Source organism: Dromiciops gliroides, chromosome 2 (genome assembly GCF_019393635.1).
Source record: "Dromiciops gliroides isolate mDroGli1 chromosome 2, mDroGli1.pri, whole genome shotgun sequence".
In the NCBI taxonomy this organism is placed as follows: domain Eukaryota; kingdom Metazoa; phylum Chordata; class Mammalia; order Microbiotheria; family Microbiotheriidae; genus Dromiciops; species Dromiciops gliroides.
Genome location: NC_057862.1, coordinates 488,616,097 through 488,688,185, shown reverse-complemented (window position 1 = coordinate 488,688,185; position 72,089 = coordinate 488,616,097). Strand labels below are relative to the sequence as shown.

The 72,089-nt window shown below is 37.9% G+C and overlaps 1 protein-coding gene across 1 annotated transcript; it reads left to right on the top strand.

Moving 5' to 3' along the window:
- The first annotated feature begins 42,374 nt into the window (after positions 1 to 42,374).
- Positions 42,375 to 53,952, top strand: LOC122739171 (ubiquitin-conjugating enzyme E2 S-like). Its single transcript, XM_043981010.1, is given in 6 exon segments — positions 42,375 to 42,485; positions 52,735 to 52,885; positions 52,951 to 53,190; positions 53,193 to 53,321; positions 53,324 to 53,440; positions 53,897 to 53,952. Coding segments are annotated over 6 exon segments (804 nt in total).
- Positions 53,953 to 72,089: the final 18,137 nt, after the last annotated feature.

The window sequence follows — 72,089 nt, the reverse complement described above, 5'->3', positions numbered from 1 at the left end:
AAAACAGATAGCCTAATAAAAAATCTTTCTGATAATAGCAAAGCCTGATAAATGAAATGATTAACTCTTACACATGTGGTAAAATAATGGAATTTGGCAGACTGATTGGGATGGGCCACACCTGGCCTGTTCTGAGTGACATAGGCTGCTGATGTCAGCAAGAGAAAACACTCTCCACAGGCAGTTTGAAGGACCTCCCCTTTTGGGGGAGGGAGAGTAAATGCTTGCTATGGGGAGCTCAGTCTCTTTCTGGTGATCCAAGTTGCAGGAGCAGGCAGAAAGAGGTTTTTTCCTGGCAGTTCGTCCTGTGGGCCCTGACAACAAAGCTGTTTCCCATTGAAGCTACGGACCCCAGGTGGTGAGTTAACATACAAGCCCTGCTCTTTTGAATTAGCTGAACTGGAAGCGAGTTTGGGGATTGTATAGACTTAGGGGGATTATCCATTTTTCTTTTTCCCTATTGCCTTGTCTTTGACTTTATTAATTTCACCTTTGCTTTTTATTTTATTACCATTAATAAAACCTGATTCATTTGTGGAAAAGAGGCTATTAGGCTCCTTATTGGCCTGGGAGAAATATCTAAAAAGGCAGTTCTGAGGGGAGGGAGCTTTGGGACTAAAGGTCCCTCATTATTTTTGGGACCCCAATATTACATCGAGCCACTCAATTAACTCTCACTATATCAAATTTGACCTCAACACACAGAAGTTAAAATGTATTGCCTACAAGTATAAGAAAGTTGTAAAGTCAACAGAAAAACAATGTAAACAATGCAATTATGTTTTTCTGCTGTCCCAAATTCCTCAAAAGTATTATGTTGATTTATTCAGTGAATATTAGCTTAGTATGTATTATATGCAAGACTATTAACTAGGCATCAAGGGAATACAAAAATGACTGAGATATGCTTCCTCACAGAATTGCACTGCACCTGGAGAATTACTCCCTTTCATAGTAAACCCTTGCAGATCATCCAGTTTGGGCTTTCAATCTGAAATCTATCATAAAGTCCTGGAACATTGGATCCTTCTTAATGCTATTAGGAAAGACTGATGGTCTTCCAGCTAAAGCTCCCCTGCATCATGAGGATCCTCACAGATTTCCATTGGCCACTGCTCTGTAAAGTCCATGAGGAACTTTGCCTCTACTCACAGACCCCCTGAACTTCTCCAGGAATGACCAATGGTTGAGGGGCATCAACTGATGGTAAAAGAGGAAACAGACTCATAGACCTTTGTGTTCTGAAAAGAATCTTGGATTTGTATTCCAAGGACCTGACAGTTACTGACTTTATGACCTGGACAATCACATAATCTCTCTGGGCTTCAGTTTCCTGGTCTATAAAATGAAGTGATTGGATTTAGTGGCTTCTAAAGTCCCAGCTAGATCTATTCTATGGTGCCAGATCCTATGAATTCAAGTGCCTCAATGACTGCTAAGTCTATGGAGCAGAGAAGCATAAATGGAAATTGTCCAGGAATCTTCACATTTCTTAACTGGTAAGTTCTTTTTAAATTCCACAAGCCTTAGTGCTATAGTCCTGGGAAATTCTGTAGAAAAGAGGATGTTTTTGTACTTGTATCTAAAGAGTGGCAAAGGAGCTACTGGTGACCGGAATAACACATTTAGTGTGCCCCTTTCAGGCTTGGGCAAATTTATAAGATATGTCAGGGCTTGTGAGCTACAATTTTAGGAGTGTATACTCATAGAATACCTATGAACCTGAAAATATTGGGTCCCCCTAGGAAACAACTTATTCCCTGGAAATGCTGAGTTTAGGTATAGCTAGCCCAAAGGTCACTACCATTGTAATACAGGGTTCACATTGATATTTTAAGTTTGAAAAGTACTTTACCTGTATTTTGTTACTTGAGATCTCCACAACAACCTTGTGAGATAGGTGCTAATGTTATCTACATTTTCCAGATGAGGCAACTGAGTCTCAGAAAGGACGTGATTTGCCTTGTTTACACAACTAATAAGAGTCTGAGGCAGGTTTTGATCTGGGCAATTTATTGCTCTAAGTCCAACATTCTCCCCACTATACCATACTGCCTCATAAAATGATGTATTTACCTAGAGATTATAGAAAATATTTCAAGCATTAAATATTGGATTGTAATTAGGAGCCTAATGTAGCCATACAGTTTCAATGCTTGGCACACACAATTAATACTTTTAAAAAATATTTCAATATTTAGAATTTTATTTTCCCAAATTACATGTAAAATACAAATTTTGACATCAATTTTTTAAAACTCTGTGTTCCAAATTCTCTTCCTTTATCCCTCCCCTCCAAGAACTTAAGCGATTCAATATAAGCTATACATGAGCAGTCATGCAAAACATTTCCACATTAGGCAGGTTGTGAAAGAAAACAGACAAAAACAAAACTTCAGATAAAGGAAATAACAAAAAATTATGCTTCAGTCTGTATTCAGATACCATCAGTTCTCTCTCTCTAGACGGATAGCATTTTTCATAAGACCTTCATAGTTGTCTTGGATCATTGCATTGCTGAAAATAACCAAGCCATTCACAGCAGATCATTTTATAATATTGCCGTTATTTTGTTTACAGTACATTTTACTTTGTATCAGCTCATGTAGGTCTTTCCAGGTTTTTCTGATAGCATCCTGCTCATCATTTTTTTTTCTTTTTTGCTTGTATTTTTTAAAATAAATTATTTTTTCCTGGTTACATTTAAAGACAGTTCTCAACTTTTGTTATTTTTTCTCCCTCCCTCCCCCTTCCCCATGGCAGTTAATCTGATATAGGTTTATATATATATATATATATATATATATATATATATATATATATATACACACACACACACACATATATATATATATATATATATAACATTACACATATTTCTGCATTACTCATGTTATAAGAGAAAAATCAGAGCAATGAGGAAAAACTTCAAAATAGAAAAACAACAGCACCAAAAACAAAAGAAATAGTATGGTTCATTCAGCATCTATACTCTACAGTTCTTTTTTTCTCTGGATTTGGAGATCCTCTTCCATCATGAGTTCCCTGGAACTCTTCTGTACCCTTGCATTGGTGAGAAGAATATAGTCCATCACAGTAGATCAACACACAATGTTGATAGTACTGTGTACAATGTTCTTCTGGTTCTGCTCATCTCACTCATCATCAGCCCATGCAAGACTCTCCAGGTTTCTCTGACCTCCTCCTGCTCATTGTTTCTTACAGTACAATAGTATTCCATCACATTCATATACCACAACTTGTCCAGCCATTCCCCAATTGATGGGCATCCCCTCAACTTCCAATTCCTTGCCACCACATAAAGCCTGCTCATCATTTTTAAAAAATAGTACCAAATTACATTTATATAGTACTTTAAAGAGAGATTTCCTTACAATAAACCCATGAGGTTGGTTATTGCAACAACAGTAATAGATAACATTCATATAGTACCTTATACCTGACAAAGAATTTTCTTCACAATAGCCCAGCAAAGTAAGCACCATGTGTTTTGTTATCATCATTATCACCATCATTCATCAATCCTCCTCCTCCTCAATCAGTCCTCATCATTAATCAGTCCTCATCTTCATCAATCAGTCACCATCATCTTATATTTACTCTTGTCTCTGCTTCAAAATTTTTTGAGTTACTATTGTTAACTATTTCCCTCCATCCTATTCTCTCCCCATGATATTTATTCTATATCTTCTTCCACCCTATCTATCCCTCCTCAAAAGTATTTTGCTTTCTGCTGCCCCCTCCCCCAATTTGCCCTCTCTTCCTTAGTCCCTTCCCCCTTATCCCCTTCCCATCCCACTTTCACTGTACCACTCCTTCCCAATCTCTGCCCCCACTCCATAAGCCCTTTCCTGCTTCTTTCATGTGAGATTTCACCCCATACTACCTCTCCCCTTCCCCCTCCCCCAGTGCAATCCTCTCCCTCCTCAATTATACGCTAAAGATGTCATCATGGGGCAGCTAAGTGACACAGTGTACTGTGAGGGCCCTGATACATGGAGCATTATTTGGGTGACTCGCCAGAATATTGGGGTACTGGAAATATGAGGGACCTTTTAGGTCCCCCTCCCCTCTGAACTGCCCTTTTAGATATTTCTCCCAGGCCAATAAGAAAGGAGCCTTTAAGCTTTAATTCACAAAAGGATCAGATTTTATTAATTGGGAATTAATTAAACAACAAAGATGAAACTAATAAAAATCAAAGATAAGGAGATAGGAAAATAGAAATACAGATAAATACTCTTAACTCTAAACTTAACCTATTCAATCCTCAGACCATTTACAATTAAGCTAGTTCAAAGGAATTTAGGGTTTTCCATAATTAACTCACCAACACCTAGACAGTCTACAGTTGCTGGAACCACCAAGTGAAGCAGGCACCCAAGACAGAGCGAACTCGTGCCACCGCCAGGGGAGAAGACTGAGAGACCACATTCTGGAAGACACCTCGTGTTCAGGAAGTGTCCTCTGCCTCCCTTCAAAAACTGCCTATGGAGAGTTCTCCTTCTGACTTCAGTAATATATGTAACCTCAGGGTGGGCCAGTTATGGCCTCTCCCAAATGAGTCAGCTAAAAACTGCAATATTAATCTTTACCACAAATAATTTTTACCACAGTACAAAGTACCCATCCTGGACCCAGGGAGTTAGACATATTATCTTCCCATGTAGGAATGGAAACAGTTAAACCTTTTAACATCCCACATGATTTCTTTTTCTGTTTACCTTTTTATGCTTCTCTAGGGTTTTGTATTTGAAAGTCAAATTTTCTATTCAGTTCAGCTCTTTTCATCATGAATATCTGAAAGTCCTCTTTTACACTGAAGTCTCATTTTTTCCTCAGAAAGATTATATTCAGTTTTTCTGGGTAGGTGATTCTTGGTTGTAATCCTAATTCATTTGTACTATGGAATATCATATTCCATTCCTCCAATGCTTTAATGTAGAAGCTGCTAGATCTTGTGCTATCCTGACTGAGGCTCCACAGTACCCGAATTGTTTCTTTCTGGCTGCTTGCAATATTTTCTCTTTGATGTGGGAGTCCTGGAATTTGGCTATAATATTCCTGGAAGTTTTCATTTTGGGATCTCTTTCAGGAGGTTATTGGTGGGTTCTTTCAATTTCTATTTTACCTTCTGTTTCTAGAATATCAGGGCAATTTTACCTGACAATCTCTTGGAAGTTGATGTCTAAGCTCTTGTTTTGATCATGGTTTTCAGGTAGTCCAATAATTTTCAAATTATCTTTCCTGGATCTATTTTCCAGGTCAGCTGTTTTTTCCAAGAAGATATTTCACATTGCCCTCTTTTTTTTTAAATTCATTTGGATTTGCTTTATTGTGTTTTGGTTTTTCATAAAGTCACTAACTTCCATTTGTTTAATCCTAATTCTTAGGCAATTATTTTCTTCAGAGGGCTTTTCCATTTGGTTTGTCAAGCTGTTGACTTTCTTTTTCATGACTTTCCTGCATCACTCTCATTATTTCCTCTACCTCTCTTATTTTATCTTCAAAGTCCTTTTTGAGCACCTCTATTATGAATGAAATTTTCCCAAATCCTTAGAGTTAAGGTATTCAACTTCAAACAAATCAGTTCTTTGACTAAAAGGTGATTTAATGTGCTTTACTTATTTCTTTAGTAGCTGAAATTAATAGTAATGCAACAAATAGGAGTACTTGTCCCTTGATCAACATAACAAGTCCATTTGTAATATGATTAAAATGGTCAATGAAGTAATAAAAATAGTATCTTCTAAGCTGAAGGAACCAATCAGCATAGAAGGCTGTTTGATTTTAGGAATTTGCCCTAAATATTGTACATTTGGCTGACTGCCAGATGTGATGGGGCACCCCATGCTCATATTCATGATTTTTTTTTACGACTATTTGTAAATGCACATATTCTGTAACATTTGAAATAGCCTTAGAAGATAATATGGGTAGAGTTGTGTCTAAAATTAGGAGGGTATATAAGCATTTAAACCTTGCTGGGGTATAAAAACCACCAGATCCCTAGGCTAGGGGTCTTTTGGCAGGCTTACCCCTGCTGAAGGCTGGCTTTATTGTGAGATAGGCCCTCTCTCAATAAACTTATTTTCTTTATGCTTGGAGACTTTGCTGTTTATTTTTTTTGTTGGACTTAGAAATTTTTGCGATACTATGGCCTGAGACCAATTCATGTTCTTCCTGGAAGCTTTGGATGTAGGAGCCCTGATGTTGCTATTCTCTTTTGAGGGTACATCTCTATCTTCCTTGTCACTAAAGAAACTTTCTAAGGTCTGCATCTTTCTCTGTCTGCTCATTTTGCCTGCCTATTTCTTGACTTTTCACTGCTTCTTAAAGTGGGGCACTGATTTCAGGATGCACTGTCCCAAGCTTCAGTGGGTCCAAGTTGGTACAATTTAGAGAGGGGCAGGTTATTCACTCACCTGGCCTATGCTCTGGTCTGTAAATAACCCCAAGCCTACTTGCTATTCAACCAGGCAACAAAATTTTGTTTGCTGTGGTTGATAGCTCTGGTGAGCCTGGGCCCCTCCCTCACCTGGGCCACTGCCACTCAAGATTGCTTCCTGGTTTTCAGCTAGGGTAGAACAACTGAATTCCGCTTGAGCTCCAGTTCTGCTCCAATTAATACTTTTAAAAATTAAAAAAATATATTAGACCTAAACTTTCAGGAAGAAGAGAAAGCCTGATATTAAGTCCAGGTATAACCCAAGGTAAAATTGTAAAATTGTTCAAGTTTTTCTAGGTTTTAAACAATTTTTTTCCCCTGCAGCATTTTACCCACCATTTATGGTAGGCAAAAGTATGCTTTAGGAACAATAATACTGGATCCTTCACTGCCTGAATTGGTGTCCTTTTGGTTTATTCACACTCTGGAGCAAGGTTTTCTTAGACCAGGGTTCATGATGGGTAGATCTCAGCGGGCCTGTCAACTTCAATGTTTAAAAAAATGACATTTTAATTTTTGCTAACCTCTAATTGAAATTTAGCCTTTCATCTAATTACAAATGTAGGCAACAAACAGTATTCTAAAAAGGGGCCCATAAAGTTCCAAAGGGATCCATGATACAGAAAAGATAGAAAGCCTCTGATTTAGAATATGTATAAATGAATATAGTAATATATGAATATATACATATATACATAGAAACACACACATACACACATATATAAGGTATTTGTATCTTATATATATGAGCCAATTCTTGCAGGTCATATAAAGATACATAACAAATATTAAACTTTATAAATGCCAATTTATGCTGACCAGGAATTATTGTAATTACTGCAAATAAGCATTGAATACCAACAGAGATAGGGCATCTAGGTGGTGGAGTGGATAGTACCCAAGGTCCAGAGTCAGAAAGACCTGAGTTCAAGTCCAGCCTTAGACACTTACTAGCTTTTTGACTCTGGGCAAATCACTTAACCCTGTGTGGACCCTCAGTTCCTCCTCTGTAAAAAAAAAAAAGCTGGAGAAGGAAATGGCAAACTAATACCTTTGACAAGAAAACCCTAAATGGGGTCACAGAGGGTTAGGCATGACTGAAACAACTGAAAAACTACCACAAAAAAAGAGCTAGGCAGAATAGAAGATGCAGTATTGGGCTTATTTCCTGATCACGCATTTTGAGAACTAAAGCAATAAGCAAAAATTCAAATAGGCTAGGTATACTGGGACCAAGGGTAGAATGTGCATGACTGCATCTAACCCCTATCTTTCTACCACTGAATATCACTATGGGATCCACCCAGGATTTTAGAGCAGTAAAATCACTTTCTTCCTTACTGAAGAGCCCATCTGCTCTGGATTTGTGTACTTGGCCCAGACAGGGTTCAGTCCTCAGGGATCCCGAACATCTAGACCAGGGGTTTTGGTATCATGCCCCTTGGATAGTCTGATAAAACCTATAAACCCCTTCTCAGAATGAGGCTTTAAAATGCATAATAAAATACATATAATTACAAGGAAAACCAATTATACTTAATAGTTATCAAAATATTAAACGAAAAAGTTCACTGTCTAAAGGTTAAAAACCCAAGATCTAGAAGAAGGTAAGTAAGACTCCTTTTTATCAAACTTCTTGGTTTTTTACACTCACATCTCAGCATGGGAAAATTGCTTTAATATTTAAGTGTCAACTCATGTCTAGGACTTCCCCAAACAGGGGAGTGAAGTAAAAAGGTATTCAATATATAATATAAATCAGGGATGGGGAAGGGATTTATTTTCTACACACACACACACACACACACACACACACACACACACACACACACACACCCTGAATTTCTAAACACAAAACATTCAAAAGTGCATATTTGACTGTGCTATTGTTATTTTCTACTGAGAGGCTGATGTTTAAACATCAGAGTATGAAGCAATTTACATAACTGCCAAATAGACCATAATTCACCTTATATCAAAGGTATCTTGAAAGGTGTGTATAGGGGCAGCTGGATGGTGCAGTGGTTAAAGCACCAGCCCTGGATTCAGGACTACCTGAGTTCAAATCTGGCCTCAGACACTTGACACTTACTATCTGTGTGACCCTGGGCAAGTCACTTAACCCCCCCATTGCCTGTTAAAAAAAAAAAAGTTGACTACTGAAAGGTGTGTATATGTGTGTGTGTGGGGGGGAGGAGGTAGAAGGATTAAAAAGATACAATGTACAATGCAGATCAGTGATGGGGCAAATATTTATTGTCCACACATAAAAGAAATGCTAAGAGACAGAAAAGACCCACAATGCACACTGACAAGAATGAAGCAAACACAAACCTATAACAACATTTGTTATCTTCTGCCTGGATATTGAATCACAAAAGTCAGAAGATGAAGCAGTTTGTGGGACCGCTGACTAGGCATGGCCACATTTCAGCTTGATTGTATACTAGCCAAACTATTCCCATATAAGCCTTCTGTTGGTGATCTCCAGAGAAGACTTTTTCCTTGCTACCAATCAGCTACATTTAGTAGAGAGAGGACCTCTCTCACCTGTAAGGTCACCTCTAAGTCTGCTTATGCCCATCTCAGGAATGATTGTTACCTACTCAGGAAAAGAAACACAATAGAGAAAAGTCAGCTGGGGAACCCAGTTCAACCAGTGAAGTCCATATTCCATATGGGAGCAGATGGAGGGTTGAGCCTCCTTCCTCTTGTGTAAAGTTTAATGACAGAGAGAATGGCTGACACATGAGAGCTGAAGGCAGAAAGTGATCCAGGAGTAGTGATAGCTACCCAATATCCTGCTGTCATGAGGTGGGAGGAGGATCAGAAGAACACTCGGGGTTTTCTGCATCACATCAAACCACAAAGTCCTTTTAGTGCTAAAGGAAAAAAAAAATGAAAACTTGAGTTTTTCAATAGACAAGCATCTATTTTTTCCCCTCCCAACTCTACACCTCTCCCCACCCCCCAACAAATCCCTGGAAAAAAGAAAAAGAAAACTCTTATAATAAATATTCATTGTAAAAAAATTCTAATTTATTTGGGAAAAATAAAAATAAAAAAATATATCCCCCAAAGTAATGTTTTGTTTTAAATTTTCTGTTCTTTTGTAAAGGATCCTATCACTTTAAACTCTTGGATACAGCTTCTAAGGAAGTCAGTTGCTAAGATAATAAAATCTATTATACATAGATGAATGTCTCAGTTCCAACTAGAGAGCTAAGGGGAGGGTGGGGGAGAACAAACATTTACTAAATGCTATGTGCCTAATCTCCGCTAGTCATTCTACTGAATACTTTACAAATATATCACTTGAAGCTCACAACAATCCTGGGAGGTAGATGCCAGTATGATTGCAATTTTACAGTTGGAGAAACTGAGGCAGACAGTGAAATGCTTTGCCCAGGGTTACACTGCTAGTAAATATCTGAGGCTGGATTTGAACTTATCTTCCTAACTCCAGGTCCAGTGTTTTATCTACTGCATCACCTAGTTGAGGGAAGAATTTGAAATGGTTTTTCTTAAAAGTAAAAAACACCCAATAACCTTAAGTTATGTTTGGACATGGCCAATATGGGAATTTATTTTGCCTGACCATGAATATTTATTACAAGTTCCCTCCTTGTCCCCCAAGGGTGGGAGAGAAAATAAAAGCTTGTCAATTGAAAAAAAATTAAACTAAAAAACCCAAAATGCATTTTAAAGAGTTATGTTTTGGAATAAGTTGAGATTTTTATAACTCCAAGTCTTTTAACAGAGTGAATGTGAATCTGCTAGGCTGTTACTATGGGAACAATAATATTTAAATTAGAAATAATGCAAGCTTTAACTTCAAAGGGCAAATAGCTATGGTTTAAAGAGAATTTGAATTTCTCTGTTTTTGAGAGTGTAAACCTCTTCTAAAAAAAAAAAGAACCCCACCCCATCCTGTTTTACAAATGTTTTTTATATTTACACAGGACACTCTACTAGATAGATTATAAGTTTCATTAGGGTGAGAACTGTGTCTTACTCATTTCTATATATCTAGTCCCCAGTGTATCCCGGGCCTTGTATATAAAAGGTGTTTAATTGAGTATTAATTCAGTATGCTGAATTGAATTGAGCTGAATTCCACTGTACAATATTGAATTAAATTAAACCAAATTAGAATGAATTTGCTAATTGTTCTTATACCAGTGAAGGTACTGACTTCTCATACATATAGAGAATTTACTTAAATTAGGTTGGGTTTTAGAATCAAATATGCTAGAATAAATTCTACTTCTACGAATAGGAAAATTGAATAACACTTAAACATTTATTAAGTGCCTACTATGTATGAAATATTGTTTTGAATTCCCAGTTGTGTGAGGAAGGGAGGGAGACTAGGAAGATGAATGGTCTCTGCCCTCAAGGAATTCACAGCGTAGTGGGTATGATCAAGCATGTACACAAACAACTTAGTTTGGTATGTCATGGACCTATTACTTGTGTCAGCATCATAACTACCTCCGTTAATGCAAATTGTATCCCTTTTACATCTTAGTAGATGCTCTTTGGGACTTCTTGCACTGGAAAATTTACCATGCTGTAGTCAAGCTGGTAATGAATTTTTCAGGGCAATCTGATAGTAGACATACATTCCTTACCAGGCCAGTATTTGAAGATTTTGGAACTTGGGAAAGCCCTCCAAAGCTTGCCTTCTGCTGGTACAGCCTTTGAGAGCCCAGGATAACCAGGAAGTAACCAAAGAACACTATCCCGGAGGACATCTAAATTAATATCATGCAAAAAATAAAAAAGTGTATTGGAGAAATATGGAGGGTTATAGAATCATACAACTGTTTGTTACAGTCTTAGAGAGTTTCCCACCACACAAGGAAGTTGTGTTTTGCCCATAGTCGCAGAGTTCATAGATTTCAGAGGCAGAATTTGAATCCAGGTCTTCCCATTCCCAAATATAGTACCCCTAGCACCATAGCACATAGTATCTTTAGATAAACCAACAAATCAATCAATTAATAAAGTCAATTCAGGGAAATAGGACTGTCAAACTTGTAAAAGTAATTGTATATTCTTTTTCTTTCTTTCTTTGTTTCTCTCTCTTTTTCCTCCCTCCCTTCTTTCTTTCTTTCCTCCCTTCCTTCTTTACTTCCTTCTTTCCTTCTTTCCTTCCTTCCTTCCTTCCTTCCTTCCTTCCTTCCTTCCTTCCTTCCTTCCTTCCTTCCTTCCTTCCTTCCTTCCTTCCTTCCTCCTTTTTTCTTTTTCTTTTTGACTAATGTGTGCTTTGGTTACTACTCATTTTCATTCCAGTGAAGGGAACAAGAACCACTCACCCTCATCACTTAAAGGTTTAGACATTCTATTTTCTTATACATTTCTGGACTCCCCCCCCCATTTATTTCATTCTGACCATGAGTATAAAACAATAAAAGACTTAAGGTATCATAGGTAAAAATCACTAAGGTTTTGCTCTTTATTGGAGCATAGCTTTGAAGAAGGCTGTATGGTACAGTTGAAAGAATCAGGAGACCTGAATTCTGGTTCTGAATTGCCATTGATTAGGTGTATAACCTTCAGAAATTTATTTAGTTTCTCTGGGCCTTAGTGTCCTCATCTGTAAAACATGCACATTGGCTGAGATGATCTCTAAGTCTTTTCCAGTACGTTATGAAATCCTATGATTCTATGAGATGAGATGATCTGAATACACTTTGAAAAGCAGAAATAAACAAATAAGTATAAGGGGTTATTTCACTTGAATTGTTCACAGAAAAGCCATTCAGAACTCATGGGGTTAGGATTAAAGTTTAAACTGGCCAGCTAAACTAAAGGATAAAGAAAGGTCTGAGGTAACTCTCCTGGAGAAGTGTTGAAAATGAAATATAGTTTTTATCTGTCTGTCTCCTATAAAATAATAAATAGGTCACAGAAATTAATTTTATAATATCTACTACAAAATTAATAATAAGAATAATAAACAGAGACATCTTCCACAGAACAAAACCAGATCAGAGAACATAATGTCTCCTACAGAATAAACCAGATCAGAGACAGGCAGAAAAAAACATAATACTAGTTTATTTTGTCTGAAGAAGAAATATAATATGATCATACTGAAGACCCCACCTACAAAGGGAGCTCAGAGATTCCCTCTTTCTGAGGGTATATAAGGATTTTTTGTCCACTGGTTACAGGGTTATCAGTTTCAATAGTATGATAAATTCAACCCAGAAGCAAAAGCAGTTTAACAATTTCAATTATAACAAGTATGGAGGAGATACAGAAGCATCATGATAAGATTACAGGATTCCAAAGAAAGGGTTTGGCAAGGATGACAGTACTCAGATACTCCCTTAAGATAGGGACTTACTATCCTGAGGAAAGAAGTCACCAGGTAGGGACTTTTATCTGGTAGCTACCTGGGTTCAGTTTGGAGTTCAGTTGAAGGACATTTTGCTCCTATTAGCCTAGGGTTTCATGAAAAATACTTTTGGATAAGAAGGCACCTCCATCAAATCCAGTTGATCTATACATTCATATTAACAGAAGGTAACTCAAGGATAAAGACACCTTGAAAGGCAAGAGAGATAAGTCCATTAGGGTGGCTGTTTCCTTAGTGGTGCCAGGGAATGGAGATGGCTCGAGAGATTGGAGCAGTGCACCCTTTGCCAGATTTCTCCAAGCCCACTCCCAATAAGGGCTCAGGTGATCACACCATGACCATCTATAAAATCTATGGCTTTTCTCCTGTTTGAAGAGATAGATATTCTCATAGAATTGTCTCTGTGCAATCTCCCCTCTAGACTCCTCTTGAGGAATCCTTTATCTAGTGCTTAAATAAAAGACTATTTTATTCTAATTGGATTTGTGTGCAAGAAGGTGTAATTCTTTAAAGAGGAATACCTAAGCCCCCCACCCCATTTCCTAGTGATACTTTCACAGTCAAAGAAGGTCTTATACTTCACCTCTCCATGAACCACCTCTCATTGGACCCAGACGACATCTACACATACGCCATATCACATACATATACCACACACTACAAACACACAATGTACATATAACATACATACTATACACTATATATGCATGTATATATGTGTGGATATACCGCATACCCAATGCCCACATTACATATACCATACCCCTCCATGCACAATTTATGTGCCACACATATACCATGAATATAACACAGACATACCACACTGGACACATAGGAATCCCACATATCACATGCCTATACACACTGTATTACACATATAATACATATACTACATATGGCATACTGTTAAATAAAAAAAGCAGTGAAATTATTCCCAAGTAAACTTCCAAGTATTTGAAATGGAAATAAGAAATCTCCACTCCAACTTCCCCTTCAGATTAAGGTTAAAGTCATTATTTGGATAGTTCAAAAATGAAAGCTGAGGCAATTTCTCAGCCTGAACAAATGGATTTATTGCTTGAGCATGTGACTCAGGGTGATTTGGGGGACCTTGCCTTAGGGTCTTTTTTTGGAAATGATTAGGAAAAGGAAGGGCAAATAGCCTGAAAAAATAGAATACAGAAGAAACCAGTAGCAAGCTCTTCCCTAGGTTTTGAAAACACTGATAAGGACCCAACAATTGCCTCAAGTGAAAAAATCCATTTGCTGTTGGACAATTAGCCCTGCAAGGAACTCATCCATCTGTGTTGCCATGGAGACCACTGGATGTGTAATTTCTTGGTTAATCTCAAGATCTAGCAGCCACTCCTGGAGGAAACTGAAAAATGAGTGGCTTTGTGTTAGTTACTCTTGAAAGGTGTTTTATTTTTTTTTTAAACAAAAACCTAACTTGCTGACTTACCTACCAGCCTTCCAATCTGCCAGTTTGGTAGCAGTAAAAAAGATAGTTAAATGGACAGAAATGAGCTGTGCTATTAACCAGCAATGGATTTGATTAAATAATTTCCTTCCCTGGACCTTAGTTTACTGGTCCTTTAAATAAGGAATTTGGGCTAAATGACCTCTAAGTTCCCTTCAAGCCCCTGACATTCCACAGTGGGGTTAACATCCTTACTCCCCACCACACAGGTTGGTTGTAAAGAAAGCACTTTGAGCATTGAAGCTGTATAGAATTGAAAGGTGTGCACTTAGCACATAGTAGATCACTTAATCAATGCTTGTTGATTTCCTATCAACATTTTCCAACGCTTGGCCTTGGGCTGGTTGTATCCCCTAATTACCAGGAAGGTTTGCTTTCTTGATAAACTAGTTTCTTGTGCCTTTTCTCTCCTCACTGACAACTTTCTAATTCAAATCCTGATTCTTTTTACATGTCTGACCTTGGGCAAATCACTTAACCTCTCTGGGTCTCAGTTTTCTGATCTGTAAAATGAAGGGATTGTATTGAATAACCTTTAAGGGGCCCAACAGCTCTAGTGGTCTATTGTAAAGTTCCTTCCAACTTTAAATCTTAGGATTTTATGTCTTAAAAATCACCACCAGTGATGTCATCCTCATCAGCTTAAGCAATGGAGCCATGCCAGTCTGTTTCTCTATGACAAGTCCAGTGACAAATGATTATTATTAAAGAGTACAGACCAGCTCATTTGTCATTTTAGACATTAAAGGGATGGAAAGTCTCATCATCCAGTGAAATCCCTCCTTACGGGTTATTATCCACTATTATAAAAGCAATCACCACAGTCTTTAGTGGTAGGGAAATTTAGAGGAATTGAGCACAGATTGGTGTCCTTAAGTAGCATAATTTTATCATTTAATTATTTTGCCTCATTATTTGGAAAACAGCTGCAGCCTTTGTAATTTGTTATTTGATCAGGACATCAATATTGTCAAGTGTCAAACAGGTCAATGTGGGTCACCAAGGCTCTAACCAACCCCCTCTTAACCAAACACACTGAACAAGTATTTACTGCCAACCACGGCAAAAACACAAGCCTGGCAATTGGAAAGTCCCAGCTTTGTCATACACTGCTGTGACCATCATTTCTCTCAGCCTCAGTTTGCCTGTATGTAAAATGAGGGGATTGGATTAGATGATCTCCTAAGGTCCCTTCCAGAACTAGTTCTATGTCTTTGTTAAGTACCTACCATTCAATGGAGGGCATTAGTTGCTTACCTGTTGTCTCCTCCATTAGACTGTGAGCTCCTTAAGGGCAGGGACTATTTTTTGCCTCTCTTTGTTTCACCAATGCTTAGCATTGTGACTGGAACATAGCAGGCACTTAATAAGTGGTTTTTGATTGATTGATATGGAAGAATAAGCATGGGTTCAAACTCAGAAGGTGGAATCCATTTGAGGAGAGTGGAAGGGACAAAAGAAGCTCTCAGGGATGTCAGAAGGTGGCTGTGGAAATCTCATAGTGTTGACCTGAACTTGTTCTGATAGTATCATATCTTAGATAATGGTTGGAATATAATATGCAGATTGGTTGATTTATTGAATTTTTGCTCCTTCTCACTCTGTAGTCAGTTCTTAAACTTTCCCTTCTTGGATCTGTCCCTCAATTTGGTAAACTTCAAGCCTTCTTCCTCTACCTTCTTTCTTCCTTGACCTCAGTAGCTGGCTGCCTAACACAACATGATGTCTGTCTTGGCACTAGTATCTGAACTTTTCATTCTGACAATTGTCCACTGAAGAAAGTAAGATTATTGGTCTCTCCCAGCTTAATAATACCCTCCCTCCATTTACATTTTTCCTGACTGGGTCTTATCTGCTGGGGTTTTTTCCTAGTAGCATCTTTTGGTCCATACTATAACTCTTCATATCTTAGACTCCTTCCCTAAAAGAAGAGACTTAGAGCATATATGATATCTGTCTTCAAATGTTTGAAGGGTTGTCATGTAGCATTCACCTTGTTATGTTCAGCCCCAAAGGCAGAATAAGGACAGATGGGAAGAAGTTACAGAGGTGGGCTTAGACTCTGTTCAGGAAAAATATTCTAACAATTAAAAACATTGAAATATGGAATAGACTGACTTGGGAGGTACTAAGTTGTCCCTCCCTGAAGGTTTTTAAATAGAGGCTAGAGGACTACATGTTGGGCATATTGGAGAAACATTCTTGTTCAGTTCCTAGCTAAACTAGACTACTTCTGTGATCCCTTCTAATTGAAATTCTGCCCTCTAGGTAATACAAGAGTATCCCATGAAGCAAAATCAAAGAAGACAAGGTTGTAATTGGATGCTAAATCTTGTGGCACACACTGTACATATAGGCTGAGGGCTGGAGTAGTCAAGGGGGCTCTCTGAAGGAAATGGGACTTAAACTAGTCTCAAAGGACTTGTCTAGAAGAAGAAGACACAAAGGCACTCCAGGGGAACATCAGGAAAGAAGACAATGATCATTGTATGTTCTGGAAATCAATGAGGATGCAAATATAATTAGAGTGAAGGGTTTATGTTTTGAGATTGTGAGACATCAGGTTGAATATGTGCAATGTAGGCCAGTATATGAAGGATGTTGAAATGCAGGAAGAAGACCTTGGACTTTTTGAGGAAGGAAATAATGAGTCAATGGAAGCTTTTGAATTCCACTCCAAGTTAATGTAGAAAAGAAATTACACGGATTATCTAAAATAGCACAATAGAGGATCCAAAATTCAATCAAATAGTTTCTTATACACACCCTTATCTTATTCAGCTCCTCCATTTCCTCCCACTTAAAGGTACATGTACTTGGAAGAAGAAGCTTCAGTTCAGGTGAATGGTAGAGAGGACAGAATGGGACCAAGTTGAGTAGGGACAAAAGTGATGTTGAGGATCCCACTGGGTAGCACCTGGAAGGCAATTCCAAGGCTACATTGATAGTGTATAGTGCTTCTAATCTGCTAATGGATAACTAAACTGACTATAGTTTCATCCATATGGGGAAATGAACCATAGTCTCATAGAATGTCAGAGCTGGGAGGAACCTTAGAACCAACACACAGCATGTTAGAAATGGAAAGGACATTAGAGAACAGAACATAAAAGGAGCCTTAGAATATAGAACCTAGAATATCAGAAGTAGAAGGGACCTTAGAACAGATAAAAATATCAATATTGGATGGGACCTTAAAGGAGACCAAAATAAGTCAATAAACAAAAAGACTTAAGAACAGACCAATCAACAAATGAGCAGATATCTACATGACACTTCTCGATAACAATGCATTTGACCTACTTTCCATTATGTAATTCGTACTTCACAACAATTTTGGAGGTCTGTAAGACAGAATTTACTATCTTTATTTTACATATAAGAAGACTAATGCTTGAAAAGATGAAGTTCAAGGTTATACAGCTTGCCAGTTGAGGAGTCAGTACTAGAACCCAGTTCTTTTGGCTCTACATTCAGCCCTTATTGCAATAAACCCGCCTTCATAATTGGTTTGGACATAATTCAAAAGGTGAAAGTTCTTACTAGTGCTGAGGGTTTCACACCAGGCAGGCAGCCATCTATCCTCTTCTTAGCATAATAATAGCTGACATTTATATAGCCTTAAAGTATTTTGTGTATGCACCAGCAGAGATCCAGCTGCTGCTGGGTCCAGGGGGGCTATAATATTTTCTTTCTCCCTCTTAAGAGCCCCCTAGCTCTGGACCCATTTGTGTAAACCAGGATCAGTGCTGGTAGAACTTGGCCCCTAAAGAGTAAGGTCATGCTTTGTTTTGTTTTGTTTTTCTTAGACCCTCTGGCTCTTTATGCCCCCACTCCAAAGTCACAGGAAGAATGATTCAAATCTTAGATTTGACTCAAATCTAGGACCTTCACAAAAGGAGAGTAAGAAAGGTACTATGTGAATAAAATAGATCAGGTATAGGACAACTATATATTTCCTCCATACAAAAGAAATGCTTTAGAACACAGAAGACTCATGAGTATGATTTGACAAATATTTAAACATGAAACAGTGGTTTATTACACTATCCTGGGATGTTGATACTTTTTTTTCTTAAAATTTATTTTATTTTTAATTTATGGAATAAAACAAACATTTCTATAACATAGAAGAATAAAAAAAGATGATTGCACACAAAACTGTAAATCTATTCTATGTAAGTGGCTATTTCTTTTATATATATAATAAAATTATGTTGTAAATTTCTTTTTTTTCTTTTTCCCCCTTTTTTCCTTTTCTTCCCCTCTCCCCATCCTAGAGATGGCTACTATTAGACACAAATAGGAATTCAGGAACCCCTGGACCATTTGCAAAAAACAAAAACAAAACCAAAACCAAAAAAACCCATTTCTTAGGATCTCTGTTCCAGCATCTATGTTTAGGGAAAGAAACACAACGTAGAAGAGGTAGCCAGAGGCTGGGTGAGCTCCAATTTTACCTGTCATGGAAAGGCCCAAAGAGAGAAAGTGACAGGCTCCAGGAAAGAAGACAAGTATCAATTAAGCAGCTACTATGTGCCAAGCACTGTGCTTTATAAATATTATCTCATTTGATTCTTACAACAACCCTGGGAGGGAGGTGATATTATTATCCTCATTTTATAAGTAAAGAAACAGACAAAGAGCAGTGAAGTGACTGGCCCAGAGTCACAGAGTTAGTAAGTGTCTTAAGGTTGGATTTGTACTTTTGTCTTCCTAATTACAAGCCCAGAAATATACCCACAGTACCACCTAGCTGCTTCTGAAAGAGGGAAAATGAGATAAAGTTAGGAAGGTGAGTAAAGCCCTGGTAAAACAAATTAAGGTTAAGTGCATCAATTTCATTAAGAGTAAAAGGGGGGCAGCTAGGTGGCACACTGGATAGAGCACCAGTCCTGGAGTCAAATCCAGCCTCAGACACTTAACACTTAACTAGCTGTGTGACCCTGGGCAAGTCAGTTAACCCCAATTGCCTCACTTAAAAAAAAAAAAAAGACTAAAAGGTACAGCTGATAGAATTCCAGGCCTGGAGTTAGGATGACTCATCTTCCTGAGTTCAAATCTGTCCTCAGACATTTACTAGCCATGTGACCCCAGGGAAGTCACTTAACCCTGTTTGCCTAAGTTTTTTCATCTGTAAAATGAGCTGGAGAATGAATGTCAAACCACTGCAGTATTTTTGCCAATCACATTAGTCATGTTGTGAAAGAAGAATTGGAACAAAAGGGAAAAATCCCCCCAAAGGAAAAAAAAAAGTTAAAATAGTATGGTTCAATCTTCATTTAGATCCCATAGTTCTTTTTCTGGAAATGGAGGACATTTTCCATTATGAGTCCTTTGGAATTGCAAAAACTCATATTTTGAGAAGTCTTTGATGAGTAAAAGACCATTGGTGGGCCATTGATCTTAGGGTGCCTGAGGTCTGGACATCCTCACCTGTATTCACGAAATTTTAAAAATCCGGATGGTTAAGTAAAAAGCCAATAAGAAATTTATGACATGCTGTTTGCTCCATCAAGATAATAAAATCATCTGCATTGGTGAATCTTAGTTTTACAGTGCCTCAAGGTGTCTCTAATTATCTTGAGGGATATTTTGAAATGTTCCAAATTCAATGTTAATTCACTTTGATTAAAATATATACATATACACATAAAGACACATGCATGAGATGTGTTTATATGTATGTATTTATATATCATATAATGCATATGCTTATGTGTATGTATGTGCAGTATACCATAGAACACTTTGAAGGATGGTCAAAGATTGTTTAAAAATTAATCCATGATTGAATACCACCCCAAAGAGCCTGGGAATCACTGGTCTGGATAATCAGATTAAGATACTACAAGCAGAAATCAATTATCTGTCATTTTTAAAACACCAAAACTGTAAGTAAAGAAATGTCAGGCAGAAAGAGAAGTGTAGTGATTAGAAGCAATGTGTTCCACTGCAAAGGCCACGGGAGTCAGAAGACCTAGGTTCAATTTCTGGCTATTTTAATAAGTCTGACCTTGGGCAAGTCAGTGGATCTCTCTGGGCCTCAGTAAAGCCTCAAAAAGGATTTCACTGGACTCAGGAACTTTGAAGGTGCCTTCCAACTCTAAATATATGTCTATGATTCAGAGATTTCTCCAATAATAAGGATGGAAAAAAGGTATTTATTAAGCATCTACTAAGTGCCAGAGACTATGCTGAGTACTTTATAAATATCTCACTTGATTTTCACAACAACCCTGGGAAGTAAGGGCTATTATTATTACCATTTTACAGTTGAGGAACAGAGGCAGACAGAGGTTAAGTGACTTGTCCAGGGTCAAAAGCTAGTTAAGTGTCTGAGGCTAAATTTGAACTCAAATATTCCTGACTCCAGGCCCAGAACTATATCTGGTATTTCACCAAGATATTTTAAGTGGTTTGCTTAATATCTTCAAACCAAGAGACAGTGCAGTTCAGTAGGAAGGGCCTTAAATCAGGAGGGAGTCAGGAGATAATTGGTGCCAGTCTTGGTTCTGTCACTAAAATTCTGCATGACTTTGTTTTTTGTCTTTTGTTTTGTGTGTGTGTGTGTGTGTGTGTGTGTGTGTGTGTGTGTGTGTGTGTGTTTTGCGGGGCAATGAGGGTTAAATGACTTGCCCAGGGTCATACAGCTAGTCAGTGTCAAGTGTCTGAGGCTGGATTTGAACTCAGGTCCTCCTGAATCCAGGGCCCATGCTTCATCCATTGCTCCACAGAGCTGTCCCCTCTGCATGACTTTGAACAAATCATTTCTCTTATTTAGGTCCATTTCTTCCTTAGAAAAATGAAGAGTTGGATTAGATCCTAGGAACCTAGATTAAGAACTATAAGAAATATGGGATATGACTTAATTTAAACCCTTCATTTTATTGAGTAAATAGAAGTTGATCTCAAAAGGAATACACTGGGGGTGAGGAAGGGAAAAACTGGGAAAGACTTCCTATAGAATGTGGATATAAACTGAATCCTGAAGGAATCAAAGAGGTGGAGGTGAGAAGGGAGAGTGTTCCAGACATTGGATATAGCCAGGGAACAGTCCCATAGTTGGGAGATGTAGTGCTGTGGAAAGAGCAAGTGAGCCATTAGACTGCATGGTGGGAAATAAAGTCCTCTGCTCTGAGGTCATTTACACTTAAAAACCCACATTCTGTATTCAGCTAACAAACAAACAAATAAATAAGTAATAAACTCAATGTACCTTGTTTTAGCTAATGGTTGTATCTTCCCTAGGATTAGCAAAATGCTCTGTACACAGTTGGTCCTCAATATACATCTGTTAAATTGAGTTGAATTCTAGGTCTAACATTCTATGGTCTAAAATTCTTTCCAGTTCTAATATTCTGTATTTGGAATTCTAAGATCCAACCTAACTCTGACAATCTATATTTTATATTCTAGGGTCTATTCTGTATCTTCTATTCCATATTTTATGTTCTAGGTTCTCTGTTTCTCTCTATGTCTGAAATTCTAGGATTCTAGTCTCTCTTAGAGAAGACAAGGGTCAGAACTTTTATATAAACATATGTATATCTATCTATCTATCTATCTATCTATCTATCTATCTATCTATCTATCTATCTATCTATCTATCTATCTATCTATCTGCTTATGTATATGTGTGTAGAAGTATACCATAGAACACTCTGAAGAAGGATGGTAGAATTGTTTTATATACACACACACGCGCACACACACACACGCATATATACATATATTATATATATTTGTGTGTATGTATGCATACATGTATGCATACATATGCTAATATATAACTATTATATATATTTATGCCATATATATGTACATATATATATACAATATTACATAATATGTTGCAATATTATAATTTTTTGTGCCCTACACACCACTCTGGCATTTCAACCTCAGACAATTCTTGGAAGACATTAACTTACCTACTCTGACTTAAAATCTAGGTCTTTGGAGTGCTTTCTAATTCATTAACTAAAATGTTCAAATGCCTGACACCCTTCTTCAGATCATTAATAAGGGTGCTAAATGTTAAAGTCAATATACTCAATCCAATTGCAATACACAATTCATGCATAATCGGATTTTGGGATTTGTTAGAAAAAAAAATCTGAGTATCAAATGTATGATTGTTTTCCATATAACTCTCTCATAAGACACAAACTAGAGTTAGCCATTTTGTCACCTCCATGTTGTAATTGCACATTCCTGCTCTAGTCTCTGTTGTCCTTTAGGTGTTTTTAGATTCCACTCTCTTTAAATGTCCTGTCATCACTCCAGGGATCAGGAAAGGTGACTTGACTAGGTATCAGTAGAACATACAAAATAGAATGCAGGACTGAAAGCAAATTTAAAACACAGAATGTTAGAGGAAAGAATTCTTAGAATTTTAGGGGGCAGCTAGGTGGCACAGTGGATAAAGCACTGGCCCTGGATTCAGGAGTTCCTGAGTTCAAATCCGGCCTCAGACACTTGATACTTACTAGCTGTGTGACCCTGGGCAAGTCACTTAACCCCCATTGCCCTGCAAAAACAACAACAACAACAAAAAAAAAAAAGAATTTTGAACACAACATTTCAGAACTGGAAGGAACTTGAGAACATAGATTATAAAGAGATAAGGAACCTCAGAGCATGGAACATTTTTTAAAATGTCAGCTGCAAAGAGTCTGAGCTAGAAGGTTTTTTAAAAAAATTACATATTATATATATACACACACACACACATACACACACACACATATACATATATATTTTTTCCCAAATGGAAAAGCATGTAAAAACAATTAACATTTCATTAAAAATTTTTTTTGAGTTCCAAATTCTCTCCTTATGTCCCTACAGTCCCTACTCATTGAAAAGGGAAGTAATTTGTTATAGGATATATATGTACAGTTATACAAAACATTTTTATATTAATCATGTTGTGAAAGAAAACACAGACAAAAACTCCAAAGAAACAAGAAAAATAAAATGAAAAATTAAAGTATGCTTCAATCTACATTCAGATCCCACCACTTCTTTCTCTCAAGGTGGATAGCATTTCTCATTATGAGTCCTTTGGAATTATCTTATGTCATTTTAGTGCTGAGAATAGCTGTCATTCACAATTGATCATTGTACATATTGCTGTTACTGTCTACCATGTTCTCCTGGTTCTGCTCATTTAACTTTGCATCAGTTCATGTAAGTCTGTCTAGGTTGTCCTGAGAGCATCATGAAGAGCCAAAAGTTTTAGCATATAAAAACATAGATGGTAAGATATGGAAAAGATCTCAGAACATTGACTGCCCAAGCTGGAAAGAGAATTTCAGAGCTTGAGAGGATCTTAGAACATAAAACATAAATTGTTAGAGTTAGAGATGAATGTAGAATACAGACCATCGGAGCTGGATGGGATCTTAGAACATGGAACATTGGATGTCACGACTGAAAAGGGTCTTAGAACATAGGACAGAGACTGTCAGTTGAAAGAGACTTCAGGGATCATGCATTCATCACTATGTCAGAGAGATGAAGTGACTCGCTCTCAGTCACTGAAGTAGGACCAACCCAAGGTGTAATGATTTCCTTTCCACTCTACGATCTGACCTTTCTAGCATTTATGATTTCCTTCACCAAATTATTTATATACTCCCCTTACTATCACACTATTAGTCAGGCCTGCTTCTATTAGATTTTCCAACTTTCTGGGCTCAGTAGGAATTTTTAAAGGGATGCTTCAGGGAATCGGAATCTACCCTTTCTCAGTAAGTGCTTTTGCAACTCTGTAGAATGTGTATGAGGCAGATCCATTGGATGCTGTAGTGCTGAGTGCATTCACTTGTCCAAGAACTGCACTTAGCAATACTTGCAGAAATGAACCCAATACACTGTTACATTCCTTCGAACTATAGGTGCATTAAAATAGCAGCTACTTTGCTTCTAAAAGCATAGAATTCTCTGCACAAAAACTTAGGATATTTCTGAGCCTAATAAAAATGTAGCTTCATAGGATGGCTTGATTTAGGCTTAGACAAAATTGCCAGAGGCTTAAAAAGAATAGCTTTTTAAAAACACACATTCTTACCCACCCCCTACCCCACCACATACCTTGAACTTTTTACTTAAAACAAGATTCAAAAACCTAATACAGTAACTAAGCTCCCCTTCAGCTTTGCAAGCACATTTTATTTTCATACCAGAAATTCCTTGGGAAAGAGATTTTTATTTTTCTTCTAAAGGAATACATTTTGCCAAACCTTATGCAATGGTCGAACACTATGTCTAATAATAATAATACTGCACATTCTTCTAGTTCTCTAAGGGTAAAAAAAAAAAGAGTTTCTCACAACAAACCTGAAGAATAAGTGGTATGTGTCCAGATTTTACAGATGAGGAAATTGAGACCAGGGGAGGTAAAATTGTTTGCCCAGGTCATAGCTCTAATAAGTACTAGAGATAGAATTCAAACCTCTCCTTTTCTTAAGTCTTGTACTCTTTCCCTCTCTATTCCTTATGAATCACCACCAAGAGCCTATGACTGTTGTGGCCTATTTTCCAAATGAATGTCAATGAGAATGACTTTGATTTTTGACAATTATATTGTAAGCTTCTTGAGTGCAGGGAATATCTTTTCCCTCTTTTGTTTTGTTTTGTGGGGCAATGAAGGTTAAGTGACTTGCCAAGGGTTACACTAATAAGTGTCAAGTGTTTGAGGCAGGATTTGAACTTGAGTCCTCCTGAATCCAGGGCCAGTGCTTTATCCACTGTGCCACCTAGTTGCCCTCTCCCCTCTTTTTTTTATCCCCAGAGCTTTGCACAGTGCCTGGCACATTTGTTGTTGTTGTTGTATTGGTTGTATGGAAATTTATTGTGATTTGGGGACCCTGCCTTTGGGCTGAGATTAAAAGGCCTTAGGCCCTCAGGGGTTTTTTCTGTGTAAGAGGGGCTGGGGCCCCTCCCCCTCCACTTCAGCCAAGCAGCCCCAGCTCCCTCCGCCCTGAAGGGATCTACCCCAGAGATCCTGGGCTCCTCCAAGCTGGCCTCTGACGCAGCCCGTGCCAGGCCCCAGGGGTGCAGCAAGAGGCATGGACCCCTCAAGCCCTGGGTGTGGTTGAGCCCACCAGCCGCAGCTCTACCGCAGCTGGTAGATTACCACAGAGTTAGAAAGCGAGAGAGGTTAGAGAAGACAGTGTTGGAGAAAGCGAGAGAGGGCTGACAGACAGGGGTTCACAACAGTAAGAGACTTTTCAGGGGGGTTGGCAAGAGTACGGAGCAGGGGGGCTTTTCAGTGAAGGGAACAATGCTAGAAGAAGGTCCATTTGGTACAGAGAGTGGAGGATGCTAAGAAAGTTGCAGGCGCGACAAATGAGTTCGTTGGCAAAAAGTTTAAAAGCTGAAAGGTTGAATTTTACTTTTGTTATCCTTGTTTCTACATTTAACTCTAAATTTATTCACCTAAATAAACCCTGCTCTGATTATTTAATTAAGAGGCTTCTTAATCGTTTGCTTATCAATTTGGGAGTGGAGCAGTGTGGAGAAAGTTTTAAACTGCCCATACTAAATTAATAGCAGTCAGATAGCCAGCCAGTCAAACACCCACAAATTAGGCCCCCCCAGTCAGATTAAGCCCAGCTAGTCAGTTAAAATATTTTACATTTGAATGGCAACCAAGGCAGGACTTATGGCTCAAATTATAATTTTTCTAAACTTATAATTTTTCATGTAAGTCCAGTTTTATAATTTTTCAGGTTAGATATAGTTAAAAAATTTTTTACAGTTGTTGTGGTTGAGTCATTTCATTCATGCCTAACTCTTTGTGACCGTATTTGGGGTTTTCTTGGCAGAGATATTGGAGTGGTTTGCTATTTCCTTCTCCATCTTATTTTACAGATGATGAAACTGGGGCAAACAGGGTTAGGTGATTTGCCCAAGGTCACACAGTCATCAATTGTCTGAGGCCAGATTTGAACTCATGAAGAGAGTCTTCCTGACTTCAGGCCTGGCACTCTTTCCACTGAGCTACCTAAATACTAATTGGTTAATTGTGTAACGATTGGAATGACGCCACCTGCTGGAGACTTACTGTAGAAGAGTTCCGCCCATGAAGCAAAGGTCTTTGAGGGCAAGACCAGGAGTCTTTTCTTTGGCGTCAGGAAGTGACGCGGGCTAGTGGGAGGAGGAAGGAAGAGACTGGCGCTCCGGCTCACTATCTTTCCTCTGGACTCTGGTGGAGAGCGGAGCTGGAAAATGTGCTCTCCCTTTAATAGATAGGAATCTAGGCCTTTCTCTCTCTCTTTACCAAATTCTTATTCTCCTTAATAAATGCTTAAAAGTCTAACTCTTGCTAAAGCTTATAATTTATTGGTGACCACTCATTAGATATTTTAGACAGTTTAGCTAGAATTTTAGCCCTTAACCATTGATTGGTTTGATCCCTTGTTTGGCACAATAAAAAGAGCATGTACTCTAGGATCCAAGCACCTGAATTCGTTATATTTCTGATGCTTACTCCCTAAGTGATTTGGGCAAGTCAACGAACATTTCTAGGTCTCAGTTTCCCTATCTATAAAAGGAATGGGTTAGACTAGATGACCCTTAATTTTTCTTCCAGCTGTAAATCTTTGCATCCATGAGGACTGTCTTAAAACCTAGAAACAACTGAAGATGCTCTGTGTCATCCAGAGTTGAGACCTGGGCAGAGAGAAAAAATTAATTTAGTCAAAACCAACATTATAGCATCATCATTTAAGGAAAATAACTTTAAACCTCTGGAATACACATGAATACTATTTGTGACAAGTTCTGCAGAACACTGAAAATCAGGGCAGAAAATCAATATTGCTGGGAAGGTTTCAAAAGACAGTTTTGACACCAACACAGTAATGATAATGACAGTTATAATAGCAACAATAACGAAGATCTCATATTTATATAGCTCTTAACAGTTTCCAAAGGACTTTCTTCATATCATCCCCAAGATGCAGGTTTTTAGTATAAGTATTATTTTTCAAATGAGAACATTGAAAAACATAGAAAGATGAAAAGTTCTTTGACATCAAGTCCAGTTACTCAATTTTATAGCTATAATGGGGTGGGGTGGGGGGGACGACTAACTAATGAAAGTCCAGTTCTTATGCTTAGTTACAGCAGGCTCTGATAGATGCAACCCTTCCCCACCCCCATGCACACTTTGGAACATGCATAGACATTTGATAACTGCTTCCTGTAGTGAAGAAAAAGGGTTTTGATTGGCTCCTGAGCCAGAAATGGCTGAATATTGAAAAGGCACTAATGGGACACAGTAAGCCTACTCTCTTTTTCCTGGTAGTAATCAAGGCTGAGACCCAGGGGGTGGGTTGGGGAGGGAGAAGTAGTAGCAGGCTCCAGCAGCATCCTGCTTCCAGCTGCCTGACCACCAAAGCTGACATGTGACCATGAGTGAATATGGTGCTCCTGTTTGTTTGCATATTTGAATTTGTTCTTCCCCACTCAGTGATGAATGACTACTGGAGATCGAAGAGCCCAGTTTATAATTTTGTGGGACCTCAAAAGATCTAGGGACAGGGTCCATGTCAGAATTTACCACCTTTGTAATTTCAGGAAATGACCTTCAAGACCAAGCCTGGAAGCCTACGTTTGACCCAATAGCTGAGATGCTGTTTTCTGGAGTAACTTTGTTCCATATCTATGCTACATTTGGAAGTCAATTTAATGGGGCAAATGCTTTGTAACAAATGCTAGCTGGCAAAGTGGATAGAGTACCTGGCCTGAAGTCAAGAAGATTTGTCTTCCTGAGTTCAAATTTGATGTTAAATGCTTACTAGATGTGTGACTTTGGACAAGTCACTTCACTCTGTTTTCCTCAGTTTCCTGATCTGTAAAATGAGCTTGAGAAGGAAATGGCAATCCACTCCAGAATCTTTGCCAAGAAAACCCCAAAGTAGGTAACAAAGAGTCAGACATGACTGAAACAACTGAAAAACAAATGCTTTGGGTTCTTAAATCTTGATTCACCTCTCCTTAGAGATTGGGGTGGTATTAAAGACAATGTGTTCCCAAGTCATAGGGCTTGTAGGAGAATAGATTCATACTTCCATTCTTACTATATTTTCTCAGTCAATATACTTTTGTAAAAGTTAACTAACATTAACTGGTTAAATGATACTGCATGCTAATCACTGGGTCAAATTATTGATAAAAGAGAAATATTAACTATAACTAGTGACCAATTTTACTTTAGAACAATCCAGAATAGGTCTTTAATGTGATGGTATTAGAAAGACACTCCTAACCTATTGGGGTACTTCTAAAACCCTAAGAAGAAAATAGATTCTTGCTCAGATCACTTGGATTTCCACTGAGAGTAGGAGTTAGAATAATAACTCTCAGAACTTATAAATCCTGCACAGATATGGAAATTGAAACCAAATGGGGCATAGTGACTTGTCCAAGATCCCACAGGATTTAAGTGACAGAACCAGTACCCCAAACTTCATCCTCTTGATATAGGCCAAGTAATCTTCCCATTATATCATACTCTCTCTATTTTAGGAATGAAGAGACAATATGAAGCTTAGTGAACTTAAGGGACTTAATGGTTAATAATGGAATGAACTAAGTGGCTTTTAGGGCAGTTAAGTGGTGTAGTGAATAGAGCACTAAACCTAAGAGTCAGGAAAATCTGTGTTTAAAGCTATCCTCAGACACTTACTAGCTAAACCCACAAAAAACAAAAACAAAACAAAAACCTAATTGGGCAGCTAGGTAGTACAGTAGATAAAGCATGGGCCCTGGATTCAGGAGGACCTGAGTTCAAATCCAGCCTTAGACACTTGACACTTACTAGCTGTGTGACCCTGGGCAAGTCACTTAACCCTCATCGCCTTGGTGAGGGAAAAACCCATAAAAACAAAAAAATAAAACAGACATTTACTAGCTGTGTGATCCTGGTTAAATCATTTAACCCTTTTTGCATCATTTTCCTCATCTGTAAAAGAGCTGAAGAAGGAAATGGCAAGCCATTCAGTATCTTTGCCATGAAAACCACAATGGGGTCACAAAAAGTCAGACATGACTGAAATGACACAACAGCAAGAAGTGGCTTTACTATTTTCCTTTCAACCCTAAGATTCTATTATGCATTTTTTGGGGGGCAGGGCAATGAGAGTTAAGTGACTTGCCCAGGGTCACACAGCTAGTAAGTGTCAAGTATCTGAGGCTGGATTTGAACTCAGGTCCTCCTGAATCTAGTGCTAGTGCTTTATCCACTGTGCCACCTAGATGCCCCCCAAAATACATTTTTAAAAGGATCATAGCACTTAGAAGGGCACCTAGAAAACTCTTACCTAATCCCCTTATTTCACAACTTAGGAAACGAATCTTTTGCAGGACTTGCACTGAGAATCCACAAATAAGAATTTGTCCCAGGTCTAAATAAAATTTTTATTATTTGCTAATGTCCCCACAAAGCTAAGCCATTACATGGAGAAAATAAGCATTATTTTTTTCTTAAATAAAAGGAGCAAAGGAACCCAAGACTGGCCACTAGCAGTGGCTGCCCTTTACTCAGCTTATTTCCCAGTCATATTTATGGGAAGTAGCCTTCCAGGCAAAATCATAGGAACCTAGAGCCAAGGAAAAGAACTTGTGACGTGATAGGAATCAAATTGCAGCTGAAGAAGGCATTTTTCAAAGTCTATCACTTTGAAGGAACTAGAGGAAGAAAAATTATGGGAAACAATGTGCGAGGAGAATTTGAGATGACTGAGGGGCATGAGGCAACCCAGACAGGTGACAGACAATTTGTCAACTATGGTGGGGGGAGGGGAAATGGATTATTATATCTTGCCACTTAATTAACTTATATTTAAATGGAGCTAATGGCATTAAATGACTGAAAGAACTTAGAAGAGATTTCTAGGACGTTTGTGTAGGTGTACCTTGCTTTACCCAGTTGTGGATAACATCTTTGTCAGCATCTACAAATAGCTCCAGAATCTGAGTCCTTCCTAAATGTAAGAATTTAAACAATGAAGCTAAAGAACATTACAGTTCATTGGAATACAAGTCTGTAAATTTGTTCCCATTTAATACAAATAAATAAGTGGCTAAAGTTGACAATAGAAGCATGTGATGTATTTCCCCTGGAAATGGAGAAAACTTCCCCAGAATACATTAGCATTGACTATGGAAATGGGATGTGAAGGGAAAATTTTCACAAAGGATCCAGGATGAAAGACTCTGGAAGGGAAGAAGCTGGTTTGAGAGTGGAAGTTCAGAGTTCACCCTCCATCTTGGGAACATGTGGCCAGAACTTTCAGGTCCAGGCATTCTATTCCCCAGCATCCAACTGCTACAGAGACCAAGCCAGTAGGCACAGTTGCTGTGCCTATGGCCGAGGGCAATAAGGGTGTTTGATGTGATCAGATTTTGTCACATGATCCAGCTCCCCATTAGAGATAATAGACATCTCTTATATTCCATGTCAGACATGGAAGCAATTGTCCTGACTTCTCCCCATCAGAGGGAGGAATTTAGAGCATTCAGATGCCTGCAAATACCCTCAGATTCTTCTCTTCCCCTCTTTTCCACCTATTACTTTCTTCTTTTCCTTACTTTTCCCCTACTGTTACATAAAGAAAATTGATCAGGCAGATTTAAAAAAAACCTTTCAAAAAAGGAAGACACACTCTACACCCAGTGTAAGGCACACAACAGGAGGAGGAGGCATATTAATATCAGCTCTAGGAATGGAAGTCTCAAATCCTGTGGTGATGTTCTGCTATTGTATTCCTTAGTTCAAGGTGATAAGCAGGTAGAGGTTAGGATTGGAAAGCAGAATAGGGATAGACACTGGACTTGTGATTTCACTGGTATAGAGAACTAGCAGGTGAGGAAACTGTCTACCAATGTAGATTAGTATCTTGTTTGCCACTTAGAAAGTTTCACAGAGTTCTGAGAGGTTAAATAATTTGCCTAGGACCACAGCCAGCAAGTGTCAGAAAGAAGGACTTGCATTTCTTCCTGGCTTCAATGTCAGCTCTCTATTCATCAAAATCCTATAGACTAGACATATTTTGTGAGGCTATTCAGGATGAAGTGGGAAAGTAATAATCTTCATTGTGGACTCTATGAGCTATTTTGGATCTTTTATCTGATACATGCTTAAATCTCTTTTTCTACAGCAGCTCATCAATGGGTATCTGCAAAAGGGAAAATCTCCCTTTTGGTCTCTCACTTCCCACCTACCCTTATCACAAGATGAAACATTATTTACATTACAAACTAGGTACTGAGGACAAGCCCAATCTCCCTAACCTTCTCTTTATCTTTCTTACAAGCATAAATGCAAGTCCTAATTATTTTCTCTGTTGAGAACAGTAATCATGATAACTTCACTAACATATAACTCTTTTCTGTATGTCATTTTAGTTGGCTTTTGTTCTTTGAGGATTTGATCTTACCATATGGGCTCTACAGATGCTTGATCTTCCCAACACTGACTCTTAGGCCATGCCTGCTGTGCCAAAAAATAAAGGCATTTGACTGGGTCACCTGCAGTAGGATATGAAAGGAACATGAGACAAGCCTTTGGAAGTACTGGGTGGATAATCTCCTGGGTTTCCAGCTGCATGCTGGGAGGAGACATGGAGAAGGAAGATAGTCTTGGGCAACAGTACACTGCAAATATGCCCTGGCACTCCCAGCTGGTGATTCTGCTGATACTGAGAAGCCTCCTGAAGCACCAAGTTGAGTTCTGACCTAGCAAATTCAGTCAGTTGTATGCTGATTAATTTTTAATAAACAGCTTTCTCAAAACAATTAACTTAATTTTTTTTGGTGAGGCAATTGGGGTTAAGTGACTTGCCCAGGGTCACACAGCTAGGAAGTGTTAAATGTTTGAGGTTGGATTTGAACTTGGGTCCTCCTGACTCCAGGGCTGGTGCTCTATCCACTGTGCCATCTAGCTGTCCCAATTAACTTAATTTTAAAAAGATGTATGGTATACTTTAAAGTTAAACTGAATTGTTATAATTTTCTCCATCACTTTCTTGAATACAGAAAGTAAGCAAAACAATAAATAAAACCCTGATTTGTAACATTTGCAGATTTCTGAGGTATAAATGCTTACACTGGAGATTTAACAACTGGCTCTCCTGAACTGGTTTGAACTGGCACCAGTTCACTCCTGGATGTAGCCAAAGTAGTCCACAGAAGAAAATTTATATCTACAAACCACTTTCAACAACAAAAGAGAGAAATAATAAATCAAAGAACTACCATAAAAAATTTTAAATGACAAAAACAGTACCAACAAAAATTGTTTTAAAATTATGTTTGATGTTTCTAGAATCTGTTGGGCATCCAAACCCATGTACAGAATAAAAATGATTGATTTAGTGGGTACAAAATTGAGAAAAACAACAAGTGGGGAAAAACAATTGAACAAAGAAATAAAAAAATTTGAAAATCAAAGGACAGGAAAACAAAACTAAAAACAAAAACAACCATATTGACAAAAAAAGGAACTTTTAAAAAAACCTAATGAAATTAAACCTAATGAAATTATTAACTAATCTGATTTTTAAAGTAGAAAAAAACAAATGAATAATGAAAAAGGAGAACAAAAAACAAATGAAGAAGAAATAAAACAAATCCTTAGAGATGCTATACTCAATTATATGCCAACAATGCTGATAATTTAAATGAAATGTATGAATGATTACCAAAATATTATATGCTTAAGTAGTTGAACAAGAAATATTAAATTTACATAATTTAATCTCAGAAAAAATAACATGATAAAGCCATAAAATAAATCCTTAATAAAAAATGCCAGGGTCAGATGGATTTGCAAACAAATTGCTTCAAATATTCATTGAACAATTAATTCCAGTATTACATAAATTATTTCCTAAAAATAGAAAAGGAAGCAATCCTTTAAGACTCCTACTATGAGACTAACATAGTTTTAATATCTAGACAAGGAAGATATTGTCAGAAAAAGTGTTAATGAATCAATTATAAAATATATTGAAAGGAAGCAGAGGAAAGTTCAGCAATTGATGTAGACAAGCAGGACAATATCAGATTGCCATATAAATTTATTGTATAGGATATCCCAAAATTCTTAGTGCCATTAAAGCTTAAAATTACACTATGACTATTGGGACACTGCTGGATACTTAAAAAAACCCTAAGATGTATATAATAGAAATTCATGGTTTCCTATGCAATTTTTTCATTCTTTGTATGTGAAATTATGATTTTAATTTATGTCTCTTAAGTTCATAAAAAAAATAAACATTTAAAAAATGCTTTTGGGAGAGGTTGAAAATTGAGACTTTACTGGACACAATTGAAGATACCTTTGAAACTTGGATAATAATGTTTTTATACTTTATTTTTACTTTCAATGTAGCAAAATGTACATTAACCTATATTCCAACTAAAGGAATTCTTGGGAGTCATGCCAAGGAGGGAAAACAAAATTAGTATCCAGTGAGTGGAGGCAGGAGTCACAAAAGATTTGAATTATTCAATACTTCTGGATTTAAAACATAAAGCTTGATAGAGCTAGGGAGCATTGTAATCTGAATATGCTCAGTTGCCATCGATTTAGCAGCTAGAGATTGGAGGCATGTACTGGTGAATTCACACATGCCCATCAAAATGAGTTAAAACACCATTTTGTGTCTTAGATATAGCATCTGACCAAGGGGCTTAAATCTTGCCCCTTCATGTTAATAGATTACCCCTGTCTGGGAGGGTAAGACAGGGGAGTGTTTTGATATAATAACTTCTCAAGGTGGGATTCAGAGTCTAAGATTTAATTTAAATAAGCAGGTTCGATTACATGATTTCAAAAGTTCCCTTTTAGCTCTCAAGTGTATGAATTTCTGATCTTATGGATGTACAGTTAAAGCAAAATAAAAGTGTAGTCATTTTAATTTCAATTCTTAACTTTGAGGTTCACTTGTTTTGGGTAAGCAAAAGTATGCTTACATGTGGACTCCATGATAACAATCTTATCCTGAGAGGAGAGCTTGTGCAGCTGGGTCTGGGGAGTTCCCTAGAAGTAATTAGATATTGTCTCTTCTGTGTTTACTTAAAAGGGAACATGATGTGATAATTGCTGTTTTCTAGACATTGCTGACAAAATTATCATCATACGTAAAATCCTAACTGTGATTTCCATATCAGATTCTCATCATTCCTCAGTAACAACAAAATATATAAACTGAAGGAAGTTTGCCATTTGCTACCTCATTTCCCTACCACCCCATCCTCCACAACCCCAACGTCTTTTTAGAAATGTTTTCTCTTTTGCGGGTTTCTAGGCTTTCTTTTTGCTTGCCTTGAGACAGTTATGTGGCCCAGTAGATAGAGTGCTGGACTGGGGTCAGGATTGATTTGAGTTCAAATCCATCCTCAGATACTTACTAAGTATGTGACCCTGGCAAGTCATTTAACCTCTGCTTGCCTCATTCTCCTCATTTATAAAATGGGTATGATAATAAAACCTACCTCTCTGTGAGTCCTAGGCATATTGTGAGGATGAAATGAGATAATATTTGTAAAATGCTTTATGAAACTTAAAGTATTTTATAAAGGGCAGTTACAAATACATACATATATACATGTATATAATACATACATACATATATATCATATTACACTCTCAAGGTCTCTAGGGTCTGTGAGACCCTAGCACAGGACCACCCAGCATGGTGTGCCTGACTCAAAGAAGGAGCTGTGCCACATAAGCAAAGCATAACTGAAGTAGCTCAAAATGTGAGATGCACAAATTGAGAGACATCTCCACTCCAGGTGTTCATATGGACTATTTGTGCCAGACTTGTGGTAGAGCCTTCTGAGCTTGTATTGGTCTGATCAGCCATAGTAGGACACACTGTACCTTGACCCCCAAAATAGTGATGTCATTTTGGTCCTCTTTGAGAACAAAGGGCAACAACCAACCATATTATATTCTATAGCATTTGTGTTCCCAGCACTTAGCATAGTGCCTGGCACATAGAAAGCATTATCTAGCTCTCTATCCCAGTCATTTAGAATGACATGAAATTCTGTAAACACATACATACAATTACCTGGAGTTGTGTCCTTCTTACCTCTTCCTTTGTCAAGCCCTAGTGGCAACAGATCTGGGTCATAAGAGTTAAATGAATTTTTTTCATTTTTATACATTTAGTGAATATGGTGATCGCATGTATTTGATACCTAATGAAATATTATGGAACACTGTAAGATTCACAGTCATTCAAAAAAGGTGAATGAAGAGATAGCTCAGATTATGGCAGGCAGTTGTATATACAAGTCAATTCAATTCAACAATCCTTTATTCAGTGCTTAGTATGTATGTAGTGACAGGTATCATGGAAGGGTAGGAAGAGAATTGGCCTTGGATTCAGGAAATCCTGAGTTCAAGTCCTACCATAAGAGGAACTAGAAGGCAACTTTAAAAACTGTAAATGAATCTCTTAATTTAAAGTAAATGCAAACCATTGTTAGAACCTTGGAAAATAAATAGCAAAACATATAAGACAATAAGTTATAGAACAGCTGATAATATGCACTTCTATAGGGAATTTCCTCACTAGTACTTCTCTACAGCAGTGGTGTGAAACTCAAAAATAATCAGGGTCACTAAGCAGGACATAAGAATCCTCACGGGCCGTATATTGACTTAGAAAATCACATACTAACATTATCTATGTCGTATTATAGTTTTACTTATTTTGTTAATTATTTCCCCAGCACATTTTAATCTTATTCAGCTGCAATAATGACTATTGGGCCATGTGTTTGACACCTCTTATCTATACTAATGGAATGACAGTTCTCAATCTGCCACCACCACCCTGGAAAAATGTGCCAGCTACTGTGCTAGAACTTGCTTCCACAGAGCTTACATTCAAATTGAGGAAAGCAATGTATACATAGAAATTGAGGATAGTAAAAGATGGGCTGGTAAAATGGGAAAGGCTGATAGTTGTATAGCCAGAGGGCCCCAATGGTACTGTCTTTATCAATCAATCAATAAACACTTATTAAGTACTTATTTTGTGTCAGGCAACATGCCAAGCACTAGGGTTGCAAAAATAAGAAACATGCAATCCTTAACCTTAAGACACTTATAAACTATCATTCTAGAGAATAATTTGGCACTATGCCCAAAGGGCTATAAAACTGTACATACTCTTTGAGTCAACAATACCACTAGTAGGTCTGTATCCCAAAGAAATCAGAGAAAATGGAAAAGAACCTATTTGTACAAACATTTATATCAGCTCTTTTTGTGGTGGCAAATAATTAGAAACTGAGGGGATGCCCATCAATTGGGAAATGGCTGAACAAGTTGTGGTAGATGATTGTAACAGAATATTATTGTGCTATAAGAAATGATGAGTAAGATGGTTTCAGGAAAACCTGGGAAGTGTTATATGAACTATTACAAACTGAAGCAAGCAGAACCAGGATAATATTGCACACGTGACATCAATATTGTAATGACGGCCAACTATGAAGGACTTAGATACTCTGATCAAGAAAAATGATCCAAGACAATTCCAAAGGATCCATGATAAAAAAAAAAATGCTATCGACCTTCAGGGAGAGAATTGATGAATGCTGAGTGCAGATTGAAGCATACTTTTTTTCTCTTTCTTTATTAGTTTGTTTTGTTTTTGCAACATGACTCATATGGGGATATATTTTTCATTTATGTGTATCATTGATATCATATTACCTGCCTTCTCATTGCTTGCAATATTTTCTCCTTTATCTGAGAATTCTAGAAATTGGCTATAATATTCCTGGAATTTTTTCATTATAGAATCTATTTTAGGAGGTAACCAGCACATTCATTCTTTAAACTTCTATTTCACCCTCTGGTTCTAAGATATCAGGGCAGTTTTCCTTTATAATTTCTTGAAATGTGATCGTCTCTTTTTATTATTGCTTTCAGGTAATCTAGTAATTCTTAAATTCTGTCTCCTCAATCTATTTTCAGATCAGGTGTTTTTCCAATGAGATATTTAACATTCTTTTCTACTTTGTCATTCTTTTGAATTTGTTTAATTGTTTCTTGTTGTCTCATAGAGTCATTATCTTCCACTTAGCAAATTCTAATTTTTAAAGAATTATTTTCCATCACTTGTCTAGGTTGGTCTCTTATTCCCCTCAATCCTCCAATGTTTTCTCTTTCCTTTTCTTCTTTCCTTCCCTTCCTTCATTTATCCTTTATTCTTTTCTTCTTGCTCTAATTTTTCTCCTTCTAATAACAATTAACTCTCCCAGTAAAGTGTCAAGGATGCCCATGTACATGAGGAAGTACACAGGTATGTTCCTATAATCTGAATTCCTTCTTGGCCGGTCACAATATCTCACTAATCAGATCACTAAGCCATCATCATTATGGGAGATGGGAAGTTCCAAGTCTTTTAAAAAAAGAAAAAGTCTTTACCAACTGCAAGAACCCTGTTCCTGTACTGGACTTTTCATTAAACTCAGATAAGCACGGGCATCATCTCATGGTCAAATGAAGCTAATTTTTTTTTTATTAAATAAATCAAAGTAAGGCTGGTTAAAAATACACCACTGGGGCAGCTAGGTGGCACAGTGGATAGAGCACGGACCCTGGAGTCAGGAGTACCTGAGTTCAAATCCGGCCTCAGACACTTAACATTTACTAGCTGTGTGACCCTGGGCAAGTCATTTAACCCCAATTGCCTCACTAAAACAAAACAAAACAAAAAAACACCATTAGAATATTTGAGGAAAGGGTTGGCTTTTTCTGCCTCAGGAAAATTAACTAATTTCCTTGGGGAACTTCTGAACTAACTCATATTAGCTTCATTCAGAAAAGTCATCATAATGATCAAATGAAGTCACTGGTAATTGAAATGACAGGAGAGGGAGGAACTAACAACATAATGATACACCAGATGTTTTTGCTATTCAGTAATTTTTCAGTTGTGTCTGACTCTTTGTGACCCCATTTAGGGTTTTCTTGGCAAAGATAATGGAGTGGTTTGCCATTTCTTTTTCCAGCTCATTTTAAAGATGAGTAAACTGAGACAAACAGGCTTAAGTGACTCACCCAGAGTTACACAGCTAGTAAGTATCTGAGGCTAGATTTGAACTCAGGAATATGAGTCTTCTTGATTCCAGTTCCAAGACACACTGAACCACCAGCTGCCCCCAAGTGTAACATCAAATGTTACATTCAAGTTATTACAATCTGTTTCAGTTAAATATCTATTCTTTTTTTCCCCTTTTCTCTCTTTTTTTAGACTTTTATTTTCCAAATTACATGTAAAAGCAAATTTTGACATCAATTTTGTTTTTAAACTTTGTGTTCCAACTTCTCTTCTTCCCTCCCCTCCCACTCCCACCCCAAGAACTCAAACAATTCAACATAAGTTATACATGAGTAGTCATGTAAAACAATTCTATATTATCTAGGTTGTGAGAGAAAACAGATAAAAACAAAACTTCAGATTAAGGAATTGTCAAAAAACAATGTGTTTCAGTCTGTTTTCAGATACCATCAGTTCTTTCTCTGTAGATGGACTGTAATTTTCATAAGTTCTTCAGTTATATTGGATCATTGCCTTGCTGAAAACAACCACGTGCTTCCCAGCAGATCATCTTACACTAATGCTGTTATTTTGTATACAGTACATTTCTCTCTGCTTCAGTTCATGTGGGTCTTTCCAGGTTTTTCTGATAGCATCCTGTTCATAATTTTTATATAGTACCTTGAACTTGACAGAGAATTTTCTTCACAATAGCCCAGCAGAGTAGGTACCATATATTTTGACATTGTAGTCAATAATCATAACTATTTCCCTTCATCCCATTCCCTTCCAATATTTACTCTATTGTCTATCTTATTTGGCCCTAATCCTCCTCAAAAATGTTTTGCTACTGACTGCCCCCTCCCCCGCTCTACCCTCCCTTCATTCATCCTTCCCTCCTTATCCTCTTTCCCTCCTACTTTCCTGTAGGGTTAAATAGATTACTCCTCCCAGTTGTGTGTGTGTGTGTCTGTGTGTTATTCCCTCCTTGAGCCCACTCTGATGAGGTTAAGGTCTTTGAGCTAATTCTGTTTTCTAAATTTTTCTTCCTCCCTCCCTCCTCAACTCTGCCTATGAAAGCAAGCAATTCAATATATGTCAGATATGTGAGGTTATGCAGAACATCTTCACCTTCCTCAAAAGTGTTTTGCTTTTTACAACTCCCTCCCCAAAACTTCCTTTCCCTCATTCCCCTCTTCTCCCCACCTCCCCCATCTCCTTCTCCTCCCACTTTCCCTCAGGGCAAAAATATATTACTACACCAACTTGAGTATGTATGTTATTCCCTCTTTGAGCCAATTCTGATGATAGTGAGGTTCACTCACTCCTCCTCTCCTTCACCCTCTTCCCCTCCCCCCTCCATAGGCTTTTTTCTTGTTTCTTTCATGTGAGCTACCTCTCCCCATTCCACCTCTCCCCTTCCCCCTCCCCCAGTATATTCCTCCTACCTGTCACCCCTATTTTAAAGATGTCATCATGGGTTAGCTAGGTGGCACAGTGGTCAAAGCACCAGCCCTGGGCCCAGGAGGCCCAGAGCCCAAATCCGGTCCCAGACACCAGACAACCCACCCTGTTTGCTCCACAAAGGACAAGGATACACAAAAAATAAATGCTTTACAAATACCATCCCTTCATATTCAGTTCAGATCTGTGTCCTCTGTGTATTCCTTACTGAAAAAGTTCTTATGAGTTGGAAGTATTATTCTCTCATGTATGACTGTAAATAGTTTAACCTTTTAATGTGCCTTGTGATTTCTTTTCCCTGTTTACCTTTTTATGATTCTCCATGGTCTTGTATTTGAAAGTCAAATTTTCTATTCAGTTCAGGTCTTTTCATCACAAATGCCTGAAAAAAGCTTCTTTTTCATTGAAGTCCCATTTTTTCCTCTTTAAGATTATACTCAGTTTTGCTGGGTACATGATTTTTGCCTGTAGTCCCAGTTTCTTTGCCCTCTGGAATATCATATTCCATGCCCTCCTGTCCTTTAATGTAGAAGCTGATAGATATTGATTTTTCCTTATTGGAGCTCCACAGTATTTGAATTCTTTTTTTCTAGCTGCTTGCAGTATTTTCTCCTTGACCTGGGAGCTCTAGAATTTGGCTATAATATTCCTGGAGGTTTTCCTTTTGGAATCTCTTTCAGGAGGTGATCAGTGGATTCTTTCAATTTCTATTTTACCTTCTGCTTCTAGAATATCAGGGCAATTTTCCCTCACAATCTCTTGGAGGATGGTGTCTAAGTTCTTGTTTTGGTCATAGTTTTCAGGTAGTCCAATGATTTTCAAATTATCTCTTCTGGATTTATTTTCCAGGTCAGCTGTTTTTTCAAGGAGATATTTCACATCGCCCTCTATTTTTTCATTCAATTGGATTTGCTTTACCATGTTTTAGTTTCTCATAAGGTCACTAGCTCCCATTTGTTCAATCCTAATTCTTAGGCAATTATTTTCATCAGACAGTTTTTTTATCTTCTTTTCCATTTGGCTTTTCAAACTGTTGACTTTTTTTCTCATGATTCTGCTGCATCGCTCTCATTTCTCTTTCCATTCTTTTCTCCCTCTCTCTACATCTTCCTTCTCTCTCTCCTACTTTCTCTTCAAAGTCCCTTTTGAGAGCTTCCATGGCCTGGGACCAGTTCATATTTTTCTTGGAAGTTTTGGATGTAGGGGCCCTGTAGTTGATTTCCTCATCTGATGGTGCCCCTTGATCTTCCTTGTCACTGAAGAAGCTTTCTATAATTCTGCACTTTCTTTGCTTGCTCATCTTTTACTTGACTTTAAATTCTCCACTGTGGGGCCCTGTTTTTTGGTTGCACTACTGTTCCCAGCTTCAGAGGATCCCAGGTGTTTTGGTTTGATGGAGGGCAGGTTTTACTCTCCCAGTTCAATATCTATTCAACCACAACTCTGAGACCTTATATTTTCATTTTTTAGTTTCTCCCTACAAGTCAGAAATTAATCAATCAACAGCAAGGTTTTTCAAAAGGACTTAAACTAGGCGGAGGGACAAGACTTGTAATTTTGCTGGTATACGGAACTCCCAGGAGAGGAAACTTTCTTTACCAATGTAGGTTGACACCTCATCAACTTTTAATCTTAAAAAGTTACCAAGAATACTGAGAGGTAAAGACTTGCTCAGGTTCACTGAGGTAGTATGTGTTAGAAGGGAGATTTGAACACAGGTCTTGCTGGCTTTGAGGCCAGCTCTTTATCCATTCTGCCAAATAAGTAACAAAGAATAAAACTCAGATCACACACTATCCCGTTATCCATTTCCCAAAATTTATCTTCTCCACACCATGTTCCTGTAGCAGGATGGACAATGTGAATCTGAGTCCTGGCATCCTTAAGATGCTATTCAGGGGGCAGCTAGGTGGTGCAGTGGATAAAGCACCAGCCCTGGATTAAGGAGGACCTGAGTTCAAATACAGTCTCAGACACTTGACACTTACTAGCTGTGTGACCCTGGACAAGTCACTTAACCCCCATTGCCCGACAAAAAAAAAAAGATGCTATTCAGTTCATAAATTGCAAACCAGAGACAAGAAAGGCTGAAATTATTTGCTCAGTGGGAAAATGCTGAAATGTTGAAGCTTGGGAATGATGTTTTTTCTTAAAAATTGACCAGTTAAGTCCCAAGAATCCATGTGAAAGGAAGCAAAACTTTCTGTTCTCAAGTGTACCATTGTAGTAGTGTCCTGAAGCGTAAGATTGTCATGACTGTTGAAAAGTTTCTGTCATTTATAGCAAGAAAAAAGCAAAGCACAAATCTAATACCAGCATAAGCAAGAAAAGACAGAGAAGCAGGAGAAATGTTTGGCTCAGGAAAAGCTTTTACCTCTTCATCTTTACCTCCCCTCTGTTCTGTTGTTCTTCAGTCCAAACCTTCTCAATGACATTCCTTGACTTCCAGAAACTATATCTTTCAGCTGAAGCAATACCCACCTCCTAATTCCAGAGATGAGGAACATACAGGCACATCAAAAGAGTCCTGAAGCATCCAGGGGCATTGGAGAAATTAATACTATGCTCCCTGAGATGTATAAAAAGTTTGAGAGACATAATTCCTGGGTAACTAATAATTTTATTAATGATGGCTAGCAAATAATTAATAAAAGGATGGTTATTTGTCTTTTGTAAACCAAGGATGTATCATGACAGCCTATTGATAATTATATGCCGTTGGAAGACTGGCGGTTCCCAACAGATGGCAATATGATTGGTTTAACAATTAATGGGGGGGGGCGGCTAGGTGGCACAGTGGATAAAGCACCGGCCCTGGATTCAGGAGTACCTGAGTTCAAATCTGGCCTCAGACACTTGACACTTACTAGCTGTGTGACCCTGGGCAAGTCACTTAACCCCCATTGCCCTGCAAAAAAAAAAATTAATGAGAGGACAGAATATTATAATGGGAGGTAGACCTACTTTAATGAAGGGCTGGGGGACATAACTTTGATTATGTGACTCTTACTCCCAGACCACTTGTAGCCTCAGCGTTCTAGACAAAAGATCTATCCCTCACCAAGTCAGTAGGTGGAGCTGAGGAGGAAAAGCATTCCAGGCATGGGGGACAGCCAGAAAATGGGCCAGAATTCACCTAGGTTAAAATCTCCTTACCTTCTGATCAAATCTAAACTTTCCCAGTTGGATGAGGTCTGAAAAGATTGAGGAGAATGTTCAATCTTAACTCATTTTCAGGTCTATTCTTCAGATGCTAATTTAACCTAGTAGAGAATGAGGAGATAGGAAGGGAAAGAATTCTGGATCTCTTCCAATAATAACTGGTTATTAATATGAGAAAAATAATCATTTCTCTCACTTCTACTAACCTTGTTTGGGCTCAACATCTATTTAACCATAGCCAAATCCTTATATGGGACTTTGTGAAAAATCATGAACAAAATTGAGAACTCCAGACCCTAAATTTACCTCTGTGATGTTTAAAATCTAAATGTGTGGTCACCTTAAAATAGAAACTTCAGCACCAGTCTTTGGGCATTAAACATTTATTAAAGCATACCAAGTATTCACATGGAGTTCAGAAAGTTAAGAAAAAGCCTATCTAGCCTAGAGTTCCAGCCTGGCCGGGTTCTTCCTCAAGTCCTCTGCCATGAGCCTGCTTCAACCACAAACTGCTCAGCAAACTGAATGTGGAAGCATTTTATAGGTCTGGAGCAAAGGCAGTCCTTACACACTGCTTCAAGATGATTGCTTAGTGTCATCCAAATCCATTGGTTCACTGGACCTGAAGGTGGTTTCATGTTGAGTTCAAAGTCCTTAGCTTCTGAGAACAATACCTTCTTAAGGGCTAGCCAAGAGTGGTTACAATCTAATTGATCTGAGGTAGGCTAATCAGCAAAGTCAATCACTCTCACTTAATTCAGTCAGTTTAGATTACTCTCCAGGTGGGCCTTTGAGTGTCTGCTAAATCCCATTATCTTCTCATACCTCCTGAAGAAAATAACAGAACACCATCATGGGATCACAGAATTTTAGAACTGGAAGGGATTCATATCACACTTTTCATGTGTCTGTATTTTATCTCTCCTAGTAGATTCCAAGTCTCTTGAGGGCAGGGCAAATAATAGCTAATACTTGCAATATATAGCACTTTTACCATATGTAAATTACTTAGGTCTATTGTTCTATTTGATCCTCATATTAACAATGTGAAGGAGGTACTATTATATTACTTTTACAGAAGGTGTTGCTGAAAGAAGTTGTACTTTGCGTAGGGTCACATAGCTAGTAAGTATCTAGGGTGGGATTTGAATCCAGGATTCCAAGTTCTGTGTTCTATCACTGTACCAGGCTGCCTTAAGTACAAGTCTTTGTATGCCCCTCAGGGTCATTGTTGTTGCTGTTGTTCTTATTATTTTAACTAGATTGATAAAAGAGGCAGATTCTGTCTGCCAGTGTCTGCCTCCTACTTCCTGTCCTCCTCCCAGAAATGGGAGGTTCTTCAAGTTGATTGGCTGAGAGCAGTCTCCTGTTGATGTTGTAGTCCATAGCCTTTAAGAACACTTGATGTCCCAGTCCATAGCCTCTGAGAATACACTGACCTCAGTGTTGGCTAGTGGCTAAAATATAATCAAATTTAAGTGGGTACTTAGTAGTTACTTATTCACACCCAATTCAAATACTACTAAGTCAATCAAGTTGGACCCCTGGACGTCTACCAAATTCCATTATCTTAACACAGATGGAAGGACCTGTTTGTGGCACAGAGAAGAGACCTTGAGCAAATAATTTCCTCCTAAGCCTCTGTTTACTTATCTGTAACAGGAGATGGTTGGTCCAGGCTATATCATAGGTCCCTTGTAGCTCTGACATCCCTATGGTTTCTGAGTTATGGGGCCAAGAAGCAGAAAGGAAACCTCCACTCAATCATATAGTCATAGTATTGATAAGCTAAAAAGTTTAGAAAAGACACAATTTCTGCCATCAAAGATCTTATAGTCTAGTAGGGATGTATGATACATATGCAGATAATGCTAATGCAAAAGAACAGATACACATCATACACATATTACATATGTCACACACGTTAGTGTATGCACTCTGAAAAGCAGTTGGAAAGATTCTTGAAGGCAAGGGTTATTTTCTGTTGGCTTTCTTTTCCCAGCAAAAAGTAGAAGATCTAGTACATATTAAGCATGGGATAAGGATGTCATGCACAAATGTTGAATAGGACTTTAAGAAATTTGAGTACCTGACATATGCATAAAGGAATGGAAAGGAAATTGCCAGCCTCTTCTAGTCCCTTGCATTGTCCAGAGCTGTACAAGGTTAAGAGAGGAAAATCAAAGGACTATAATTCATTCCCTTGAAGTAGTTTCCCAATGCTGGTGATTCCTTTTTCTCCTTACATGTTGGTTCTATGAGCAGACCTCAACTTAAAAAAATAAATAAATAGGGGAGCAGCTAGATAGCGCAGTGGATAGAGGACTGGCACTGGATTCAGTAGTACCTGAGTTCAAATCTGGCCTCAGACACTTAACATTTACTAGCTGTGTGACCCTGGGCAAGTCGCTTAACCCCTATTGCCCTGCAAAAATAAAAAAATTAAAAATAAATAAATAAGCTGCAATAATGAGTAAGAAGCAAAAAAGAGCGCTCTCCATTGAGAGCTTCTGTATCAACAGGGAAGAAGCAAACACAAACTCAGATGAGGACAATACCCTCAAATTGCCTACATGTGAAGCCTCACGAGGTAAGGTGAATTGGTCTCAAGAACAAAAAAGCCTTCCTGGAAGAGCTCAAAAAGGATTTTAAAAACCAATTGAGAGAGGTAGAAGAAAAAATGGGGAGAGAAATGAAAGCAAAACAAGAAAACTATGAAAAAAGAATCAGCAGCTTGGAAAAGGAAGCACAAAGATTGTCTGCAGAAAACAATGCCTTAAAAAATTCATTTGGCCAAATGGAAAAAAAGGCGCATAATCTCACTGAAGAAAACAATGCCTTAAAAATTAAAATTGGACAGTTGGAGGATAAAGAATCCATGAGACACCAGGAATCAGTCAAGCAGAATCAAAAGAGTGAAAAAATAGAAGAAAATGTGAAATATCTCATTGGAAAGACAACTGATCTGGAAAACAGATCGAGGAGAGACAATTTGAGAATCATTGGACTGCCTGAAAGCCATGACCACAAAAAGAATCTAGACACCATATTCCAGGAAATTATTAAGGAGAACTGCCCTGATATCACAGAATCAGAGGATAAAATCATCATTGAAAGAATCCACTGATCACCTCCTGAAAGAGACCCCAAAAGGAAAACTCCAAGGAATATCGTAGCCAAATTCCAGAATTATCAGGTGAAGGAGAAAATACTCCAAGCGCAGAAAGAGAGCAATTTCAATATCATGGAGCCACAGTCAGGATTGCTTAGGACCTGGCAGCTTCAACATTAAAGGACCGCAAGGCTTGGAATATGATATTCTGGAAGGCAAAGGCGCTTGGATTGCAGCCAAGAATCTATTACCCAGCAAAAATGTGCATTTTCTTTCAGGGGAAAAGATGGACATTCAATGACATTGGGGACTTTCAATGTTTCCTGAGGAAAAGACCAGAATTGAATAGAAGATTCGATCTTAACATGCAAGACTCAAGAGAAGTTTAAAAAGGTAAACCGGGGGGGGGGGGGGGGGGGGGAGGGGGAGGGGAAGGTTACCCTATTAGGTTAAACTGTTTACATCCCTACATGGGAAGATAATACTCATAACTCTAAGAGACTGTAAATGTATTTGGGCAGAGAGAAGGAGTTTACACAGAGGGTATAAATCATAAATTGTCTTTGATGTGATGATACAAAGAAAATTAAGGGGTTACAAAGTGAATCTATGGGGAAGAGAGGAAAGGGGAGGTGGAATGGGGGTGAATTATATCATATGAAGAGGTAAAAAAAAAAAACCTATTACAATATAGGGAAAGAAAGGAGGGGTGAACATTGTTTTCAACCCCTACTCTCATTAGATTTTGATTCAAAGAGGGAATAACATATACATTCATTGGGATAAAGAAACTTAGCTCATTCTTTAGGAAGCAAAAGGGGAAGGGAAAGGGGTGGGGGACTGATAGAAGGGAGGACAAAATTAAGGGAGAAAAGGGCAAAGAAAAGAGAGGGGGGTGATAAAAATGGAGGGCAGATCGGGGGAGGCAGGGGTAAGAAGTAAAATGTTGGTGAGGAGGAATAGGGTGAAAGAAGGGGGAAAAGTACAAAGGGGGTAAATAGAATGGAAGGGAATAGACAGTTAGTAATAATAACTGTGAATGTGAATGGGATAAACTCTGCTATAAAATGGAAGCAAATTGTAGAGTGGATTAAAAACCAGAATCCTACAATATGCTGTTTACAAGAAACACATTTGAAGCAGAGAGATACACACAGAGTAAAGGTAAAAGGCTGGAGCAGAATAAACTATGCTTGAACTAAAGTAAAAAAAGCAGGGGTAGCAATCCATATCTCAGACAAAGCTCAGGCAAAAATAGATCTCATTAAAAGAGATAAGGAAGGAAATTACATCTTGCTAAAAGGTACTATAGATAATGAAGTAATATCAATATTAAATATGTATGAGCCAAGTGGTATAGCATCCAAATTCTTAGAGGAGAAGTTAAATGAATTACAAGAGGAATTTGACAGTAATACTTCACTATTGGGGGATCTGAATCTCCCCCTCTCAGAATTAGATAAATCTAGCCAAAAAATAAATAAGAAGTGAAAGAGGTGAATAGATTACTAGAAAAGTTAGACATGATAGATGTCTGGAGAAAATTGAATGGGGATAGAAAGAAATATACCTTTTTCTCAGCAGTACATGGCACATTTTCAAAAATTGACCATGTATTAGGGCACAAAAACATCATAGTTAAATGTAGAAAGGCAGAAATAGTAAACGTATCCTTCTCAGATCATGATGCAATAAAAATTACATGTGAGAAAGAGCCAGGGAAAAGTAGAATGAAAATCAATTGGAAACTAAATAATTTCATTCTAAAGAATGAATGGGCCAAACAACAAATCATAGAAACAATCAATAACTATATCCAAGAGAATGACAATAATGAGACAACATACCAAAATCTATGGGATGCAGCCAAAGCAGTGCTTAGGGGAAAATTTATAGCTATAAATGCTTACATGAATAAAAAAGAGAAAGAGGAGATTAATGAATTGGGCATGCAACTTAAAAAGCTAGAAAAAGAGCAAATTAGAAATCCCCAATTAGATACTAAACTAGAGATCCTGAAAATTAAAGGAGAAATTAATAAGATTGAAAGCAAAAAAAAAACCCTATAGAATTAATCAATAAAACTAAGAGCTGGTTTTATGAAAAAACCAATAAAATAGATAAAATATTGGTTAATTTGATTAAAAAAAGAAAGAAGAAAACCAAATTATCAGTATCAAAAATGAAAAGGGTGATTTTACCACCAATGAAGTGGAAATTAAATCAATAAATAGGAATTATTTTGCTCAACTGTATGCCAATAAATTTGACAATCTAAATGAAATGGATGAATATTTACAAAAATACAAACTGTCCAGGTTAACTGAAGAGGAAATAAAATCCTTAAATAAACCCATATTAGAAAAAGAAATTGAACAAGCCATTAATGAACTCCTTAAGAAAAAATCCCCAGGGCCAGATGGGTTTACAGGTTAATTTTACCAAACATTTAAAGAACAATTAATTCCAATATTATACAAATTATTTGGAAAAATAGGTGAAGAAGGAGTTCTACCAAATTCGTTTTATGACACAAATATGGTGGTGATACCAAAACTAGGCAAAGCAAAAACAGAGAAAGATAATTATAGACCAATTTCCCTAATGAATATTGATGCTAAAATCTTAAATAAGATATTAGCAAGGAGATTACAACAAGTGAACACCAGGATAATACACTATGACCAGGTGGGATTTATACCAGGAATGCAGGGCTGGTTCAACATTAGGAAAACTATTAACATAATCAACCACATCAATAAGAAAACCAACCAAAATCATATGATTATCTCAATAGATGCAGAGAAAGCTTTTGACAAAATACAGCACTCATTCCTAATAAAAACACTAGAGAGCTTAGGAATAGGTGGAGCTTTCCTTAGAATAATAAATAGTATCTACCTAAAGCCATCAGCAAGTATTATATGCAATGGAGATAAATTAGAGCCCTTTTCAATAAGATCAGGGGTGAAACAGGGATGTCCATTATCACCCCTATCATTTAATATTGTACTAGAAATGTTAGCTTTAGCAATCAGAGAAGATAAAGGAATTAAATGAATTAGAATAGGCAAGGAGGAAACAAAACTATCATCTTTGCAAGCGATATGATGTATACTTAAAAGAATCCTAGAGAATCAACTCAAAAATTACTTGAAACAATTAACAACTTTAGCAAAGTAGCAGGATATAAAATAAATCCACATAAATCATCAGCATTTCTATACAGACCAACAAAGCCCAGCAGCAAGAGATAGAAAGAGAAATTCCATTAAAGTAAACGGTAGATAATATAAAATACTTGGGAGTCTACTTGCCAAGACAAACCCAGGAACTCTATGAACACAACTACCAAACACTCTTCACACAAATCAAATCAGATCTAAATAATTGGAAAGATATCAATTGCTCATGGATTGGCAGATCTAATATAGTAAAAATGACAATACTACCTAAATTAATTTACTTATTCAGTGCCATACCAATCAGACTACCTAAAACTTATTTTATAGAGCTAGAAAAAATAATAACAAAATTCATCTGGAAAAACAAAAAATCAAGAATATCCAGGGAAATAATGAAAAAAATTCACAGGAAGGTGGGTTAGTGGTACCAAACCTGGAGCTTTACTATTAAGCGGCAGTCATCAAAACTATCTGGTACTGGCTAAGAAATAGAGTGGAGGATCAATGGAATAGGCTAGGCACAGGAAACGCAGTAGTAAATGACAATAGTAATGTAGTGTTTGATAAACCCAAAGACTTCAGCTTCTGGGATAGAAACTCAGTATTTGACAAAGACTACTGGGAAAACTGGAAGATAGTATGGCAGAAATTAGGCATAGACCAACATCTTATACCTTATACTAAAATAAGGTCAAAATGGATACATGATTTAGACATGAGGTGATACCATAGGTAAATTAGGAGAGAAAGGAATAGTGTACCTATCAGATCTTTGGAAAGGAAAACAGTTTATGACCAAACAAGAGATAGAGAATATTATAAAATGCAAAATGGGTGATTTTGATTACATTAAATTTAAAAATTTTTGTACAAACAGAAGCAATGCATCCAAAATTAGAAGGGAGACAGAAAGCTGGGAAACAATTTTTATGGCCAGTACTTCTGATAAAGGCCTCATTTCTTAAATATATAGGGAACTAAATCAAATTTATAAGAATCCAAGTCATTGCCCAATTGAGAAATGGTCAAAGGATATGAACAGGCAGTTTTCTGATGAAGAAACCAAAGCTATTCCCATATGAAAAAATGCTCTAAATCTCTAATGATTAGAGAGATGTAAATTAAAACAACTCTGAGGTACCACCTGACACCTATCAGATTGGCTAAAATGACAAAAAAGGAAAATAATAAATGTTAGAGAAGCTGTGGAAAAAATTGGAACACTAATGCATTGTTGGTGGAGCTGTGAACTGATCCAACCATTCTGGAGAGCAATTTGGAATTATGCCCAAAGGGCGATAAAGCTGTGCATACACTTTGACCCAGCAATACCACCTTTGGGTCTTTTGCCCAAAGAAATCATGGAAAGGGGAAAGGGACCCACATGCACAAAAATATTTATAGCTGCTCTTTATGTGGTGGCCAGGAATTGGAAGTTGAAAGGATGCCCATCAATTGGGGAATGGCTGGACAAGTTGTGGTATATGAATACAATGGAATACTATTGTGCTGTAAGAAACGATGAGCAGGAGGAGTTCAGAGAAACCTGGAGGGTCTTGCGTGGGCTGATGATGAGTGAGATGAGCAGAACCAGAAGAACATTGTACACAGTATCATCAACATTGAGTGTTGATCTACTGTGATGGACTATATTCTTCTCACCAATGCAATGGTACAGAAGAGTTCCAGGGAACTCATGACAGAAGAGGATCTCCAAATCCAGGAAAAAAAAAAGAACTGTGGAGTATAGATGCTGAATGAACCATACTATTTCTTTTGGTTTTGGCGCTGTTGTTTTTTTATTTTGAGGTTTTTTTGTCATTGCTCTGATTTTTCTCTTATAACATGACTAATGCAGAAATATGTTTAATGTTATTATGTGTGTGTGTGTGTATAACCTTTATCAGATTGTCTGCTGTCTAGGGGAGGGGGCAGGCTGCCTGGCTTCTGGAAGTTACATCTATTCATAGACCTACCTGTAAGTCATGTCAATCAAAGCTACCAGCTGATTAGCTGGGAGATGGGTGTGGGGACCGCCCCTCTTGTGGTCGGGCAGGGAGCTTCTGCTCTAGAGAACTGGGGATCCCCCTTTCTTTCCATTGGAGGTCTCAGTGGTGGCTGGAGGGCCAGAGTAGCAAGGCTTTTTCTTTCTGAACTCCATGTGTTCTTCCTCTCTCTTTTACTAACTTCTATTATACTTAAATAAATGCTTAATGCCCAAAGACTGGTGCTATTAGCTTCTAATTTAAGGTGACCACACATTAGGTTTTTATTCATCACAGTGAGATTTTAAACATAATAAAAGACATCAATTGTGTTTTTTGTTTTATTTTTGCTTTACCGCAATCAATATGTTTTTCTAGTTCTGGTTATTTTACCCTACATCAGTTAATATAAATCTTTCCATGCTTCTCTGAATTGTTCAGCTGCATTATTTTTAAAGGAACAATATTCTACTGCATTCATGTACCATGATTTATTTAACTTTTTTTCAATGAGTACTTACTTTATTTCCTGTTCTTTGCTACTACAACAGGTGTTGTTTGATATATATGAGACCTTCTCTTTACCATTGACCTCTCTGTCATTGAATATAGCAGTAGGTTCTCTGGATCAAAGTATAAAAATATGTAAGTTACTGCCAGAATAATTCTAAATTGATTTCCAGAGCAGTTGAACCATTTCACAGCTCCACCAACCATATATATGTACCTATATTTCTGAACCACCCCCCACACATTAACTATCTTCTGTCATCTTTACCAATTTTGGGGGTGTGAAGTAAGACCCCAGGGTAGCTTTGATTTACATTTCTCTTATTATTAGTGACTTGGCATAATCTTTTATCTGTTTGTTAGTATTTTAAAATTCTTCCTTAGAGAGGTGTTTGACCACTTATACACTATGCAATAACCCTTGGTCTTATATGTTTGTGTTAATTCCCTACATATAGTAAGTATTGGTCCTTTATCAGAGATATCTGAGGCCAATATTTATTCCCAGCTGATACTTAACCTTCTCATTAGTTAGTACTTGTTTTATGGTCACGCTTAAATTCCTTCTATTCCATTGAGTCTTTCCTAATGCCTCTAATTCAGTGATAATCTCACTCCTATGGTCTACTAAAGAGGAGGCAGTATTTTTCCTAAATGGGCAGAGATCCCTTTCAAGCACGGACAATACCATAACTCAGTTGGTGGTAGTTACCATCAAGGTCAGGGTCAAGGTCAAGTAGCACTTACTCTATGAAGCCTTCCCGAAGGCTTCTAGTTCACGGGATTCTCTTATTCTTTGAGCAACTAAAGCACTTAATACTGGCCCCACTTACCAACACTTAAATAAATATTTAACATCATTAAAAAAATAAAAACCTTTATTAAGAACAAACCACGTTTAGTGCGGCGGGGCAGTCGAGGGGGGCGGGCGGGCGGGTGGTCGCAGGAGAGGCGGCGGCGCTAGGGAGTGGGAGCAGGAGCGGCCCGCAGCGGCCGCTGGGGCCGGACCAGGGGCGGAGGAGGCGGCCTCGGCTGAGAAATCGCAGCCCGGGAGTGCCGGGCACGCGGGGGAGGCGGTCCCCTCCCCAGACCACCCCAATCCTGGAGGCCACCCCCAGGCTCCGGCGACGTGAACTCCAACATGGAGAACCTGCCCCCCCCTCCCCCCCGCCCCCATCATCCGTCTGGCAAGGAGGTCAAGACATTCAGCTCGGACCCCCATGATGGCATCAAGGTCTTTCCCAAAGAGGAAAAGTCTCACGGACTTTCAGGTCACCATCAAAGGCCAGAGGAGACCCCCTATGCAGAAGGCTTGTCCCGAATTAAGCTGCTCTTGGGCAAGGACTTTCCCACTCCACCTTCCAGGGCTTCTTCCTCACCAAGATCTTCCACCCCAACGTGGGGGCCAACGGCGAGATCTGTGTCAACGTGCTCAAAAGAGACTGGGCGGCCGAGCTGGGCATCCACCACGTGCTGTTGACTATCAAGTGCCTCTGATCCACCCGAACCCCAAGTCGGTGCTGAATGAGGAGGCTGGCCGATTGCTCCTGGAGGACTATGAGCAGTCCGCAGCTCGAAGACCTACCAGAAGCAGACTCTTCGGAGGCTGTAGGATTCCCGCCCCCCCCCCCCCCCGCAGGAGGGCGTTGGGAGGAGGGGGCAGCTTTTGTATTTTACTAAATTATTTAAATTATGCTGGGAGGAGCGGGGCAGTGGGAGGGTGGACTGGATTTTTTTTTTCTAAAATACAGTTGAAAAACAGCAAAAAAAAAAAAAAACCCAACCCATGCAAGGCTGTGTTTTGATAGGACTGTGACTTTGATAGGACTGTGATGTCACTGGTGTGAGTACTTCCTCCATTGGTAATGGAATGTAATGCCTTCTCATACTGTGTGATTCTTGTCCACATACTTCCATAAATTCTCCACAGAAATTCTATCTAATACCCTGGAGATCCTTGGTTCAGTTTGTGTGGTAGATTACAAACTTATTGGACATTGAACCAAAATCCCTTAAGCATACAAAGTTAATGCTTGTTGATAATCTAAAATTTTTGATTCTTAGTACCCTCTGCCCCCTTTTCTGCCACTCACTATGGAATTATGTATGGGAGATCATAAAAAACTAAGGGTTATTTTGTATTTATATCTGGTTTGTGGGTGATACCAAAGTTCTACTCCAAAAATCTCATAAAGACTAGGCATTACATTCTCGATAGATACAGTAGTGGATATAGTAATGTACATTCACATTCACACTGGTCTGTTCACACCTTGAACTTTAGCAGGTCTGCTTATACTCTGATTTTACTGCCTGTGTGGCATTAGGTAAATCACTTAAATTCTATTGCTTTTAGTTTCCTCTACTTTAAAGTAAAGGAATTGGACTATACTATCTCCTAAGCCCCTTTGGACTTGAAACCAATCAATGCATTGAAAGATTTATCAAGTACTTACCATATGCCAGGCATTGTGCCATAATCCCTTGACACCTTTCCTATACCAGTGGTTGGCCAAAACCATTCTTAGCTCATGGACTGTACAAAAGCAAATGGCAGGACGGATTTGGACTGGAGGCTATAGTTTTCTATCTGTCTTACACAGCATACTGGAGGCTACAAACTGTACTATTCAGATAAACAACTGATATGGCTCTCTAATATTGCTCCATGGGAGGGTATTAGGACTCAGAGCTGTACACAATCTTGGCCTTCAAAGTACAGGTGGGACTTGCCCTTCTTTGCCTCTTGCTACATTTTCAAAGTCAGGGATCACTCACAAGCAACTAGAACTTCTACCTCAGGCTTCACCACAAGTTTTACCAGAACTTTACCAAGCTGTGACCTGGAAATATTATAAATAGAACCCAAGGTCTCATCAACACTACAATAAGCTATTGAAGTTGAACTTTAGTGCAGGAGACCTGATTTCTCATCTCAATAAAATTTTACAAAGCTACTCCATGAGCTCATCTAGGGCATCCTTAACAGAATAATTAAAAGAGAACAAGCAAATGTCTATGGCAGACCACATCTTCACAGTCAAACAACTGATCGAAAGGCCCAGAAGATAGGGATCTGCTGTATTCATTGTTTATTGACTTCAAGAAAGCATTTCTGATACTCAATAGAAAAGACTGCAGCCTTTACAGTTTTCCTCAGACAAGATGTGACTCAATCAGATTCGTATTAGACCCCCTGAAATGCTTGAGTTATTGACATCCAGTTAGGTGTTAAAGAGGGAAACACAAGAACACCAAAGATGTTTGCCAATGGAATGATCATGAAAGATGTCTGGTGCAAGACCAAAACAAAAAGTTCCTGCTGTTGTTGAGGTCCTTCAAATATCTCTGTTCACAGGTTACATATGGAATGCACGAGTCCTGTAGCAGTGCAAAACTTCCTCAGAGACCCCCATGACATTGTAAAAGAGATCATTCTACACATCCACACTGGAAAAACTGGGTAAGTGAAAAACATATATGGAGATGGATGGGCATCCCATCAAATTAGCCCATTAATAAATATCTTGGACATTTTTAATGATCGAGATATGAATCTAATCTGTAGAATGTACCATTTATTGCTTAGATCTCTTCTCAATTGTATTCTATATCCCAGACCCCAAGCAGTATAGAACTGAATGAGAACCATGTAAGACCCTCAGGAAATATAAATAACACACAAGCTCTGACTGACTAGTTCAACAGATGGGGCCACAAACAATAATACCAGGAAAGACAGGCAGGAAACCCTGAAACTACCATACCCAAAATCACTGCAAATTTCTTAGGGTTTTACCTGCAGGCCACTTCCCATTCTCATATGGCATGAAATTCTCACAAGGATTAGATCAGTTTTACTAAGATAGGCCAACACTGAAGATAAGAAGAAGCTGACTCAAATATCTACTAAATATAAGTGGATCTCTACTATTTATAACCAATGTATGTCCTATGCTAAATCTCTTTACTCTTTTTCTTTATTAAAATCCTGACATTTATCATTTTTACCTGCCCAGGCTAGCCATCTCCTTATTTCCCACCCTGCTGCACTGCTTTGAACTTATTTCTATTATGTCACGCAATGGGTACTTCTCCTCCTTTCCCTCCCCATACCTTCTACCTCCCATTAAATTGTAAACCTCTTTAATGTAAGGACTGTCTTTCTTTTTTTTTTTTGCTTACATTTGTATAATTTTTATTCCCATCACTTAGCAAAGTGCCTCGCACATAGTAAGCAGTTGATAAATGTTTATTGATTGACATCTACATTTATTGTGAAAAGAAAAATATGAAGGATAATTATGTGGACCAGAACCAAATAAGAGAAGGAATTCTGACTGAATATATTGGAAATTTCACTGCAGCTTATCTTCTGACGCATATTATCTGCTGCCTATCTATAGATCTACTTGTTTGGTCATTTTTTTCAGCAGTCTGACTTTCTGTTACCACATTTGGAGTTTTCTTGGCAAAGATACTGTAGTTGTTTGCCATTTCCTTCTCCAGCTCATTTTATAGATGAGGAAACTGAAATAAACAGGGTTAAGTGACCTGTCCAGGATCACACAGCTAATCTATTGTGGAAATTTATTTTGATTAGGAGACCCTACCTTTGGGCTGAGATTAGAAAGCCTTGGGCCCTCAGGGTCTCTTCTGTGTGGGAGGGGCTGGTGCCCCTCCCCCTCTGCTTCAGCTGAGCCAAAAAGCCCTGTGGGCTGTACAAGACACCAGGTCAGACAGCTGGAGGAAAAAAGCCCCCAGCTCCCTCCAACCTGATCGGAGCTATCCGAAAGATCCTGGATAGCCTGTGCTGAGGCACGTGATGCTGGAGCATCCGCCACAGCCCTGACTGGCGGATTAGCTTGGTCTGTGTGGGTGCAAAAAAGCCCTGAGATTTGAGTGGAGATAAGAAAGATATATATATATATATATATATATATATATATATATATATATATATATAGAGAGAGAGAGAGAGAGAGAGAGAGAGAGAGAGAGAGAGAGGAGGAGAAGAAGAGGTCAAGGGGAGAGACGGCAAAGGTTGGTCAGACAAGGGGTGGGGAGACAAATAGTAACGCAGGACTAGGAGCAAGGAGGAAAGGCCGGTGGACAAGATTAAGAGAGGCAGACAAGATTAGAGGGGCCACAAAGGCGGCAGAGGGCAGACTGACAGAGCAGACAGACAGACTGACTGACCAGGAGAGCACAGAAGCGGTCAGCATAGGGTACAGGTTGGAGAAAGTGAAGATTAAGAGGAGTTAGAAGGAAGTATCTGAGCAGGGAAAGTATAACATACCCTGGGGCGAGAGGTGGCTAAAAAAATTATTATTAAAAAGGTTACAGGCTCAGCAGGTGAAAGGAAGAACCGGAAAGCAGTCAGGTTGTACATTTTATTTCCCTGTATTCTTAATTTTAAATAGTATCTCATAAATAAACTCTGCTTTGATTATTTAGTTAAGAGGCTTCTTAATATTTTGCTTATCAATTTGGGAGTGGAGCAGTGTGGTGGAACTTGATAAACGGCCCACATTAAATTTACAGCAGTCAGATAGCAGCTAGTCATTAGTCCCAGATTAAGTACCCCAGTCAGATTAGCCCCAAATTAGGCTAGTCATTTTAAAATATTCTTACACTATTAAGTGTCTGAGGTCAGATTTGAACTCAGGTCTTCTTGACTCCAGCCTCTACCCACTGTGCTACCTAGCTGCCCTGAATGATACTACAGTATTTCATTTCATTGTTCTGGTTCTCATCAGTCAATGGTCAACCACTTTGTTTACAATATTTAGCTACCACAAAAATGTAACCATGAATACTTTTGGTATAACCAAGTCCTTTCATTTTGTAGCTAAGTAAACTGAAGACAAGAGAGAAAGAATTGAGTGACTGGTCAAAAGTCATATAGAAAATTTTCTTTTTCTCTCCTTCTCTCTCCACACACAGACACAGAGTCTGCGCGCGTGTGTGTGTGTGTGTGTGTATATATATATATATATATATATATATATATAATATATATATATATATATATATATATATATATATATATATATATATGTGGATGGATATGTATAAATCTCAGGACCAGGACTAGAACCTAGGTCTCCTGTTATAATTTATAAAGTAATTACTATACACTATCCCTTTGGGTTCTCACAACTGCTACATGAGGTAGGTAATATAGGTATTATTACTCACATTTTATACATTAGAAAACAGGCTCTTGAAGAGATATGAATCAAATCTAGGACTTTCCCGACTTTACCCTTTCCACTCTATCCTACTGTCTCCCAAGAAGGATGTTAGATTCAGTAAGTTGACAATTTCTAATATTGAATTCCCTTAGCAAGTAGGGTGAGAAGAAAGGCAAAATAGCAACAGTTGGAAGCTCCTGTGAATGGAGAGGAGAGGGTGAGGATGAGAAGCAATGCAATATATGGGGTTTGGAGTCAAGATTCAAATTCTAGTTCTGCTACTTGAAAATTATGTGAGGGGGCAGTTAGGTGGCACAGTGGATAGGGCACTGGCCCTGGATTCAGGAGGCCCTGAGTTCAGATCTGGCCTCAGACACTTGACATTTACTAGCTGTGTAGCCTTGGGCAAGTCACTTAACCCTCATTGCCCTGCAAAAAAAAAAATAATAATAATTATGTGACCCTGGGCAAATCCTTTCCTTTCTTCCAGATTTAGCTTTCTCCTTTGTTAGCATGAGGCGGGTCATAAGATCACAGATTTAGAGATGGAAGGAGTTTTAGAGATCATGTAATCCAACCCCCTCATTTTACAGATGAGAAAGCTAAGTAAGGCCCAGAGCCAGTTAGGTAGTACAGTGTATGAAATACTGGACTTGAAGTCAGGAAGATCCAAGTTTGAATTCTGCCTCAAGCATCTGTGTGACCTCAGGTAAGTCACTTAAGATCTCTCAGCATCAGTTTCCTCATCTGTAAAATGGGTAAAATGACACCTCACTGAGTGATTGTGAGAATCAAGTGAGAAAACATAGATAAAGTGCTCTGCAAGCCTTAAAGCACTATATTAATATCAGATGTTATTAAAAGTAAGCAAGGGGCAGAGCTGGGATTTGAAGCCAGCACTATCTATTGTATTACACTGCATGCTCAACTTCTGGAGGGTGATAGATGACACTTCAGACCTCCTCCCATTTTAACTCCTGTGATCTTAGCAAGGAAGCTGATGCACATGCCCGTTTCCTGCTCTATTGATAAGATAGCCCTGGCACCTTCTCAACCATTCTGGATGGATGCCCATGTTCAGAAGTAGAAACAAACAGTCCTGAGGAAGCATTGATGGTGACTTGTGACTGATCTTTCCTAGGACAAATTGTCCATCCTCTCTACTAGAACACAGGAGCAGATGGTCTGAGTCAGGCATACTCCATTCCAGATTGTCATCAAGTCTTTCCTGAAGATCCTGCTATGAATGTTCATTACCTCTGCCTCGGGGAACAGGAGGTCATAATAATGATTTACATTTGCTCATCTCTTTATTTTCTTTAAAGCACTTTACACAGACTTCATCACATAGGATCCTCACAACAACCTTGTAAGGTCATCTGGAAAGATTCTAAGCATTGCAGAGTGGCAGAACTGGAAGGGGTATTTAGAAGCACAGAATTTCAGAATTGGAGGGACCATCAAATCTATCATATCCTTGTAAAAGTGTAGTGCCTAAGGAAACCTGATAGCTTAAAGGCTAAATCTCCCACAGCAGGGAATCCTAGAATTGTGTGGGTATGCATTCTTTAAAACCTCAGCTCGGGGCGGCTAGGTGGCGCAGTGTATAAAGCACCAGCCCTGGATTCAGGAGGACCTAAGTTCAAATTTGGCCTCAGACACTTGAGACTAGCTGTGTGACCCTGCGCAAGTCACTTAACCCCCATTGCCCCACAAAAACAAAATAAAACAAACAAACAAAAAAACCCCTCAGCTCACATCTCCATCAGTGTGTTAATCTTTATTAGTCAGCCAGAGGACACAATTGTTGCTGCTCAGTAATTTCAGTCATCTCTGACTCTTTGTGACCCCATTTGGAGTTTCTTGGCAAAGATACTGGAGTGGTTTGCCATTTCCTTCTCAAATTCATTTTACAGATGAGAAATCTAAGGCAAACAGACTTTCCCAGAGTCACACAGCTAATAATTGAGGCTGGATTTGAACTCAGGCCTTTCTGGTTCCAGGCCAACTGCTCTATCTATTGGACCACTCACCTGCCCCATAGGACACAATTAGGTCAAAGCAAAGACATTTAATAACATGGTATTGTAAGAAAAATAGCAATAAATCATTTCTCCTCATAAATTTAGTGTATACTCACAAAAACATACACCATCCTGGGAAAAGTAAACACATGTTGGAAACATATAAACACACAAGGAAACATATAAACACATAAGGAAACAGTTTGTATAAAAAACATGTGGGGATTACAAGTTCAATATGAGTCAACAATGGTGTGATATGACTGCTACAATAGGTAATAAGATTTTATACTGCCTTAAGAAAGGTATGGTTTTCAGTAACAGAAAGGTGATAACTCCTCTCCACTCATGAAACCACATCCTGGAATATTGTGTTCAGTTCTCAGTGTCACATTCTTGGAAGGACTCTGAAAGATCTGGAAAGCATCCAAAGTAGGACAACTGGGTATTGAAGGAACTTGAGATAATGCCACATGATGACTGATTCAAGAAGTGGAATGTTTAGCCTGGAGAAGAGAAGACTTATTTATGAAAGGACATGATGGCAAATATGTGAGAGATTGTCATACAGATGAGGGAAATAACTCTGGCCTCAGAGGGCACAAGTAGGAGCAATGGGAGAAGTTTCAGACAGGTAATTTGGTGTTGTTGTTGTTGTTTGTTATTAAAGAGGACCATGATATTGGGAGGTGATGTCATGACTTGCAGTAAATTGGATTTAAGTGAAGGAGGGCTGTACAAAATCACCAGCCTTATTCTCTCCTCCAGAGCCATCTGGGTCCAGTAGCTAGACATACATAAGGATTACTGGAGATGGCTCAGGATGTTTGAAGCAATTGGGATTAAGTGACTTGCCCAGGGTCACCTAGCCAGTGAATTTCAAGTGTCTGTATCTGGATTTGAACTCACACCCTCCTGACTCCAGGACCAGAGTTCTATCCACTGTACCACCTACCTGCCCCTATAGAGAGGTAAATTTATGTTGAATATAAAGGAAAACTTAACAATTATATCTGTCCCAAATGGGAATGGGTTGCCTCAGGAAGTATTGATACCCCCTTGCTGGAGGACTTCAGGCAAAAACTGGGTGACCACCTCTTAAGTAACCCCCTCCCACAGGTTGTAGAAAGGGTTCTTATTCAGGCATGGGTCAGACTTGATGGCTTTTGAGGTCTCTTTCAACTTTGAGATTCTCTGATTCTGTGACCCTGGGTTCAGATCTTTCTTCTGAAACTTACTAGTTATATGGCCTTGGACAAATCCTGGACCTTGGATTTTTCCTCTATATAGCTAGATGTAAGCAAAGGATGCTGAAATTTCTCCTCATTCTCCCTGGGATAGGCAGAGAAAAATCTCCATATTGGGGGTGGTGGTTAATTGTTACACTAGGATGTTGAATTGCATTGCATTGAAATGAAATTAATTGAATTGAATCAGCATCAGGGGTCATTTAGTCCAGTCTTTCAATTGATGTAGGAATTCTCTCATTGTGGCATATCAGATAAAATGAAAGTTTCTGTAGCCCCTTAAAGTGATTTCAGGTATCACTCAGCAGGTGAAGGACATCTTCAAAATGCTATGCAGACCTATGAACTTCCAAACTATAGGGGCATAAATACATAACAAAGCCAAGAAAACTCTTACTCTTTGGTTCAGTAATTTCACCTTAGGAGATAGATACCATACCTTTCTGAGCCTCAATGGTCTCTTCTTTATCGTAATTCTTGATCTATTGGTTAGGTTGAACTTAGTATCAGTAAACACACTGCTAATGGTAATAGCCGGTAATTGATTTACTACAGAATTCCATGGAACAGAATGGAGAAAATGGACCCTAAGCTAGTATGGGATAGAATGATGGGAAAGGGTGGTGAATATAGAGATAAGATAACCTTCACTTTTTACTGCTAAAGATCCAATCAATTCAAAGGCAATATATCCATCAGTATCAAACTCAATAAGAAATGGGGCCACAAAATTGTACATAAGGAACCCTACAGGTAAATATTGACCACATATTAATATCCATGTTTTACTATATTTTTACTTATTGTGTTAAATATTTCCCAATTACATTTTGATCTGGTTCCTACCATACTTTACAATGAGAAGTGTTACAGCGGGCTTATTTGACACCTTTCTTCCTAGCTTTACATATACAGCACCATTTTATAGATTAGGAAAATGAAGTACAAAGAAGGGAGAATAAAGACCCACAACATAGTCTGGCATTTATATAATACTTTAAGGTTTACAAAGTACTTTACAAATATCTCATTTTTATTCAGCAACCCTTCAAGGTAGATGCTATCATCATCCTTATTTTATGGATAAGGAAAGTGAGACAAATAGCAGTTAAGTGACTTGTTCAGGGTCACACAGCCATTAAATGTCTGATGTAGAATTTAAACTCAGATCTTTCTTAGCTCATGTCCAGAAATCTACCCACTATACCACTTAGCTGCCCTGGGTCTTCTGATTTCTTGGTCAATGCTTATCACATTACACTATGCCACTTTAGTTTTAGGTTTCATTAGAAATTACAATAACAAATAAGAGCATTTTGCATTCTTAGAAAATATCATTGTTTTTTTTTAAATTAATAATTTTTAACATTTTAAAAAATTGAATTATAAATTCACTTCTTCCTTCATGATCCTCTCCCACACATTGAGAAGCAAAGCAAAGGGAGGGCAGAGACAAATGGTGAAATAGAGGCAGCACAACAAAGTCAAACTCTCCCAAAATTTCCTTCCAAACAACTTTAACATAATGCTTCTCATTGAATTCTGGAGTGGCATAGCCAACAAAACACTGAGTTAAGACATTTTTTTCAATGTAAAACAACTTAGGAGGTCAATAAATATACTAGAAAAATGAGCAAACAATAAAAAAGAAATTGACCATTCTGGTGATAGGGAAGCTCAAGACACAAACTCATTGTGAAAACAATGTGAAACCAGGTATAAGCAAATCCTCAAAGAAAAATGCAATTCAGACAGAAGCCCAACAAAAATTGCTAGAAGAGTTAAAGAAAGAGATTAGACTAGTAGAGGGAAAATTGAGAAATGAGAGTGATGAAAGAAAATTATGAAAAGAGAATTAATAGCTTGGTAAAAGAGGTACAAAAGTACTGACAAAAACACCTGTGAGAAAATAATTATTAATAATGAATTTCTTGAGGTGACTAAGGGATCTGTTTCAGTCCTTTCTCCCTCCCACTCCAAAAAGTCCAGTTCTTGAGGAACTTTAGCAAATCTTGTCTGGGACACACCCAAAGGAACAAAAGAAATGGAGATCAATTCTTTTGCCTAGCTCAGTGAACTGATGGGATCAAACCACATGTAGATACTAAACTTTTTTACATACTTCTTTTTTATGTATTAGGTAGAGTTAATTTTAATTTAACCACCCTCAAGTCATGTCAACCAATGGAATTGAATGATGCTAAAAAATTAGCTTTGGTCAATGTATAATGACCCGCCTCTATCAAAAGAGGATAAAACACTTGAGCACAAGGGTTGTGCTCACACAAGAATTGCTCTCTTGGCTCCTTTGACCCTCTCCCTTGACTTGGAATGCTTTCTCACCTTGGTGCACACTCTTCCTCTTAGGATTATGTAGGTATGAAGGCCTGAGACTATGTATGAGAAGTTAGGGACACATGCAGTCAATATTTTACTGATATCCAATATTAATTAATAATAAATGCTTACTACCAAAATTGGTGTAATAGCCATTAATATATAAACAGCAAGCAATTAATTTGTAAAATACAGTAGCAGCAATAATTTTAAAACAACAGACAACTTAAAAAGCAAAACTGGCTAACTGGTCAAAGAGGCACAAAAATTCACTGAAAAAATAGCTCCTTAAAAAGCAGAATTGACCAAATGAAAAAAGAGCTACAAAAGCACAATGAAGAAAATAATTCTTTAAAAAATTAGAATTTGACAAGTAGAAAAGCAAATTACTCCATGAGACATTAAGAACCAATTAATAAAAGTCAAAAGAATGAAAAAAAATAGAAGAGAATGTGAAATATTTCATTGTAAAAACAATGGAAATGGAATGATAAAGGAGAAATCATTTGAGAATGATTGGACTACCTCAAAGCTATGATTAAAAAAAAAGATTCCAGCCATCATATTTCAAGAAAGTATAAAGGAAAATTGCCCTGGTGTCTTAGAACCAGAGGGTAAAATAGAAATTGAAAGAATTCATTGATTACCTACTGAAAGATATATCAAAATTAAAACTCCTAGGAATATTATAGCCACATGTCAGAATTCTTAGGTCAAGGAGAAAATACTGCAAGCAATGAGAAGGCAAGCAATATAATATCAATTATATATGTGGGGTCATGTAAAACATTACCATGTTAAGTCATTTTTGCAAAAACAAAGCAAGAAAAATAAAATGAAAAAAGGATGCTTCAATCTGCACTCATAGTTCAATAATTCTCTGTGAGTGGATACCATTTTTCATTATGGATCCTTTAGAATTGTATTAGATAATTTTCTTGATCAGAGTAGCTAAGTCACAGTTGATCATCCTTATGATACTGTTGTTACTGTGTACAATGTTTTGGTTTTGCTCACTTTCATTTTGTATCAGTTTAAGTCTTCCTAGGTTTTTCTGAAATTAACCTGCTTATCATTTCTTATAACACAATAGTATTCCATCACAATCATATACTGCAAATTGTCCAGTTATTCCCCAATTGATGGACATCCCCTCAATTTCAAACTCTTTGCCAGCACAAAAGGCTTCTATAAATAATTTTTTTTTCCATGTAGGACTTTGATCTCATTGGGATACAGACCTAGTAGAGGTATTCCTGGGTCATATGGTATACAATATTTTGTAGCCCTTTGGTCATAGTTCAAAATTATCAATCAGAATGGTTGGGCAAATTCACAACTCCATCAAGAGTGGATAGGGGCAGCTAGGTGGCACAGTGGATAAAGCACCAGCCCTGGATTCAGGAGGACCTGAGTTCAAATCCGGTCTCAGCACTTGACACTTACTAGCTGTGTGACCCTGGGCAAGTCACTTAACCCTCATTGCCCTATAAAAAAAAATGGGAAAAAAAAAGAGTGCGTTAGTATTCTTATTTTTTCATAATCCCCTCCTGCATTTGCCATTTGCCTTTTTTGTCATGTTAGCCAGTCTTATAGGTGTGAGGCATTTTAATTTTTATTTCCCTAATCAATAATGATTTATAGCATTTTTAGGTGACTATTGATAGCTTTGATTTCATCCCCTGAAAACTGCCTGTTCATAGCTTAAAATGTTCTGTTCCTTACATATTTGAGAAATGGGGCCTTTGTCAGAGTAACTTGCTCTAAATTTCTCCCCCTTTCCCTGCTTTCCTTCTAATTTTCACTGCATTGGTTTTATTTGTGCAAAAGCTTTTTAATTTTTTGTAATAAAAATTATATTGTTTGGTCAGAAACTATTCCCTTACCCATAAATCTGACAGGTAAATTTTCCCATACTTCCCTAATTTAATTATGATGTCATCCTTTCACATTTTGACCTTATTTTAGTATACAGTGTGAGATATTGGTCTATATCTGGTTTATTCCAAACTGTTTTCCAGTTTTCTCATCAATTTTTGTCAAATGGTGAGTTCTTGCCCCCAAATCTCAGATCTTTGGGTTTATCAAACACTAGATTTCTATGGTCATTTGTCACTGTATATTGTATACTTAATTTATTACACTGATCCACCACTCTATTTCTTAGCCAGTATCAGATTTTTAAAAAAATAATTACTGCTTTCTAATATAGTTTGAAACCTGACATTGCTAGGCAGTAAAAGTTCTAGAAGCTTGGAGTAACTTGATAACGAATAGCAGGAGAAAGAATACTAGACTATTCAGGGGATCTGGGGTGTAGTACTGGCTCTATCTCCATCAGGAGCTGCCTATGAAATCTTGAGCAAGTGCCTCAATGATAACTCAAAATTTTATAAATAATTAATGTTCTCCAAGAACTTTTCACAAAACAATCCTGTGAGGTAGGTAGTGCTAGCATTAGTGTTTCTGGTGCATAGAAGAATAAAGTGAAACTCAGAAGATTAAGAAATTTGCCTATGGCCATTATAATTGTTTAAACCAGCTTTAGATTTCAGGAGTCATTGCTCCAACAATGGCACTCTTCTAAAAATGGCACACTGATTCACTAAATCTTAGTTTGCTGATCCCTAAGATTGGGCCATGAGGGTTGGATTAGACTTCCCTCCAACTCTAAAATTCTATGATTACAGGAATTTATTCAAAGCCATACAATTAAGATTGAATTTCAATAAACATACAGGAGAAGGCTGCCCTCTATTGTCCAATGATTGGTTTGCAGTCACCTATAAGTTCTGTTCCTGGCAGAATTTTTGCTTACGTCCAGAATTATTAAGCAGGAAACATTATATATATATACATATATACATATATACACATACACACACACACACACACACACACACACACACACACACACACACACACACACACACACACACACACATATATATATATATATATATATATATATATATATATATATTTTCCCTCCTTGAATCTATTCTATTCCTTAGTTGTGACATCTAAAAGCAGTAGCCAATGATTGGTAAGCTATGTACAGAAAAGCTAAAATTGTTGAATGTGTCTTAGTATGTTTTTTTTTCCTAACACCCACATTTGTCATCCTATACTTTTCTCAAAGAAGCTAGAAGATTAAAAATGCAAATCAAGTTCACACATTGGTTACTCCAAATGCGGCCATTCCCCTGAGGTTCTTCTCTCTTAACAGTATGCTTTCTGTCTTAAAGATGCAGTCTTTTGTTTTATCCAACAAAATTTTTAAAAATATTGAGTAGATCACTTCATTCTTTTGGGTAAGATAATATTTGGATTTCTGGATAAACTGTCTCCCAGAGACTTAACTTGTACTCAGCAGTCACTCTCTGGTAACTCTCAAAAACTAAAGTGGGGGGCAGCTAGATGGCGCAGTGGTAAAGCACCAGCCCTGGATTCAGGAGTACCTGGGTTCAAATCCGGCTTCAGACACTTGACACTTACTAGCTGTGTGACCCTGGGCAAGTCACTTAACCCTCATTGCCCTGCAAAAAAAAAAAAAGAGAGAAAAAAAAAACTAAAGTGGATCAGTGATCTTATGAATTTAAGCATTCTCTCAAACAATGTAAATCACAATTCATCCATGCCTGTCCAATTTTTGCAATTCTAATTCATGATCTCTCAAATTCATCTTAGGGAATTTATCCTGCTTGCTGGAGGCCTTCCTGATTCTCCTTTTAGCTCAAAGATAACAATGGAGAACCCTGGCTATCCAACTATCCTCTTTCTCTCTTGTCATATAACTAGCTCATCTTCTCTTCATATCTTATAATTCCTTGATAACATTTTTGCTCCTGTTCTTTTGTAAAGCTTCTTATTAATTAAATGTTTAAAGTTCCTTGTGGATTATATGTTACAACCTTTTTTGTTTTAGTGAGGTAATTGGGGTTAAGTGACTTGCCCAGGGTCACACAGCTAGTAAGTGTTAAGTGTCTGAGGCCGGATTTGAACTCAGGTACTCCTGACTCCAGGGCCAGTGCTCTATCCACTGTACCACCTAGCTGCCCCGGTACAGCCTTTTAACATTCATAATGCAACTCTCTATTTATTGCCTTCTATATGATATCCATCTTTAGTTCTTTGGAGCCAGGTGTGTTTTGCGTCTTGCTGTCATAATGCAGCATTGGTAAAATGAAAATTTGGAAAATATAGGTATTTGTTTTTATGGGGAATTCAGGATTACTAAAAGAGCTTTGAAAATTTCCCAAAATAATCCAGTCTATTCTCTTGTCCCTGGTTTGGCAACCAGCTAGTCATGCATCTACATGGTTTATTCCTGTTATACACATTGTTGGACAAGCTCTATGAAGTGTACATAAAATGAATGTTGAAATCTGGGCAATTGATAATTCTGGCAACTACTGAATATAAAATTAGGGCCATGTAGCAGATATAGCTGTTTTGGAATAATGACACAGGATCCTTGATCAAGAACTGAAAGAAACCTTAGAGGTCATCTAGTCCAACTAGCATCTGACCAAGAGTTATCTTTACAACATCTTTCCCTGTCCTTGATGATGAAGAGAGGTCATTATGTAAAACATGACAAGTATGTTTCGATCAAGAACGCAAGGTATTCTGGAAAGAGTTTGAAATCTCCTCAAAAGCAAAGTTGAAATAGATTTTGATATTTGATAATTCTAACTCAAAAGTGGGGACAGGGGATAATTGAGAAAACTATGTTAGAAAGTATGGATTGCTTTCAGTACATGCAAAGTAAGGCTCAGCAGAAAGAAGGAAGGAAGGAAGGAAGGAAGGAAAGAAAGAAAGAAAGAAAGAAAGAAAGAAAGAAAGAAAGAAAGAAAGAAAGAAAGAAAGGAAGGAAAGAAAGGAAAGAAAGGAAAGAAAGGAAAGAAAGAAAGAAAGAAAGAAAGAAAGAAAGAAAGAAAGAAAGAAAGAAAGAAAGAAAGAAAGAAAGAAAAGAGAGGTACTATATATTTATCCAGAATGGAAAATATGCCTTAGAATTATGGAATGAAAGAAACCAACAATTTAAAAACCACTCGAATGAGATAATATTTGTAAAGTACTCAGCACAGTGTCTGACACATAGTAGGTACTTAATAAATACCTATTTCCTTCCCTTTCCTACTCAGAAGCCCTACACTATATTGGCAGTTAGACAACGTGCAAAAAACATAACACATTCGTTTGTACTTCAAAATATCAGTTCTTGGAAATACTCTAAGGAGGAGGATTGGTCATTATTAAATTCTATCAAATAATTGTTGAATACTTGGACTAGGTGCTAAGAAACACACTTTATTTTTTAATGTAAGAGTCATGTGTTGATCAATTCTTGGTAAAGTGAATCCCATTTTTAAACATATCAGAGAAGATCCTGATGGAAAGAATCATTTCAATGTAGTAATAGTAAGAATAACTCATACTTACATTATTCTTTGAGGTTTAGAAAGCATTTTTCTCACAAGCCTGTGAGGTAAACAGTATTAAATTAATTATTCTCATTTTACTTAGTGGGAAACAGAGACCAAGTGAGGTAAAGTGCTTTTCTCAGGGTCACATAACTAGTGAAATCAGAGAATCTGGTGCTGAAACATGTTTCTGCCAGTGTGATTTTGGGTAACTCACTCCTATTGTCTGGACCTTAGTTTCCTCATCTGTAAACTTGAGAGGGTATTGGGCAATCTCTATGGACGATTCTTTAATCTTTTGTATGAAGAGTAGGGCTAATAGATGCACTAGGCTTCGATTGAGGTAATTGGATTAAGGCCCATTGCAGATCTCTCTTATGATCTATGAACTTTTTATACACACACACACACACACACACACACACACACACACACACACACACACATTACCTTCTTAGGCTTCAGTTTCCTAGGGAAGTATGGGTTAGCTATATGGCCTCTGAAGTCCCTTCCAGTTCTAAATTTATGAGCTCATGACCTCCAGTAAGAGGGAATTTCCTACTTGCTCAGAAAACACATTCCATTTTCAAAAACCTTACATTATAAAGAAACTTTTCCTTATACCAAAAGGTAATTGGCCTCTCTCTAATTTCTACACATCAATTCTTATTCTTCCCTCTGGGACTACACAGAAGAAACTGAATCCTTCTTCATCATGAAAACCCCTCAGACATTTTGAACACATGCATATACTGGACTGTAAGCTTTCCGAAGGAGATATTCTATCTTATTTGAACTTTGCATTTCACTAAATGCCTAACTTGTTAGGCACTTAATTTTTCTTTGTTTAAATTAAACAAACAAATGAATGAATGAATGAATGAATGAATGAATGAATGAATGAATGAAATCTATCTTCTCTAGGATGGACATTCACAGTTTCCATGGTCTCTAGTCCTCTTACTAAACTATCATTTTATTGTGGATATATTCCAACTTGTCAATGTCCTTCTTAAAATATGGAGAATAGAATTAAAACAACAACAACAACAATAACAAAACAACAACAACAACACCAATAACAACAACATACCAGATGGGGTCAGAACAGGACAAAGGCTCTGTGAGGGCCAAAATTTGATATATGGAGCATTAATCTCCCATTTCAACTTTCCCTTTTATATATTCTTCCCAGCCCAATAACAGAAGGAGCCTCTGAGCTTTAGTTCATAAAGGATCAGGTTTTATTGCTTAGGAATTAATTAGACCACAAAGGTGAAACCAATTAGGGAAATAAGGAAGTAGAAATACAGATGGGACAGTTTTAACTCTAAGCTTAGCCTATGTGATCCCACAGAGTTCCCAATTAAGCTATTTCAAAGGAATTTGGGGTTTTCCTTCATAAAACTCACCAATCCCGAACTGCCCGCTGGGTTGAGAACCAGCACGCCCAAGACTGAGCACGAAACACCCCACCACCCAGCCGAGCTGAGCGCCACCAGATGGCTTTCCAGGCTGAAAGAGCCCGAACTTTTGAACGCCCCACCCACAGGAAGTTGCCTCCCTTCCGGTGGAGTTTTCCTCCCCCAAAACGGGAGGTCCTTCAAAAGCTGCTCAGTAGCATGCGCAATCTCAGGGTGGGCCAGGTGTGGCCCCTCCCAAATGATTCAGCTAAAACTTTCGATATTAATCTTTACCACAAATAATTTTTACTATAGCTCAATGAGCTGTCATTTCCTTTGTCAATAGAGTCAAAGTGAATAAGTAGACCAAGACTTTTTCCTAAGTCCATTCAAGTTTTCTTTGTTTAAAATCTAACATTTAAGTCTGTTAATTATACACATATGATCAAGAACATGTCTATAATTATATGGATGATCTCGAGATGCTCTTCAGAAAAGGCAGTGTGGTAAAGTAGATTAAGCCCTGACTTTGGCATTAGAAAACCTGGGTTCATGTCCCAGTTCTGCTATTTGCTTTGTGTCACCTGGAAAGAGTTACTTAGTTGCTTCTAGTTCTAAAGCCTGTTAGCGTTAAAGAAATGAGCTTACAACGCTCTCTAGTGGTCTTTTGAGACAATGCATCTATTTTGTAAAAATACGCCTGATAATGCTAAATCTAAGCACATATGTGTGTATATTACATATTTGTTTATGACACCTACACTAATCCTGAAGTAGATGACAATTTTAGAGTAATCATTACTGGTATCACATCCTTTTTGCTAACATCTACCCACCCATAGCTGATATTATAAGTTAGGTGCCCTGGAGGAAAAGCAGACCAGATTCAAAATACTAAGTGGTTACATGTTCTTAAAACCATAGCTTACATGGTGCATTTCCCTTTAGTAATAAGTCAAAGTGATACAATTAGCTCAAAGAAAATACACTTACTGACATGCAATAGCATCAATAATAACAAAATGTTCCTCCCATTAACTTGGGATTCATTCTCCCACAAATTGATACAGTGGCAATGGGAAGAGTAGACACTCAAATAGAGTACCTCAAAGAGAGACACACACATAGGGAACACAGATAGCCAAAATAACTGCAAGGTCAATGTCTTTTTTTTCTTTCTTCTGATGTCATGCCACTGCCACTGTGCTCTGTGTCTTGATTAGTCATGTTACATCGATTTTCTCGTGGCTATCCTTATCTGTAGCTCAACTCAATTTCACAGTTGAACTTTCTAGATCAGTACTCTGATGGGTGCTGTATCTCCTACTAGGGAAGGTGCTTCAGTAAAGAAACATTTCCTCTCAAGGGCTGGGTTCTTTCTCCATAGATACCTCTCTTCTCAATGGCCAAGAATGGCTTTTCTCAGAGAGTATTTGTAGCTATGTTTGAAGGGCATCAGGAGAAAGACATCCTCCAATGATCCAATGTGTAATTCTATCAGGTTGATTGAAAAATTTCTGCAAGTCTCCTTAAGAGGAAAAACAGCACACAAACTTAACACTTCCTTTACAATGGCCAAAGTCTGAAAGGGACATACCCTTTGAAAGATACAAATGGGCC